General features: G+C 39.9%; 2 protein-coding genes across 2 annotated transcripts; both read right to left on the reverse strand.

The window, feature by feature from the left end:
• Positions 1–519: 519 nt before the first annotated feature.
• On the reverse strand, positions 520–1,404 carry LOC134078055 (uncharacterized). The gene is made up of 2 exons (XM_062533677.1): positions 1,126–1,404; positions 520–1,029 (listed from the first exon to the last, which is right to left on the reverse strand). Exons 1-2 carry the CDS (start codon positions 1,293–1,295, stop codon positions 591–593), a joined length of 609 nt encoding a protein of 202 aa, XP_062389661.1. The 5' UTR covers positions 1,296–1,404; the 3' UTR covers positions 520–590.
• Positions 1,405–6,331: 4,927 nt separating this feature from the next.
• On the reverse strand, positions 6,332–39,998 carry rfc2 (replication factor C (activator 1) 2). Its single transcript, XM_062533679.1, has 11 exons — positions 39,724–39,998; positions 26,692–26,761; positions 21,704–21,745; positions 21,494–21,600; positions 21,300–21,401; positions 16,591–16,691; positions 16,326–16,483; positions 7,161–7,226; positions 6,939–7,019; positions 6,713–6,826; positions 6,332–6,580 (listed from the first exon to the last, which is right to left on the reverse strand). Exons 1-11 carry the CDS (start codon positions 39,831–39,833, stop codon positions 6,479–6,481), a joined length of 1,053 nt encoding a protein of 350 aa, XP_062389663.1. The 5' UTR covers positions 39,834–39,998; the 3' UTR covers positions 6,332–6,478.
• Positions 39,999–72,089: the final 32,091 nt, after the last annotated feature.

The following is a 72,089-nucleotide window of genomic DNA, read 5'->3' on the forward strand; positions in this document are numbered from 1 at the left end:
AAGCCTTTTAATGACTTTCATTTTAAGTATGGATATCTCTTGAATGTTTCTCAAACATGTTTTTATTTCGATGCAGGGTATTAAACCTGGTCCGGTTAATAACATGGTAATCATATCAGCCAGACCAAGAGAGAGGAGGCTTGCAAAAGGAATCAGGTATGTGTTGTCTCTACCACACACACACACACACACACACACACACACACACACACACACTAGACCCCGAAGCCATTTGTTTTGAGAATAACGGCTGGCTGATGAAGTTATTGGCTGGCTAGCCGGCTCAGCCAAAACCTAAATGGCTGCTGCAGCCGCCAAAATGTTCATGGCTGCAAATGGCTTAAGCTGCCACTTCATGTCTACAGATCAGTCTATGTTATACTGATTTACTAGATCTCAATATTTCCAAGCAATGCATGACTTTCTCCATATTTCTACAAAATGCAATACAATGTAATAAAAAAACCTCACCAGATTGTACTTTCACAAATTATGTACATATTTATTTAGTTACATGTATGCTACTACATTTTCATTATTAACTTTCAAGTAGCCTACAATGTGTTGTGTTTGGGCTAAATGTAATTAAGCTAAGTTGTATACAATAACTTGGCATTATCATGGATGAAGCTTATCATATTACACCTTGAAGGAGCAAGTGATGATCGTTTACCATTGAGCAGAAGGCCAGTGGAACTAAACATGCATTCTACCGGCACACTCCCTGGTGAAATGGAGAGGTAGCACCTGGCCATAGCGGACAGTATGGGGAAAGTATTGCTATGGGTTCGCCAAAAGTCCAGTGCTCCTTGGTCTCTTGTTCTCATGGCCAGAAAAGCATCTATCTCTTGGTCAAGGATACAATTTGAAGAATGAGCTTCTGCATCTTCTTGCGCCTCTGCTAACAATTCTAGTCGCAGGCGTTTTGCTCTGCCTCCCACATCGTGGTCACCATCCCCGCCAGAAGGGCCACCAGAACCACCATCCGTAGTCGTCTCATCTCCAACCCCAAACACAGTTGAACTGAATCTGAAAAGTGAAATATATGCATAAGGCAAATGCAAAATCAAACACATAAGAAAAGAAAGTATGTGGTTAGCAAGTACACTGAAATGTCAATGTCACCTGGAGGAGTTCAGTTTCTCATGGAGATTCTGCAGCAGTTCCCTGCTTTCATCCTTCGTCATAGCGATATCTCTGACAGCTGGATCAAACACTGCAGCGGCTCTAACCAGATCTGACATGGGGATTCGTTTGTCCATATTCTTCATTATTCGTTCTTTGATTCTCTTCATTAGTGGTGGATCTCTGGGAGTCACTGTACAGATTTTCTTGATTCGAGCCCTGATTAGTGGTATGGCACTCAGGTTTGGACTGACTTCACTTAAAATCAGTGTGAATTTCTCAAAGTCTTCCAAAAAGCTAACTAAGTTACCAAGTAGCTCGATGTCATCAGGAAGGGGGCATAACAAGGGCTTTCCTATCCTCTTCAGGATTTCAGTGACTTCTGTCTCCAAGCTGACGAGGCTTCTGATCATGTTCAGGACACTGTTCCAACGTGTTGGCACTGTGGTCTTCAGTGTTTTGTGTGTCTGTGGGCCCTGTTTTGAATTCTTAGTTCCCAGCTGCCAATCATCTGCATCATCCATCTCATCAATTGGATCATTGGAATCTGCATCAATTTCATGCTGCAGGTCTTGAATCTTGGCAAATGTGTCTGCTTCTTTCTGCTCCAACCTAAATTCCTCTATTAGATGTGCCTTGAAGTGCAGTGCACTGACAATGTCTTTGCATTGAGAAATTAAGACTTGCGCTTCAGGGATTTTCGTAAGAGTGTCTGTTATGAGTAAGTTGTGTAAACAGTGTGCTACACATGTTACTCTCTCATGGCCCAGTAACCGAGACAATTTAATCATATTTGCTGCCCCATCTGTTGTGTCAAAGAGCAACACATTTCTGTCATTGGGGAGGAATTCATCAAGTAATTCCCTTACAAACACTGTAAGGTTTTCTGATGTGTGACTTTCTACAGGTTTAACACAAAGTGTAAACAGAGGGAAATTCCAGTTTGCATCTACAGTGCAGATTCTCACACCAACATATGGGTATCGATGGTGTGCATCAGTCCAGCCATCTAACATTATAGTACCACTGACCATGTCTGCCAGTTGTTCTTTGACTTTGGACTTCAAACCCATGTAGACATCAGGCAGGGCTGTTGTTGCAAGGGCTCTACTGGTTGGCAAATTCAGATGGACATTTTTCTTGTTGAAAGCTTGGAAACCTTCCTTTTCTAATAATTCAAAAGGAAGCAGGTCTTGGCACAGCCACAACACGATGTCACGATTAACATCAAACTGGGAAGTAGCTGGGCTTCCTTTAGGCACAGTTTGGATCCAGTTAGTCAGTTTGCTCGATTGGTCTTTGAGAAATATTGCACTCTCCTTGTGTGCAGCTTTTGCATGAGCAAGGAAGTTTCCACTTGATGTTTTTTCTCCCAAGCTGTACACTTTTGATAGCATTCCATGATCTTTTTTCATTTCAGCTTCAAAGCAGAGTTTGCAGTAGAGTTTCTCATCAATGCGATTGTTGTTCACATACAGATCGCCCATATAAGTCCAAAAATGTGAACGAAGGCTACGAGCAGAATCAACACTGTGAGGCCTCCATGTTACACCAGAATCCTTAAGAAGATGTGTTCGTGGTGTGCTGATATATTTGTTAAGTCCGCGTCCTAAAAGAGAACAAAAATATCCATAAAACACTAGTCCTGAAACAATGGCATTCTAGTCCTGACAAAAAAAGCCATTCATACTTCCAAGAATGGTTGCACGAAACACCTAAAGTGAAGATTTATAGCTAGAACTAATCTACTTGAGCTATTTGCCAATATTAGCTATAGTGCTAGGCGCATTCAATTGGCACCGTAGTAGCCTAACATAAATATCCCTGCTGCTGTGTAAGAAATATATGCACACGTCTTAAACTTCACGGAATAACGTTTTGCATTGCATCTATTTATGACATACAATTCGCTGCCCAACTTCATAGTTAATTGAAGCACACATTGTTATTATATTATTTTGCACAACGTTCGGCACATTTCATTTCAATGTACACTGAAGCATGCGTCGTGAACTAGCAACGCAGCAATCTGTAAACGGTGGAATAATATCGCAGTCAATATAAATCCCTCCGTTCCAAAATATTTGGTTCATATCATCAATCTTTAGTTCGGGAACTTCGGGTGTTTGTGCAACCAGGCCCTGAAGATTCAACAAAGGTTTGAGTATGCCTATGTAGGAATTAGCAAAGTGTGTGAATGTGAAACGTGAGATTACATTTACCTTGCTTGCTTCTTTCCGCCATTTTCATCTGAGTGAGCACGATAAATAATCCACTAGAATCTATCTACGTGAGGTCCATCCATGAGTCCATCGCGTGGAAGACGTGCAGTTTTAATTGGTCGTCAATTCACTTTGAGTCTCGGTATCGTAGCAACCAGCACAGGACTGTGGTGATGAATCCAATGGGGGAAATTAGTTCTAGTCTATATCTCGTGTAGCAATCGCTCGTTATTTTTAATTATTTCGTATGTGTGTGTCTATATGATATCATTATTATTTGATGCAAATTCTAACCGGCTCAGCCAAAGTTTATCAGATGGCGGCTCAATTTGGCTTACGAAATTATTGGCTGGCTGCGGCTGAAATTCTAAATGGCGCAAATGGCGGCGCCTGGCGGCGGCTTCGGGGTCTAACACACACACACACACACACACACACAACAAATCCATTTGTACACATACATTTATGCACACTGAGAAGTACTTACCTGCTTACTTGCATATGTACCCTCTCTCACACACTCTCATACTTACCGCACTTCCGTGGAAGTACACACACACACACACACACTCCCTCCTTCATACAAGCAAACCATGAGTGCACGCACAGTCACATGCACAAAACTCATTTAGTTACATTCAGTATGCACTATGCACATGCCTAACACGTTTGTCTTTTTTCCACAGAAGCAATTTGTATAACGGCGTGAGCTGCCCTCTGCCAGACATCTCCACTCTGAAGGTTAAGGAGGCGTACCACAGACTTGGTTCAGACGAAGCTCCCATGATCCCATGAACATCAGCTACCAGTAAGGACAGTCCCCAGTACCTGTCCACACACCGATGCCCCTTCTCCCCCACTGCTGCCACTATCATATTACAGACTGGGACTCTCTACCTGTGCATTCGTTTTTTCTCTACATCAGCGACATCATTTGGCATCCCTTGCGAAATCTTTGGAGACTGCACACAAAATTGAACAGAGCACACGCGAACAGAGTTCCTCTGTTGAGTGCCACCAGCTGAGGAGCTGACCAGCTGATGTACCAAATTCAGAGAAGTTTGCCACACCAGGGGGGAAAGCTCTGCTGAGAACCTTGCATAAAGACTTCTGGGATCGTGTCATCAGACTGCGGACAGGATCAATCTCCAAAAGATGATTTTCTTTTCTTTTTAGTCAACTTAAAAAGTTGGTCAAAAAAAGGGTGTAAAACCTCAACCTCAGCTGCCACATTTACAAACACATGTTCAGTCTTATGCTGTATCTGGAGTAACGTGAACTCACATGTGAGCCCAGTCATAAGAATTCCTGCACTTACATCTATGGTGGTTTCTACACTCTGATAAATGAGGGCCAGTGTCCGTAACTTGTTGAAACTTGAAATTGTTACATTATTGGGAGTTATTACATTATTGAGTTCTATAAGGCCTCCATGTTTCTCTGTCAAGTATATTTCAACACACACATTTCCATGCATATAATAGTCAACACAGATTTAGTATGCCCCATGGATACCTTAAATACAGTTCTCTAGGGCAGGCATCACCAAATGGCGGACCGTGGTCCGCGTCCGGACCCAGTGACGGTTCTGTCCGAACCCGTTAAAATTGTCGGCCTAATATTATGAAAGAGCATCATCTGTAGCCAAGCCAATCAACTCGATTATTTACGTTTCAGCAACAGAGAATAGGTCTAGCGGGAGGGAGGGAGAGAGGAGGAGAGAAAATGGCTTGCTCAAAAATAGATGGTGAAAACCGAACTTTTAAAGATGAATAGTCGAACCAATATGTTCGTTCTGTGGATATGTGCTGTGAAACTGATGTTGATTTTTAAAATGGTAACGTTAGCGTCACATGAGATCAAACACGGGTAATTTGAGGAAAGGTACGCGCAGAAGTCCGCAGTGAGGGCAAGTCAAACTTGAAAAGCACTCCGAGTCCTAGAGCGCAGACCCCCGCAAGCGCCCCCTGAATCCAGACGGTTATTCGGATCTCTCCCAAAATGTAATCGTTTCTTGTTTAGGTCACTACAGACCTTCCACCCATACGTTTTTGAGTTATCTTGCAGACAAACGAACGCAAACCCCGATTCATAACCTCATTGGCGAAGGTAGGCTATTATCAAGTTGTAAACACACTGACAGGTCTACTCGCGTGATCACGCATGCATTTACAGGCAAAGGAGTGTTCGTTAAAGATTGCGTGGATTTTGGTGCAAAACAAGAGAGCATTTAGTTCAGCTAGTTCAGTAATGCGGCTGCAGAAACTTTCCAGATAGTTCAGATTTTCTTGTTGTTGAAGCTATTAGCAAAGGATGTGCTGGCACATGCTTGATGCAGCTGTTCAGAAAGCAGTATTTGTTTTGTTTTATTTTATTTTATTCAAAAGATTCTTAATGTTTTACATTAGGCCTACTTGAAATATAGGCCCATAGTTCAGGCTGCTCAAAGCTGTGTTTGCACTTTATATGTATTTTATTCAGAATAAATTCAGTGTCTGTTGTCTGTTAACTTTATTGGTATGTAGACAACTACAGTAGGCCTATTGTTTTGCAGTCACGTAGGCTACCATTCGAGTTAAGACTTGTTGGTATGTTAAAAGCATATGACTTTGAAAACACTTGACATTTAGCAATAAATTCAATAGGCCTGAAATGTACATGCGTTATTGATTTTATTAACATCAGGGTAGTCTACACTATTTTGAGTGACAATAAGATTCGGACCTTTGCTGGGAGGAAATTTTAGTAACTGGACCTCTTTGAATTTTAATTGAATACCCCTGCTCTAGGGTTACTGTCTGTACACACCACACACACACACACACACACACACACACACACACACACACACACACACACACACACACACACACACACACACACACACACACACACACACACACACACACACACACACACACACACACACACACACACACACACACACACGGGATAGCTCATAAGAAAAGCCAACAAATGAAGCATTCATTTATTTATTTATTTAAGATTGAAGAGAGATAGATTTGAAGGAGAAGACAACGTATTTTCACATCTCTGTCTTAACTCTTCACCTGTGGATCTACGTACAGTGTGCAACAGTATGGGGAACAGTGAGATGCACTCAAGCCTAATTATGGCACAGTTGTCTTACAACAGAGTCTTCCCAATAGTCCAGCCATCTGCAGCAGTGAATTTACTCCCTCTGCCACCTTCATGTGAGTGTAACCAATCTCCTGCAATATTGAAACAAACAACAAAAAAAACAACAACATTATGTTGACGTCCTATCATTTTCATATACTGATAAGCTAAAGCATATTGCTTTTGGTATTGAAAGGCATTTTCATACAATCCTGGATGTGTACCTTTATGAATTCCAATTTCAGATACTCTGGCATCGGAAAGGTCTTACACACTCTGAAGATATTTCCGATAATGTCTTCTGGAGAGTAACCAAGAGACCAAAGCTGCTCTATGATCTACAGGGGCGGACAGGGCAAGTCATTATACATGGAACAGACTAAAGTAACTTATAATAAAATAGCATCTACTATCAGCATTAAACCTTTAATTAAACATTAAACAAAATACCTTATAAGCGTCATCAATATTTGCATTAACACAATGCTCCAGCATACTTTTAACAAGTAGAGGGTGGGGCTCATCACAGACCTGTACAAAGCAATCAATGTTTTTTTTTCTATTTGTATGTTTTATTATTAAATATTATTATTATTGCTATTAAAATTATTATTATTCACATTTTATGACAGGAAAAATAGTTTAACATATACAAAACAAATAAGAAAGTACCTTGAAAACATTTTCACTGTTGATAAAACCAAATCCTGAATTTGTTGACTGGAGATTGTTAAGTGCCTGGTTGAAAAAATTAGAGCAGAAATTTCAGTTTTATAGTTGTATTTAAATATGAAAACAACTATAATACGTGCAATCAGGCATGGACTGGCCATAGGGCATACCGGGCAATGCCCGGTGGGCCGACGCATATATTGGGCCGAGGCTGTCATAATTTCATAATTATAAAACCCAATATTAGCCTCATTTATATAGCGTACGGCCGCAACGGTGGCGAATCGCGGCCCATTGGTTGACTGCCTTAATTGACATTGAGCTAATCCAATGAAATCTCAGGCCCCTCCCTGTCTCCCTCCCGGCCTCATCTCCCTCTTGGCGTTCGACCGGAGTTTGAGACCGTCCGTATATGAAAATATACAAAGACAAACCACAAAAGCGCAAGGGGGGCGCAGAGAAGTTGCGAGATAAAAGGCAAAAGCCTACAAGTGGATGCAGCAAAAATGTGCTAAAATTACAGAAATGTTTGCCACCACAAGTTCAAACAGGGCCGTCAACATAGCAGCAGTGCAGAAGCAGCACCGAGTGCGCAACAGAGTTACACAGAAGAAGGAGTAGGCCTAGCTATTCAAATTGATTCGGAGGAGGAGGAAGAGGTGAGAGACGTGACCCAGCAGGGACAGATTGAGGATGAGGTCAGAATAGCTACTGTGAGCCAGGTAAGAAGTAGCCGAAATGTTGGCTGAACTTTTTGTGCGCACAACGAACAATTAAAAGTTTGAAATCTGCGACTGCTGCTTCCCCTTGCTTCTTATATGTATTAACCTGTCTACTTTGTAGGATTCAGCACCCAGTTAAGCAAAACAAAGTTTTATAGTGTGAGCGCGTCTTTTTGTGTGGTTTCTGAGTAGGCCTACCCCTCTCGCATGCATTTGAATTGCGATACCCATCAAATTAACGAGTTGTCGGCTCGCCATCAACCTTCTGAAATCTTAAGACAGTCACGATTGGTCGAAATTGTTGTCAATCTGGACGCAGTACAACAAGCAAACTATCAAATTTCTTTGCGCAGACAAGCAGACACCCATACACACAGACATGCAGTCAGACGCATGGAATGAAACAGGAATGGTGATAGAACATTGAAATGAAAATGTTTTGGGATGTGTAGCCTATACATCTTCACTAAATATCAAGGTGAATTGTTGGCTAAAACTGTGCAAATCCTCAACATAAATTATAGCAGGTTTTATTTAGTGAAGCATTTAATAGCATGAGTTTTGTGCACAACCTCATCCTTGCTGGTTTAAAGGTCACTCTAGTGTGTGTGTGTGTGTGTGTGTGTGTGTGTGAGTGTGAGTGTGAGTGTGAGTGAGTGAGTGAGTGAGTGAGTGAGTGAGTGAGAGAGTGAGAGAGAGAGTATAATAATTAATATTTTTTTAGCAAGGCTAGCCTACTCGCTTCCATGCAGGCTACTGCGGTTTACTTAAATATTTGTTACAAACAAAACAGTGTGCACATATGTTTTATCGTGTAGGTCTAAATTATCATGGTGGGCCACTATGGCCAAAAATGCCCGGGCCGTTTTTTGGTCCCAGTCCAGCCCTGCGTGCAATCATAAAATTGTCACGTGATCTGCATCAAATGTTGATGAATCCATACGTCCAAATATACATACAAGATATACAGTACCCTCCAGAATTATTGGCACCCTTGGTAAAGTTGACTAAAAACAGGTTAAACAAAAAGGGGACAAGGGGCACCCAGGAGCAACAGGGGTAAGGAAAAACTATGTAAAAATACGGCCGTTGCGGCACAGGATGAGCAGCTAGGACTCACTGAGGTGAAGTGATGATGGGGGGAAGACACAGCAAGCAAACGTGGATTTTGGTGGAGTGCAGATTTATTCACAGTGCAAAAATAGTGACCCGACAAATAGAAAACAAAAATAAATTTCTGACGAAAAGAGAAAAGAAATTAACTAACAGGTTACTTAACTCAATACCAGTCACATTCTCTGTACTCTCCAGCCTTCTCTCACAAGAATTCTCAAGCTTCCCTCAACATGAAATGAGCCAGCCTTAAATAGGCCAGCAAATTACCCAATCAGGACCGGGTTAAACCATTTTAGAGGGCTCATTCTGTTTGACTTATAGGCTGCCTTTGAAACGGTAAATCACAGCATCCTTCCCTCTATACTCTCAAACATGGGCATCTCTGGCTCAGCTCTTTCCTGGTTTGAATCCTACCTCACAGGACGCTCGTTTAAAGTATCGTGGCTTGGACAGCTGTCCGCACCTCACTTTCTCTCCACAGGGGTCCCCCAGGGCTCAGTGCTGGGCCCCCTTCTCTTTGCTATCTACACCACCTCCTTGGGACAGATCATCCACTCGCATGGCTTCTCATACCACTGCTATGCTGATGACACACAGCTTTATCGGTCCTTTCCACCTGATGACCCCTTGGTCTTGACACGAATCTCAGACTGCCTCTCAAACATATCAACATGGATGAAGGCACACCACCTCCAGCTAAACCTCTCAAAAACAGAATTGCTGATCCTCCCAGCCAAACCTACAATACATCATGACATCAACATCAAAATCGACTCCTTGTCTGTTGCACCTACCAGGACTGCAAGAAACGTAGGAATCCTTCTCAACAACCAACTACCCTTCTTCGATCATGTAGCCTTAGTAGCAAGGTCGTGCCGCTACACAATATATAACATAAGGAAAATCAGGACCTACTTGACTCCCCTTGCTACCCAACTCCTGGTACTAATTCATTGCCCATGCATAGGCTACCTTTAAGTGTGACCCTGACAGGGTATGGATATGTTGGACACATTCTTTTTAGATTATTTATCCAAAGACAAGTATTTTTTATCTGATCTGGATTTCCTGTGTATTGGCTTCTTTTCAAGAGATGTGAAAGGGAGCTGGCCTTTGTTTTGACAATTGTCCCATTGACAGTCACCACTGACAGTGGGGAGGGGACAGTTATAGGTGTGACCCACCCATCTAATCTGTATTCACCTGAAAGATCACTTGGCTGTGAAGAAATCAAACTTATTTGGAAGTTTTTTCAATTAGTAGTGAAACCACCAAATATTTCTGAATGTTATTTTTTTACTTTTATGTAACCAGTACTTATGTTTACAACATGCAGACTTCAAAAGTTTGACAGATATATTCATAGTGTGTTTTTATACAGTTTGAAGACCTTTGAAAATAGGATTTTGTAAGGTTGTATTTTCACTTTATTTAGATAAAAAATATTTTATTTACATTCACTTCACTCTGATTTTCTTATTGCTGAGGACTTCTACATTATAATCATATGTGTCACTTTGGCATGGCTGTTCAGTTAGACAAAAAACTTAATCTAAAGTTGTAGCAAACTGCCTCAGAGTGTCTGAAAGGCCTCAGACCTGGAAGTGCCTAAATGCAGCAAAACGCATGAAGATCGTAATTAATATATGACAAATGGTGGCTAGTATAGATATTCTTTAGATCCTATGAGGGAAATTTGGTCTCTGTATTTATCCCATCCGTGAATTTAAAAACTCAAAGCACACAGTGAAGTGAAGCACCCTAACCCGCATGCTACAGCGGCGCTAAATGGCTGGTTGGGCGTCATGGCTAAGCCTTTTTTTTTTTTTAAAGAGACCCTATGCAACTTTTTCATAGTCATAAAATCGCTTAGAAATGGTTGTTTTGCTTGAATGACCAGTTTTATCGAAAACAGTAGCCTAGGCTAATATTTCCTCCCACCTCCCACCCCCGCTATTGCAACCTTGCAGTTTGTTCAGGAGACTATCGTTCCCTGTTCACATCTGGAAGGCTGAGACGCATAAAGAACAAGAAGAACCACGCTTGCAATTTATATATTTATATATAGCCTATATATAAATATACACGCTAAAGCTGTCGGGGAAGCTCTGCAGAGAAATATGCAAGCATAAAACGAGCGAAAATGAAAAACGAAACCGAAACTTAAGATGAATACGCCAATCCTGCATAGTTTCTCTTTAAATTAAATTAAATTCGGATTGGCCCATGGATCTGCTCATTTCTTCCGAGCCCCGATCCAGCTATTTTGTCAATATCGGGGCCGATATCCGATCCAAATATCGGATCGGTGCATCCCTACTAGAATGACCAACATAAGATGGCATGGCCAGTCCAGCAATGTAGATCGGCAACACCGACTAAAATGACCAGCTTGAAGTGGTACGACGAAACCAGCTGAATTACCGTAGTAAGATGGGTAAACCAGCTGAATGTATGTTTTCGCAAGAGTTTTGCTTGTCTAGCTGGTCAACCATCATAGAGTGGACAAACTATCTGGTTAACAAGCTGGTCAACCAGCAAACCACCTTTGGCTGGTCAGGCTGTTCTTTTTCAGCAGGGTGTATTTAAGTTTATAAACAGACATACAGCGCCCTCCACAATTATTGGCACCCCTGGTTAAGATGTGTTCTTTAGCTTCTAATAAATTCATTTTTTTTCCAAATAATATAGGACCACAATGAAAAAAAGCGTAAAATCCAACCTTTAATACAAGTGCATTTATTTAGAAGGAAAAAAATCCCACATTAAGAAATAATTATTTTACATCAAATCATGTGTGCCACAATTATTGGCACCCCTGATGTGAATGCTTTGTACAACCCCCTTTTGCTAATAAAACAGCACCTAATCTTGTCTTATAATGTTTCACAAGATTAGAGAAAACAGAAAGAGGGATCTTCGACCATTCCTCTTTGCACAAAATCTCCAAATCATCCAATGACCTGAGTTCTCTCCTCTGCACTCTCCTCTTCAACTCACCCCACAAGTTTTCAATGGGGTTGAGGTCTGGGAACTGAGATGGCCATGGTAGGAGCTTGATACTGTGTCTGGTGAACCATTTCTGTGTAGACTTGGCCATATGTTTAGGGTCATTATCTTGCTGAAAGACCCAGTGACGATCCATCTTCAGCTTTCGGGCAGAGGCCACCAGATTTTGATTTAAAATGTCCTGGTATTTCAAAGCATTCATGATGCCATGCACCCTAACAAGGTTCCCAGGCCCTTTGGAAGAGAAACAGGCCCACAGCATCAACGATCCTTCCCCATACTTCACAGTGGGCATGAGGTGCTGTTCTGCATACTCATCTTTTTGTTACGCCAGACCCACTTAAGAGTGTTTGTTGCCAAAAAGCTCTAACTTTGTGTCATCTGACCAAAGCACACGGTCCCAGTTGAAGGCCCAGTACCGCTCCAGACGTTTGTACTTATGATTTTGAGTGAGAAAGGTTTTTTTCCCTGCATGCCTCCCAAACAACTTGTTGGCATGTAGATAGTGCCTGATGGTTGTTTTGGAGACTTTGTGACCCCAAGATGCAACCATTTGTTGCAATTCTGTAACAGTGAGTTTTGGAGATTTTTTTTGTGCGTGGTGGCAAAATAAACTTGCGTCCTCTTCCAGGTTTGTTTACCACTGTTCCAGTTGTTTTAAACTTCTTAACGATTCCTCTGACCATAGATATGGGCAGGTGTGCGAGTGGCTATTTTCTTATAGCCATTGCCTTACTTGTGAAGGTCGACACACATCTGCCTTACTTGAACAGTGTGTTCCTTTGTCTTTCCCATGTTGAAGAGAAATGGCCTCTGTGTCACGTCATATTGATAGCCCAGGGAAACAGGATGTTAAGAATTACTAATTAAATGTTCCTACATACTCTGATTGACTTTGTAAACTACTGTAGAAATTACAGAAATTACAGAAATACTTTAATTACATTTATTTCCTAGGAATTGTTAGGGGTGCCAATAATTGTGGAACAGGTGATTTTATGAGGAATAATTATTTCTTAATGTGGGATTTTTTTCCTTCTAAATAAATGCACTTGTATTAAAGGTTGGATTTTACGCTTTTTTTCATTGTGGTCCTATATTATTTGGAAAAAAAATGAATTTATTAGAAGCTAAAGAACATCTTAACCAGGGGTGCCAATAATTGTGGAGGGCGCTGTAAGTACTCTACCTGGCGGGAGCCATGATGACAATACTAGCATGGCTTAATTTTTTGGAGAAAATATTATGATTCGGTAAACTAAAAAGAAAAATCCTTAAGGCATTCTGTCGGATGACAAGGTTTTCGTTCTTGGCTATATATAGCACTGTGCAAAAGTCACAGGCACCTCCAATAACATGTTTTGATCAGCAATGCTATAAGGACCATATTGTTTCTTTCTCATTTTCTTAATTAGATATGACCAAAGAACGCAGGGAATATGTAGACAGTAGGCCATTTAAGTACACATACAATGTAGTTTTTGTTCTGATTCCAGACCAATTTCAGTCTGAAAAAAATCTGCAACTTTCCTTCCGCTTACTAATGGTCTCCCTTTCATTTCCCGTACCGGTAATGAGAATTACTCTGGATCATGCTACCATAACACAGAAATAAAGTAAACAAATAATTGTTTTACTATAATACTTTTATCAGAAAATAAATTGTCACATTCTATTTAGTCACAATCAAATGAGGCAGATAATATTTTATTCAATTTGATAGGCTTCATGAGATTCACCCAGCTACATCTAGTGTTAATTTTGTCACCTATTTTTAATTTAGTCATAGTCTTAGTCTTGTGACGAAATGTTCTTTTTAGTCTTAGTCATATTTAGTCTTTTAAATATCATTTTTGTCAGTCTAGTTTTAGTCGACTAAAAGTCTCATCATTTTAGTCTCGTTTTAGTCAAAAGAAAACTCAAGGTATCTTAGTCAAGTTTTAGTCAAAACATTTTAGACTTTTTTATATAACAAGACACTTTTGAATAGGGTACTATTTTTTTATTATTTTTTTTATTTGTTTATTTGTCAGGGACAATGCAGCGCACATTATTACATACATAGCTATCACAGTCAATGCCATAACAATGTCTGTAGACGTGTTACATAAAAGGTTTCTAGCCAGTTGGCTAATTTGCAACCCCAGTCCCTTTCAGTCAAATAGTGTTTCAGCTATGTGTTTCACACATCTCAATTTTCCCCCAATATCTTATGTCTACAGCAGTAGACCCAAAGTAGGCCTACGAATGTTTTACTCCGCTACACTAGATGGCAGTAGGCCTATGCGCCTAAACGCCATACAGCCCCAAACATTTCATATTAGCTTCCATTAGCTTGCTTGCGAACTTTGCATCATCAGTGTAACTAGTTAAATAGTTGACATTACTTGCTGAATATTTTCGTATGGATACTCTGAGGGATGTTGATTTGTATATGAACGAGAGAAGCTGCAACTTATGTGTTGTGGCACTGGTAGTTAGTCAGTTAGCTTGCTAACTCTAGCAGAAATCTCCGGTGTTCTTACATGTAGTTTGGTGTTGCAGCCACAGGATTGCAGCAACAGCGCATAGCTAGCCTACAGGAAAGCTGCTGCCCATGAATTCATTTGGACTATTTTGAATGCGTAACAGGTAGATATTCTGTCTTCTCATTTTGTAGATGAAGACGAATAGAGATTTTATCTTAGTTTTTAAATCATGCAAAACATTTTAGTCTCGTCTTTTTTTGTCAACAGTAATGCATTTTATTATAGTCTTAGCAGGGACGTGCACAGGGGGGTTGCTCAGGTTGCTCGGGCAACTGCCCATATGCCCTTCTCGACTCATGTTGCCCTTCCGAGGGTAAAAAATAATAATAAATCGTAGGCTACAATTTATTTCACGTGGGTCTAGATTTTTTTTTAAATCGCAAAGTAAAAGTAGCCTCATTCACTTCCATTGGGGCACCGAGAGCGAAAGTCAGAGGGAGGGCAAATTCTGTTTACATACTGTAGCTGCAGCGCTGCACGCGACCGGCACCTGAGTTGAGCCTGCATGACAATCTATCGCGGCCCTAGACGAAAGATATTGTCGCGGTTGTCTGGTGCCTCCTCAACGTTGTCGGAAAAGGTTAGTTTGTGATGTATAACAAACGAACAATCATCATGAAGTTTTACGATATTAATTACAATCTCCATAAATCCAGGCTGTTTGCTACGTTTAGCCTAAATAATCAGACAGAGCTTGCAAGCAGACAAGCAGCCCGTTGTCCCATAGCAGGCTACTATTTTTTTGGTAGGCATAATAGTTCGTTTCTCACATTTCGTTTTTGCAAGAAGAATAAATGATGGAAATAGCCTAATGCATCACATGCATTATTTCATTCAAAATGGTTAAATGCTTAAATCCTATCACTATTTAGGGTAGGCTATTGAAGTAAAAATGACCACTGAAAACATTCAGGAGAGGGAGAGACAACTCAAGTAGGCAAAAGGGCAGCACATCACTGTAGGGTTGGCTACGAAAAAGCCAACCAGCAGGTGAGACAGAGACTATGCACTGTGATGACATAAAGATGACACTGTGTTTGCGAATTGATTAATTAATCAGACTCATATTTTAGCCTTGTAATGACAATTTTTCTTAGGCTACGTTATAAGATGAGGAGCAGCCACAAGCCCCCTGACCCCGGAAAATGTGGACCAGGAGAAGGCACATAGGGCAGATAGGCCTAGAGATGAGTTGCGTTTTTTTTTTTTGGGGGGGGGGGGTGCCCTTTTTTCAGGTCCGAGCAACTGCCCCTCAAAATTCCTGTGCACGTCCCTGAGTCTTAGTCAGCGTTTCAGGACATTGGTTCAGTCTCGTCATCGTCTCGTCTTAGTCTCGAAAAAAAGGTCGTTGACGAACATATTTAGTCTCATCTCATCTGACGAAATTAACACTAGCTACATCTTTCACTAGAATTTCCATCTGTTACAGAAACATATTTCTGAGCCACATCTGTGATTGGTCTTTTTCTAAAAAATAAAACAATTGAATGAATATCCTTCAAGAGTGGTGATTTTTGCCAGGGGTTGTAGACCGTTGTTTGCATTAGCAACACAATATAGCCTGTAGCAGCGGTCATGGGGCTACTTCAAAATGGGCTATTTTCAAACCACTGACAAAGCTTAAATTTGCCTTACACAAAGAGATGGCAGTTACAGCAGTGAATGATGACTAGCCTATTTTTAGCAATTGAAGTTCACCTTGCATATGCCAAAAAAAAAGTAAGTAATAAATCAATCAATCAATCAATAGATAGTAAACAGCAGTAGCGCTAAATCCAAGCAATCCAAACCTGTCTCATATCTCCTTGTGCTGTGAAGATGATTGCCTCCAAACCATCATTGGTGACAGTAAGTCTTTCCTTCTCCACCACCTCCATCAAACGCATCATGATCTGGTCATCCCGTAGCTTTGTGTAGCGAAGCACTGCACAACGTGACTGAATTGGCTCTGGTGAAAGTAATATCAATCATTAGGTGAAACAAGATTAGGTAAAGCACGTATGGGAACAGTGAACAATACAATTCATCACTATAATAGCAAGACCAAAGGCTGACCTATAATCTTGTCTGATGCATTGCAGGCCAGAGCGAAGCGTGTCGTTTTGGAATAGATCTCCATGGTGCGCCTCAGTGCTTGCTGAGCTCCATCAGTCATGCTTTAGAAAAACAGGTGAAGAAAATTCCTCTAGATTACAACATGAACACACCGTCTGGGCTCAATTAAAGATATAACATTAAAGCATTACATCAATTACAAAAAAATATGTAGTACACATAAATTAGGGATAACTGTGGTGGTTCCTTGTAAATTCATCAAATAGTGTGCATCACATTCTCATAGGTGGTTGAAATAGAAAGTGTCAACAGAGGGCAATAAAATTCAACTGAACCACAAACTTCATGAGCAACTTGCAGGATAACTTTGTCACTATAATTACTCTTAATATTGTTCCGATATGAATGTAGAAAGGTGCTCTATGTGATTAATCAGACCTGTGTCAGAAATTCTGTTGAAAAAGGGAACATTTTAAGCAGTCCTACTCTGTAAATCCAAACAGTACAAGTTTGCTTTAAAAAAAGGGTTTGTATTAACGCCCATTATTAGCACTTTGTGTTATGTGTACAAATTAGTAGTTTTAAGTTTATAGTGCTCCACCAGTTTTTGTAATCCCATAATTTTTTGTAATCTCGGCACTTTCCCGCACCAATCTGTGGGTAGGCCTAAGTGAGCCATCTCTGGAGCTACCTCAAGACTTGAACAGTTTGGTTTTGGGTCTGCACTGGTGTGTTGCATTAGCTCTTATGCTAGCACTATACTTCATTGTTTATATATTGTCTGTACAAAATGTTGAAAAAAATATTTACATGTATTTGAAATGGCTAATGTCAGAAGATGGCTTTGAACTTTACAAGGCAACAACTGAGTAAACTAACAGCCGCATGGGCTATGCCATTTTTAATGTGCCTCAAAGATTAGATAATTACTCTAGTCTGCTGTAAATGCTCTCCCCACATCCAGTTAGTAAAGATGGTGTTATTCAGTTTAGACATTTCTGACCTTTTAACATTTCAAAAAGAAAACATTTCAGTATAAAGAAATTCAAATTTTAAGAATGTTAGTTTAAGTGGTGTGTTTGTGGAGTGAGAGAGAACAGTAGTAATCAAGGAACACCATGGGAGCAGCAGCACAATGATGGCATGCAGAACCTGAAAATAGTCCTTGTAGACTTCCAGCAACAAGGTTGAGCTGCACAGCACTGAAATTATTTTGGAAACATTAATTTAAGATACAAAAAACTCTTCAGTGTAGTGTTAATTTTGTCACCTATTTTTAATTTAGTCGTAGTCTTAGTCTTGTGACTAGATGTTCTTTTTAGTCTTAGTAATATTTAGTCGTTTAAATAACATTTTTGTCAGTCTAGTTTGGTCAACTTACTGTGTGTTCAGACCAAGACCGTCAAAAGCGTCAAAGTCGCTGGTGAAGCTCATAGCTCGACGCTCAACCCAGTTCGGCGCCGAAAGCGTCAAAGCCATGACGTGAAACATTCGGACAAACCACAAGCAGCAATCCTGCGAGTTTGACATTCTGATTAGTTGACGCCGAACCGTGTCATAGCTCATTACCATAAAGTTAACTAAGGCTCAACTTTTTTTTGACGCCCGGCTCATGAAGCCACACTCACGCCCAGAACGCTTTTGATGCCGGTAACGCCGACTCTCCATAGAAAATGAGTGATTTCCGGCGCTCTTGACGCTTTTGACGGTCTTGGTCTAAACGCACAGTAGAAGTCTCATCATTTGGTGGGCACGCTGGCGACTACGCCGCTCCGTCTAGCCTCTGTTGTCTAATATGTACCCTATGTTTCTTGTTTGTCTGACTGTTTGTTTTACAGCACTTTGGTCAACTGTGGTTGTTTTTTAAAGTGCTATATAAATAAATTGACATTGACATTTTAGTCTCGTTTTAGAAAACTCAAGGTATCTTAGTCAAGTTTTAGTCAAAACATTTTAGTCTTTTGTATATAACAAATAACTTCTGAATAGGCTACTATTTCAGTCAAATAGTGTTTCAGCTATGTGTTTCACACATCTCAATTTCCCCCCAATATCTTATGTCCACAGCAGTAGACCCAAAGTACTATACAGCCCCAAACATTCCATATTAGTTTCATTAGCTTGCTTGCTAGCCAACTTTGCATCATCAGTGTAACTACTTAAATAGTTGACATTACTTGCTGAATATTGTCGTATGGATATTCTGTGGGATGTTGATTTGTATATGAATGAGAGAAGCTGCAACTTAGGAGTATGTTGTGTTGTGGCATGTGTAGTTAGCTTGCTAACTCTGGCAGAAATCTCTGGTGTGCTTGCATGTAGTTTGGTGTTGCAGCCACAGTGTGGCAGCAACAGCGCGTAGCCTATCCTCCTATGCAGGGCTGTACACTGCAGGCAGCTCGTCGCAAATGCGAGTAAATATATATTAGTGCGAATTGAAAAAAATATATTGTCGCACACGTGCGAATACTGATTTCAACCCTTTCATTCGCATTTTGCTCTTAAAATGAATCAACAGCAAGTGGATCAAAGTATAGTATAGTTAAATTTTCGCGCATCTGTATACACATTTCAGAGTTGACAGCTCTGGAGTTGACAACTCTTGCACCTGGCTGGACACTCAGGCTTTCAGCATCAACCTCGCGCTCTCACACACACGCAAGAAATGTCACTCCAAATCCATTCTTCTTTTTCTTCAATCTGTTCGTTATCAGTTGGTGACTATATGTAGCGATTACCGGTGAAACGGTGAACTATGATACAAATGTTGACTATATTACCGTGTACCGGTTGATAAACACGGTGTGGAAACTGCAGGCTATGTTAAATTCCTCCCAACTTAACCCGAGCCTGCATTTGACATAGGCCTGGTAGACTTGAAACAAAAATGGTATCCTACTGATTCTGTCGTCTAAATGATGGATTTAACCACGATTCGGTGCTACTCCTGCTTCAAAAAGGTGGAACATTTTCATTGCAAATGTGCGCTGTATCATATAGCCACTCTGCGTCTTTGTAGGCTACGCTCACATTAAATCCATTCCACTAACGTTATCAGGAGAATACCGTAACGTTTTTTTTAGCACTGGTTGTCACTCATTGTATATAACAGATAGCCTATACCAAACTCCAAGACAAGTCACGGTAAGTTAAGTAAGAGTAGGTTAAGCACCCAGCCAACATGACCAAGGAAAAAGAACGGGACAACTCACAATGCCATGCCACGGTAGGCTACCTAAATCATAGACGTTAACATTGCTAGACACTCATCTTTTCTATTACACCAGAAATATTTGTCTTTACCTTTATTATTTTTTTTTTAACATTCATGTTATTTAATGAAAACATGTATCCTTGAACTATGCGTGACTAGTATTTTCCTAAAACCAAATGAAACCTAATTATGTTCAGTACGGTACTTAAAGTGACAGACATTCAATTAGACCTACACACCACCACTGTAATATCATTAAAGACAAGTGTAATCAATATGAAGTATTCAAGATATTGCAAATGCTAGAAATTGTTAACAAAATGTATACAAACTCTGAATTCAAAATATGAAATAGAAACAAGACAAGCCATTTTCTGTGTGTGTGGAGGGTTTGAGCAGAGACTAGGATTGCCACTGCTGTGAATGATCTGTATCCTGCTTAAGGCATGAGGTTTTCAAGGAAATTTCTTAGTGCTCCTAAATTTTTCTCTGTGCTCCTAAATTTTTTCATTTAGGAGCACCTGTGCTCCTAATGAAAAAGCTAAGCGTACAGCCCTGCTCCTATGCCTAGCCTACAGGAAAGCTACTGTGCATGTACTGTGCAACTCATTTGGACTATTTTGAACACTTAACAGGTAGAAATGCATTGCATTTGCACAAATGTCTTCTCATTTGTAGACGAAAACGAAGAGAGATTTTAATCTTAGTTTTGATATCATGCAAAACATTTTAGTCTCGTCTTTTTTCGTCAACAGTAATGCATTTTAATATAGTCTTAGTCAGTGTTTCAGGACATTGGTTCAGTCTCGTCATCGTCTCGTCTTAGTCTTGAAAACAAAGGTTGTTGACGAACATATTAAGTCTCGTCTCGTCTGACGAAATTAACACTACTTCAGTATTGCTTTGATATAGCCTGACGAGCCAGACACCCACATCAGTCATCATCAATCAGAGGGATGGGATAAACAGTTGTCTTTCAAATTCCCTCTCCACACAATAGGATAGCCCTAAATGAATCATCTTGTTTTCAAGAAGCAGGATGCTTAATGGTAGCAACTTCTGGTCACAGGTCAGTCAACAGTATGTTAAGCCTGCCTACCGACTCCATACATGATGTGATTGGCCCGGACCTCGTTGAAACTGGCCAGATCTCAAGTCAACGGAGAGTTGCTAGACCCGGCAGCAAATTAGATTTGCAAATTATCTGCATTGATCTGCATTTGCACAAATGTGCAAATTTAGCTTTACTGCTGCTAGGGGTGTCTAGATTTCTAGGATAGCTTTGATATGGACACTAGCTCACTTTTGGGACCAGACCAGGCCTTAGTGGATGTTTGAGTTATTGCTTCATTGTTCAGATTAGAATGTTGCCGCTTAGTTTAAATTGATATAAAATGAGCCATAAACATAAATAAAAACTTGCAGACATAATCAAACAAACCGAAGTCATTACATGCACAAAACTCCTACTTCTATACTCATTTCCAAGCCTTACCTGTCTGCTTCATCCAGGATGATAATTTTGTGACGTCCTTTGGGTAGAGTTACCTTCTGTTGAGCAAACATCTTGATCTTGTTTCTCACCACATCAATACCTCTATATAGATAAAAGCAATTACACATGACATGTGATACAAGGTTTTCCTCCAACAGTAAATTAACATCTTGAGGCAGAGATCCATTAGCTACCGATCATTTGATGCATTCAGCTCAAGCACGGCATCCTTCATAGCAGAGCCCAACAGAGATCTGGCCAAGCACAAAATGCTGGTTGTTTTTCCAGTACCAGGAGGCCCCTGTTACAATAACATGTCCTGCAGATGTTGAGACTTTCACCACAAATACATCAACATTACTCATATCATGATGAGAAAAATCACAAAAACCAACAGAACTCACGGCAATAATAATGTTTGGAACATTGCCTTGTCTGGCAAAAACCTGAAAAAAAAATTAAAGCAACAGTCAGGTTAATACTTAGCTTAAGGACCAGAGCCAATAATGTGAGTCATTCTTTATGTGTAGTTAAATTTGCTTTCAGTGCCATCAGTAGGCTTGGTATGGCTAATATCTAGGTAAGTTACAGCTGGCAATAATCATTTTGGGTCTATGAGGTGTGGGTCTGCAACAGTAAGCGCATCACCACCGTCATGTGACTCCTACTGGGTCTGAGCCCATCACAGTAACCACGGCAAACAAACAAACAAAATCTGTGAAACATTGGCCTGCACATGGGTGCACATTAGGGTGTGAATCTCTCCCTTTTAAGACGATTCGATTCGTATTGATTCATAAAGCTACGATACGATTCACAGACGATGCGGTTTAATACAGAACGAATCAGTGCAATTCGATACGATGCGATGCAATGCAGTAATAGGCCCCAAAATGCAATATAGTTCTTCATCTCGTTTTATTTTCCATACTGCAGATTCTTTTTTTGCTACTTTAAATGGCATGAGAAAAGTTACAATCGACCCTTCCAGAGCCACGCCCTAAAACCGCCACAGGCCAATCGTGGCTTAGCAACCCGTAACTAGGCAAGCAAGGCCTGGCAAGCTCTCGAGTTTTTGCCATGTTAACCTATGGAGACTGCATAGCCTGTGGGCCATTAAGGGCATTTATTTGGATGTGTGGTGCCCCCAAACACGTGAAATCACGGTGAAATAACATGTTGAACTATATTGATATGATATAGTTTGGAACAAGTGTTTTTCTAACTTGAAAAATTAGCCTTTTGCGTGATATTTCCATAACCACGAGATACGTTTCATGATGGCAGCAAACAGTTCTTAACCCCTTTGTGCAGAAGCGCCCCCTAGTGGGCCCGCCGGAAGGCCCATTGTGACTAACGAAGTTAAATTTATGTAAATAGTGAGAATTATTAAAATGTTAGTCAAACGTCTAGCTCATATTGCTAAGTACTAATATAGTATTGTGCATACCGATTTTCAGCCGTTTACACACAGTAGTTGGATATTGGATGTGAGAAGAAAAAAAAATAGTGTTCCTATACAGTGCATTTCTATTAGTATGTGTGAAATGAATGTCCCACACTGAGAATACTGTAGCTGAAGAAGACTTGAAGAAGAATCAGTCTATTCACATTTTTCTACCAGCCATTGATAAGTTGATTAAATTTCCATATTAACATGTTGTATTAAAGAAAATATAGGCTAGAAAATAACTCTTTGTTTGTGCCGTAAAGTGGTTAGAAGAAATTTAATCGGAATCGGCTAAAATCGGTATCGGCAGGTCAAATTCTATGAAAAATCGGAAATCGGAATAGGCCAAAAAATTGCAATCGGTGCATCTTTAATTGTAAATATAATGAATCCCTATTCATCCAGGTGACACTTCTTCTAGTGTTTCATGGTACTTCTCATTGCCAGGCATAACAGAAAAACCCAACCCACACTGCCTACACCTGTTGCCTATTTTGTCTGACGACAGCCTGTAGGTCTGCCATGCGCGCCTCCCGAGTGGAGTGAATCAGCATGGCTCTGTTTTTTCTCATTGTCCTTGCGACTCCCTACACTGCTGCTACGTTTCCCCAAGCTCTCCTATGGACACTTCGACCTCGTCTAAAACATCTATTGATATTAGACAAAGGCTCCACTACATTACCGTCCTCCTCCGATTATGGAGAGGCACACGGTCACTATCGAGGGAGAATATGGCTAGCACGATAAAAAAAAACACATTGCCCCGACCATAAGCTTTCGTTCTCCACACTACTAATACGTTTGATGAGGGTCTGCTAACTGTTTCACAATATGCCTACTTCTCATTGCAAGGCATTACATAAAAACCCACCCCTCACTGCCTACACCTGTTGCCTATTTTGTCTGACGGCACCATGGATCTGCCACGCGCGCCTCCCGAGTGGACTGAAGCAGCATGGCTTTCGTTCTCATTCTCATTGCGACTACCCACACTGCTGCTACGTTGCCCCACAGTTCTCCTATGGACACTTCGACCTCCATACCGACATACCCAATAGTATTAGACAAATTCTCCATCACGTTACCTGTCCTCGCAATTATGGAGAGGCACAAGGAAAACGAAAGGGCAAACTGGCTAGCGCGATAAAAAATGGCGGTGCCCTGACCAATACTGTCGTTCTCTACACAAATAACACGTCTGATGAGGGTCTTCTAACTTCCCTATGAACACCTAGACCCGTGAAATACTGTTCATAACACTGACATTGGGCAAAAGATCCACATTTGTGCTTGGAGTAGGACTTTTCTCTACGTTGTCCAGCAGCAGCATTGCTCAGGCATGAAAATGGGTCAGGGGTGAAAAAGGTGAGAAGAGTGCGCAAATCCCCCCCCCGAAAAAAAACAACAAAAAAAAAACATGTGAAAAAAAAATGAAAAAAATCTTCCAAAGCGTGAGGGACCCGCTTTCTTTCTTTCTCTCTCTCTCTTTCTCTGTGAATGAAGTTATTACACATTTCTGAAGATTTCATAGGCTTAATGGACACTTAGACTGAGAATAAGGTTAAGTCTGAATATTTGTTGGACCAAACCAGGTAATCAATATACTTGCTTGAGACACACACTATTTCAAACTAATATTATATAAAATAGGGTAGATAGGCTTTAATTTGCAAAATTGTGTTTAAACGTTTTAACATGCAATTGTTGTGCTAGTGTGTTTAACCAACCAATAAAGTTATGTGAACTGTCTTCATATTACATGTTAAACTGTAGGCTACCTGTAGGTACAGACTAGGCTACTGATCAGGGTCCTGTAACTCGACAATGAAATGTAAATTTACATTACGCCTGGCTTACGAACTCGTAAATCATAATGATCTGACTTGTCACCAGTCACACACATAACTCAAACGGTTACGTGCGTTACTTGTGGTCTGAAGCAGTTGCAACTTTTTTTGGCTACGTTACTAGCGAATCATTTGAGTTACATAGGCAAAAGACAGCATTATCATGTCAATCAACTGTGTCTCTGGACAAAACGAACCTTAGAAGAAAACAACCTATGCTACGTTGCTACACTAATCTCAGCGTCTTTTTCTAATAGAAGTTGAAAGTTTCAACTAGCCCACCTGTGAAATCCCTCGGCATCTCTCCTAGGATCACTATTTCATTTGACATCTCAGACGCATCTGCGCTCACAACAGGGAGGCTATAACCTACAGTACTTGGCGTAATTCTGAGTCAGGGACGTAGTTTGACATGTCTGCCAACTAGTGGCAGGGAGTTTGAACGAAATTTCACACCCTATTTGACCAATTCGGTCGTTTTATCCAGTACCGCATCTTGTCGACTTAAGTCGACGGTGGCGCTTAGAGGGTTAACAACTATATGTTTATATAGTCTAAGTACAGTAGTATATGGGCCCGGCGTGTATGCCAATGGGCCTACACTTAAAGATTGTGCTGATACTTTTGGTACCCGCCTGATAGCTGCCCCAAATAAGCAAAATGCCCCCTAAAAGATGACATCCTTCTACCCACTCCCCCCACTCCCATCCCCCGACTTCACACAATTTCACTCCAAATACCCGAAGTTGGCAACTCTGACTCTGTGCACCTCAAAACCAGAATTTATGCCCTTACGGCTCAAAGTAACGCTATAGGGCCTCCATCTGCCTTCGGGATGCTGCTTCATGCTCAGCAACTCACTCATTTGCCCTAAAGAAAGTTATACACATTATAAATATGTTGGTCCGTCGTGCAGCTAGCTACCCGGATTAATCAAACACTCTCTCCTCCACGTAGTCCTCTTCGACAAAGTGATCGCTACAGACCCTGGCATTATGGCTAACTGGTGGGTTTTTCCTTTTTAACGCGGCTAGCCAATGGTGGAGGACAGTTTTGCGTTGAAGGGGTAAATGATGAAAGTGAACAGTCTGATTCAAAACCTTCAGCCGGAAAAACTCATTGCTACATCTAGGGGCAATACAAAAGTGCCCCCCCCCCCTTAATCCGTGGTTTACAAGTTAGCATTTTGCTGCTCATTTTCAGTATTTCGTTACTAGTTTCGTAGTGTTTACTATTGTAGAATTTCCAAGCCAACCAACCAAGTGATGTCACGTTCTATTTAGGGGTGGGAATTGGCAAAAGAATGACAATTCGATACTATTGCGATATTTGGGCCACAATCCGATATTATTGCGATTCTAAACATATTGCGTTACAACAAGTATTGCGATTCGATTCTGCGATATATTGCTATTCATGTCTCTCATATTGTTCGAAGGCATTACAAAAAATAAGGAAAACAACACTGTTCAACTCACTTTGTCATGGCACGGTGCATATCAAGGTCCTTACTATTTGCTTTTTGTTGAAAACCGAAACACACCCACACTTTCAATTTGAAATTGCCGTTGAATGCACAGTAAAACGCCACAACAAGCGCCACCTTGTGAGCGTAATATCTTGAATTTCCCCCTTGGGGATCTATAAAGTATCTATCTATCTATATATCTAGCTATCTAGCATATTTAATGTGATCAGAGTAAACCCTGAGTAAACTCGCCTCAAATGAAAGTAAAATAGATAATTAAATTATATAATTAAGTATTGCGATACTTTGAGCTACTTGTATCGATATAATTGCATGCACAAAATATCACGATACTGAACAGAATAGATTTTTTCCCCCACCACTAGTTCTATTGTAGCCCAAGATGGCGCTACATTGCTGCAGAAATGTTACTTTCTAGGACTTGTGTCCCTGACATTATTCAACCCATTCGGATTGATGGAGTGAGAATCAATATTTCAAACAAAGACAACTTCATCTAGTGTTTCATGTCCACTTTAATAGTTTGTTCAATCCCTATAATTGCCTCCAATGGTTACATTAGGGACTTTATGAAGAGAGGAATAAATAAGATACAAATAGACTTACCTCTAGTCTGTTAATAGTTTCTTCATTCCCCACAATCTCTTCCAATTTTAGGGGTCGGTATTTCTCTACCCTGCAACACAGCACGCACATTAACCAAGTCAGACAAATTTGTTAAAACAACATTATGTAATATATTGTTGCATATTATGATTTCAAAGGCAATGATTACAATCGATATCAAACTCATTTTGACTATGTATGGTCATGTGAAGGCTAAACACACACTGCAAAAAGTATTTACCTAACCAAGTGTTATTAAATGAAATTATGAGGAAATATTCAACCTTTAACTCATTGGCTGCCAGCCATTTTCAGTGCAGAGCGCTCCATACTGCCAAACGTTTTACAGCATTTTGACTGTTTTTCTAAGATCAGGCATGCAAACTGGTCAGGGGTGAAAAAGGTGAGACTCTTTTCCGACCCCCCCCCCATCCCGGAAAAAAAAAAACATGGAAACAAAGTGTGTCTTTCTTTCTATCTCTCTCTTTCTCTGTGCTTATTACACATTTCTGATGATTTCATAGGCCTAAAGGACACTTAAACTATCAGAATAAGGATAAGTCTGAATATCTGTTGGACCAAACCAGGTAATCAATAAACTTGCTTGAGACACACACTATTTCAAACATTCAAATATTATTATATAAAATAGGGTAGATAGGCTTTTAACTTTTCAAATTGTTTTTAAACGTTTTAATATGCAGCCTAGGCTACTACAGATTGTGGTTTAGGCTATATTGTGCTAGTGTGTTTAACCAACCAATAAAGTTATGTGAACTGTCTTCATATTACATGTTAAACTGTAGGCTACGTGTACCTGTAGGCACAGACTAGGCTACTGATCAGGGTCCTCCTGTAACTCGACAATAACATGTAAATTTAATTTACGCATGGCTTACGAACTCGTAATGATCCGGGTGTAACTGAAACTTGTTGAAAGTCACACACATAACTCAAACGGTTACGTGCGTTACGTGTGGTCTGGGTCTGAAGCAGTCGTAACTTTTTTTGGCTACGTTACTATAGCGAATCATTTGAGTTGCATATCTTTTGCGTAGGCTTTGCACGTATTCTTCATCAAAAGAACTCGTTATGTCTACAAGAAAACAACCTATGCTACGTTGCTACACTAATCTCAGCGTCTTTTTCTAATAGAATTTGAAAGTTTCCACTAGCCCACCTGTTAAATCCCTCGGCATCTCTTCTCGCCAGAATCACTATTCCACCTGACATCTCGTTGTCAACAATTAGCTTCCACTAATGTTTATTAAACGCATAGGGGCTACATTCACGCTTCCCTTGCTGATCAGACACGCTTTAAATGCGGCTCTGGAAACACCTCAAGAGGTGTTAACGTCTGCGCCTGATTTGTAAACTCAGTTGTAAATTCAATTCACCTTGACACCCCCCCCCCCCCCCCTAAATATTCTCTCATCGGATCTGCACGAATCATGTAAGTCACCTATTTTTGATTCAAAACGGCGAATTTCGCCGAAAGGTGAGGAGTTTGCATGCCTGTAAGATCCACCGAACAATGAGTTTTATGACTATGTAAACACACAAGCTACCAAATGAAAGAGTAGATTTCACCAGGAAAAAAACGGTTTGTTTCTATCGTTTACCGTTCTTTAGTAATCGTCAGTAGAACATGAGTTAGTTTTGCTAAAAACACTGATTTTGACCAAAAAATGGAGAAAACTTTTTGAAAAAAATCTTTTTGTGAAAATCAACTTTTTAACATAAGCGTTTCAGCAGTATGTCAACCACGATTGCACTGTTATCTCGTCAGTCTCGTCAAGGTTGCTAGGGACTCTGATGGTCGCTATAGACTCTGAACAGGACGGTAGACTTAGCAAGCTAACACTAGCAAAGTTGTTGTTAGTCTATATTAGGGGTGTAAATATTAATCGATTTGCATCGATGCATCGATTCTACAGCCGACGATTCAATGCATCGATACGTCCGCAAGATAATCGATTTATGTATTTATTTTAGTATTTTCAGCATATGCTCCTATGCGTAGCCTACTACCTGCTCCTAATCTGCGGGTAGCGCTATCCTCATTATTGTCTTCTACTTTATAGCCTAGTAGGGGTTTAAAATTGGCACCCTCTGCCACTTGCCAAATGTGAGTGAAAATCTGCATTGGCGAGTAGAATTAAAAGGTCATTCGCAATTGGCGGGTTGTTGACATACATGCTTCACTGTAAACGTTCAGCACCGCAACAAAGCGTTTATAGGCTGCGAATTTTGTCATCATCGCATAAATTGGTGGACTACGTTTGGCATTTAATGACCCTCACTGTTAGGCCTACCATAGCTTCACTGATGCACACGTTTTTTCCCATGTGGAAAACAGCTGATGAATTTGTCAGATCAAGTCATAGATATATATCTATGAGATCAAGTGAGCACGCTAACAGTGACGTTAGTCATTCATTATTATACGCAATGACATTTGGCCAATGTATTCTAGAGACCTTTTAGTTACTGTGTCGTTTTACAAGTTAGGCTACGTGTTCTGAACATTTCTGTGTTCTGAGTAGCAGGTGTTATTTAATAACAGTAGGACGAAGTGGAATTGGAGAAACAAGTGTCCAAACGAATCAATTTAAAGTTTTGGGGAAACGTTTATCCCGTTAGTTGAACATGCTTCAGATTATGATTTGTGTTCGTTTCCCATACTGTCTTTGCTGAGCATGTACCTCAGATTCAAAAAGTCCTCCAGTTGTGGACTGATTTATTTTGAACAGTGACAACTATCATAGCCTGTACCGCTACGACACGGCCAGGGAATCTTTCCAACTTCAGAACGTTTTCGCAAGTTCACGTCCTTAAAGTGACAGACACCTATTTAATCTCACATCGCCAATACAGTGAAGGCTGCCTATGACTTAAATTACCTAAAGTTAAACGTTTAGCTAATTAATCTTCTAATATTGATTATACACAAAATGCATATGCAATAGCAGATATATTGGGCCTACAATTTGTATTAGGTTATCTCACAGTCAGCAGGTAGCCTACTGTAGGCTATGTCACAGCGTGTGGAGGAAGAAACTGCACTAAAAGGCTGGTAGAAAGATCATTTGGCCCTGTTTATACTGTAACATACACATCATGTGAATAGAATAGGCTACTGTTTCTGTATTCTCAATAAAAGGCAAATTATTTCTATTTTTCTAGATTTTTTAAACTTAATAGATATCATGTAAAAATCGAATCGAATCGAATCGAATCGTATCGGTGGGAATTCTAAATAATCGAAAAGAATCGAATCGCTGACCTAGGAAATCGATATCGAATCGAATCGGCATGAAGGCTCCGATTTACACCCCTAGTCTATATAGCAATATCCAATGTAAATGGATCATACCGTTCACGTGTTTTCCATCCTTGATGTAAGAAGTAAGCATATTATTTGCTGGACCACGTGCAAACTAGATCTACTGTGGTCAATCTTGATTGTGTTTTCTTGCTGTTTGTCTCTGCATGTGCACTCTGGAGGCAGATACTAATGATCCAAATGGCACTGCTGCCATCTAGCAGTTCGGATCACTAGTACAGTCTGTTTAAAAGCCTGAAACTCTGCCAGATCGTTCCCAAGCCCACCCATGAGCTAGGGATGCACCGATCCGATATTTGGATCGGATATCGGCCCCGATATGAACTACATAGCTGGATCGGGGATCGGAAAAATTAGCCGATCCATGGGCCGAATTTAATTTAGTTTAAAAAAAAGGCTGAGCCATGACGCTCAACCATGCCATTGAGCGCCGCTGTAGCAGACAGCTCACTGCTGCGGGTTAGAGTGTGTCTGTCATCACCTCACTGTGTGCTCTGAGTGTTTAAATTCACGGATGAGATAAATACAGATACCAAATGTATGTCATAGGATCAAAAGAATGTCTATACTAACCTCCATTTGTCATAGATTAATTACGATCTTCATGCGTTTTGTTGCATTTAGGCAACACAAAATAGGCTACTCAAACTAAACACATTGTCATTTTCATCTCATATCTGTATAAACTGTTCTTGGTATCAAGACATGCAAATGTTCAAATTAGCTGTTAGAAACTTCTCATTTATTAGATAAAACGTACAACAAGTGCCGTTTACCACCATTCAAACTCCGTGTGAACTAATTAGTTTATCGTGGGGAAACTGCGGGACTATACCACTATGAGTAAATAGAGGGGTTTCGCGGGTGACACCATTTTGGCAGGGGTGTTTCAATGTATGTCACTAATATGGGATTTTTATCTGCAAAATGTTTTTGATGGGAGACAATTATGCATTTTTTGAGTTTCATGTCAGCTAGTTAGATTTATTATTTAGTAATAACTGTAAACTTGAATTTGAATGCTGTTCCAAGTTTCTGCTGGTGCACAACTGTTTATTTGTAATACTAGTAATGCAATCAATAATGATGATAATAATAATAATAATAATAATAATAATAATAATAATAATACATTACCTTTATATCTAAGTGTTATTTTGTTAGATTTTTTCTTAGGAAAGTAATGTTTAGTTAGGGAAAGAATGTTTAAGTCAAGCCTGATGCTTTTAGTCTTTTCCACATGGTGAGGTATACAGTTTATTAATTAACAATGGTATCGGATCGGTATCGGATATCGACCGATATGCAGAGCCCAGGCATCGGTATCGGTATCGAGACTGAAAAAGTCGGATCGGCGCATCCCTACCATGAGCCCTCTCCATTGAAAAATGCAATTGACGTCTATAGACATCAATACAATGTATGGGTCTAAATTGACGTTTAAAGACATCAATGGCAGTTAGGACATCAATTTTCTTTGTGAATGAATAATGTATTGTAAGTAAATTATAGGGGGTCATAAGTATTGGAACGCCCATGTTAAATTTCCATAGAGGATTTAAATTTTTATTTTTCAAGGCCAGTTATTTCATGGATCCAGGACACTATGCACCCTCACCCCCTTGGCCTTTGGAATTAAAATAACCCCACTATACCCTTCACCATACTAGGAGTTTGGCATGCTTTATGTCAGTTATTAGCTGTTAGCTAATTAGCTGTTTGAATTGCATTGAGCTCAATGAGAATGAAACCAGCTAATTAGCTAACAGCTAATAACTGACATAAAGCATAAAGCCAAACTCCTAGTATGGTGAAGGGTATAGTGTTGATGCGAGATTACTTTAATTCCAAAGGCCAAGGGGACATTATCAGGGTGCATAGTGTCCTGGATCCATAAAATAACTGGCCTTTAAAAATAAAAATAATAATCCTCTATGGGAATTTAACATGGCCATTCCAATACTTAAAGGGATATTCCGCCATTTTTGGAAATACGCTCATTTTCCACCTCCCCTTGAGCAAAACAATCGATATTTACCTTGTTCCCGTTCATCCAGCCATTCTCTGAGTCTGGCGATACAACTTTTAGCTTCAGCCTAGCATAGATCATTGAATCGGATTAGACCATTAGCTTCTCGCCTGCTAGCTTCATGTTTAAAAGTGACTAAGATTTCTGGTAATTTTCCCATTTAAAACGTGTCTCCTCTCAAGTTAGAAAGTGCAATAAGACCAACTGAAAATGAAACCTGGCGTTTTTCTAGGCTGATTTGACATGGAACTACACTCTCATCTGGCGTAATAATCCAGGCAACTTGCAAACGTACCATAGGCGCAGTGATATCGTACGCAGCATCTGAAAATAGTCCCCATAGACAACAAGCAGTAGTAGTGCCAGTAGTTTTCAAGTTGCCTTGATTATTACGTATCACAATGAATATGAAGATCATGCTAAATGTTAGCTTGCAAAACCATAAATATGCAGGTTACAAACATACCTCTGCGTTGATATCCCTGAGCTGTCAAACAGGCTAACCATCTCCGGCGTAGGTATCGCTAATTAAGCTGCTCATACAGGGGTAGCCAATGTTAGCGCATTGGCTACTATAGTTGCTCTTTTTTTTAAAATCCCTGTGCTGGGTATCAAAACACTTCAACATCAGCACATGTAACATGTTTAAAACTATTCCGTGTTATGAGGGAAGACATATTTCTTGAAGCATTTGGGAACACACTGAACGAACTTGAAAGTCCCTCAACGTTACTTAGAAATGCGTTTGACCTGGCAGTTCTATGGCAAGCCATTTTAACTTAGCCTACCTTATAGCAAGCCACCTAGGCCTATATTGGATGAACATGAAAGCAGAGCTTACCATTGTGTGTGCACCCATGGCAAGCTGTTTTAACATTTAGATATATTATGCATAGAAGCAATGAGATATTGATAGTAAATTGAGTATAACAATTTATTAATTATATAATATAATTAATTTATAATTAATTATAACAACATTTTTATAATGGGGTTACGGGGTAACCATATCTTGTTGGAGTGAACATATAAGGAGCTAAATATAAGATAAGATGCAGATACAACACAGCTAATGCTTGAAACAAATGATGTACAGCCGTGCATATAGCCTATTCATGCTAGACCATTTCATTGTAAAAAAAAAGAAAAAAACTACCGGTTCAGGCACCGGCACCGTTTTAAAAGTATCGATTTGGCACCGGTATCGGATAAAACCCAAACGATACCCAACCCTATGTGTTAGACGAGGTCGACATGTCCATAGGAGAGCTTGGGGAAACGTAGAGACAGTGTGGGGAGTCGTAACGAGAATTAGAATAGACGGAGCCATGCGAGTTCTCTCCACTCGGCCGGCGCGCGTGGCAGATCTAATTGCTGCCGTCAGACAAAATAGGCTACAGGTGTAGGCAGTGTGGAGTGGGATTTTATGTTGTGGGTCATTCCGTGTCAAATCAGACAAAATCCAGGAAAATGGTTGCAGCACCGACTCGGATTTTCTTCAAAGTTTGTCTACACAATGTTTAGGTTCCATAACTAAAATCTGTAAAATATTTTTGTTCAATTCTATTGTTTTCATTGTCTTTTTGCCCTTGCTTTTTTTGCCAAAATTTTTAAGAGTGCGACTGAAAAAAATTCTATATTTTCAAGGTAGGCTAATACTTTTCCTCCCTGGGACAGGCCCTTTTGAGTCTTGGAGTTGGAAAACATGAGATCATCAGTCAACTTGAATGCAAGAGTTTTGATACATTTTGTGCAGTATGCTATGATGCTAACCGGATTTTAGTATAATTTAGCTAACGTAGTCGTCTTCTATGCGTCATTGCTTTCACGATTGTGGATGTGCATGTCGAGGGGGGGTGCGCACGAGAGGGAGAGGGAGAGCGAGAGAGGGGGTTTATTTCTAAAACGTTTGGTAAAGCTGCATTAATAGTCTACAATGAAAACTTCTGACAGAAATAATATGCTTTCACCCGAGCAGCATCAGGTGCACCAGTGCGACCTAGAATTTTTTTCAGTCGCACTCTTAAAAATTTTGGGCGCATATGCGACCAAATTGGTCGCACTCTGGAGCCCTGAAAAAGAAGCAGAAATTCCTAATACCTTGAAATTGAAAAGGATACCAAATACACCGAATTATGTACTTGAAATTATGTTTTAACCATTAATCTAAAATAGGCCTTAACTGGGGATACCCTTTCATGTTCCAGTATTCATTCATCAGTTCTCAAAGGCCATTTGAATACCAGTGTTCTGATCAACCACTCCTGTGCTGCATCATAGAAGTGCTAACATCTGCAAACAGTTTATTAATTAGGTTTTGAAAGTGCCTGATAGTGCACTCATTGTGCTACTGTTTTCGCCAGAGGGGGGTGCCAAACTTCATTTTTTTTATTGTAAATGTTTATTCTGGTGTTACCAAAACACCTGTAACTACATGCATTTATTCTGTGAACGGGGCTTGGATGCAATATTAGAACTTTACACACTAGCTGCTACATGTCCATATACTTTTCACTTCACATTTTGGGGCAACATTAACAAAGTATTATATTTCTATAGAAAAGACTCATTGATGGCAGGTGTGTCCCAATAAAAAAGTTTTGAGACCCTCAATATCACTTTTTTTGCATGTTTTTTCAGAAACTAGGGACTTCTGTACAACCAATGAGACTGTGGTACAAACATTTAATCATTGAATCTTACTGAGAACATGCTTGTCTTCCATTCTATAAAGTTTAGTCAGGCTAAGAATGATACTTTTTAAGATATGAGTACCTTAACATGGCCTCCAAGATAAGGTCATTTAAAGAGTGTAAAAAGGCAAGGGCAAAAAGACAATGAAAACAATAGAATTTAACAAAACTTAAACAAATTAGACAAACTTTGAAGAAAATCCGAGTCGGTGCTGCAACCATTTTCCTGGATTTTGTCTGATTTGACACGGAATGACCCAGGTACCACACCATGAAACACTACAAGTAGTGTCACCTGGATGAACAGGGATTCATTATCTCTATGGCAAAAGGCCTGCTACATAAATTTGCAGCATCATCATCATTTCCATCATCTTGATATTTATTAGTAGCCTATGATGATTTGCCATTTCCCTGACCATTCAGTATGGTACAATGTTTGTTCTTTTTGTGTTTTCATGTCCTGGTGATGTGTATGTCTGTCAGGAAAAATATTAATAATAATAATATTAATATTTTTATAATAATATAAAAAAAAATCATGAAAACAAAAAATCCAGATGGTCGCCACCATATGACGTCATTAAGATGTCATAATATGCAAATTAGTTGGATACATTTAATCCCTACATAAACTTGGGTCATCCTTAATATTTCTCTAATTTACAGAAAGTCTCTATCTCTTATCCCTTTTAAGTTAAAGCCTTTTGAAATTAATTATGTCAAAATTGAACGTTTTAGGAAAAAACCTCTGGCGCCTACTACCACATGTTTATATACTGTATAGTCTAGGGCCTAGGATATGGGTCCTGTGTGTCTGTCAAGTGGCCATGCGCTAAAAGATTTTGCTGATACCTTTGCACCCATTTTTTGTTGCCACCCTAAATAGGCCAAATGCAAAGATTACATCCTGGTAACCCCTCTGCTACTTCTACATCTACTTGTCTGCATGCTACCAAGTGTCTCTGGTGCTACCCCCTCTCAGTGCAGGTGAGGAAAGACGCTAGTTTACCGGTGTAATTTATCAGTCTGACGAAATTGACAACGTGTTGGAATGGACGACACAGTGGCTATGTCCAGAAGTCAAGCGTGGACGCTGGATAGTACCCTCTTCCCAGTAGCGTCTTATTTAGCTCGCTCCTCAGTATGCGTCCCTACCTACATAGAGAGCCGAAGTCACGCCCTTCTACTTCCGGTCTATGGGACCTATTTCACGATTTTTTATGCACGGGAGTCAATGGAGAGATAACAATTATTTTTTGGTCCCATTCGAGTTGGACCGTGCATTTCACATATGATGTGTGGGAATTTAAAAGATAATTTTTCACATTAATAAAGTTCTGTTTTTCGTTAGACTTTATAAGTTATGTAAGTTTTGTGCGAATCCGTGCAGTGGACTACATCTCTCGTCTCAAACGATGCACGTCACCAACTAGCAAACGAGAGCCTGGCTAGTTAGCTAGCTATTATGCTAGTTAACGGTTACATCTTGCTGCCAGCTAAGTCACTTAACAGTAGTGTTTGTACAGTCTATGAATGAAATACAAATTATCTGATGTGTTTAATCCTCTGACTCATGATATTTTCATCGGCAAGGGGGAAGCTCAAATAAGACCTGTTGCTGGCGCCCGTGGCTGTGAATTGGTCTAACGTCACTAACGCGACTGATGTGTTTGTAGTCGTTGGAAACACAATCTTTCACAATGTTGTAATTCACTAGTTACGACATACTTTTCAAATGTCTTTACATGAAAAATTGTCATTAAAATTGACAAACAGCATATGGGTCATTCAAGGCACAAGACAATCGGGACCAGAAAATAATTTATATTTCTTCATTGACTGCCATAAAAAAATTTCCAAAGATGGGTCCCATGGAGGCAAACGGAAGGGGCGGGACTTCGGCTCTCTATTTGGACAGCACTAACTAGTTGGCGTCACCTGACTCGGGGAGAGGGGTGTGTTGACGATTTGCATGACGTGTGGAGCTTGACCTGCGCTGCACAATGGATTATGGGATATCTGAGGCCAAAAAAGATGCATCAATGCACGCTTGGAAATCACGCCAAACGAAGTACCCAACTAGTGAGAGCGCTTGACTTTCGGACAGTCTATTCTGACGTAACTTCCGGAAAATGCACACTGCCCAGCGTGCACGCTTGACTTCTGGACACAGCCAGTATGATAGAACTACAATATGAGATGGAGATGAATTGTCAGTTATGTTATATCCTGTTATGGCAAACATCTATTGAAATGTGCAAAAGTCTGCCACTTACACTTCACACTTACACTTACACTTACACTTAAGGCTACTACACAAATCGGCGTAGGTAGCATGCCAGGCCAACAGCATCCCAGTCAAAATTCAATCGCATATCCGAGACACTGGGGTAGCGTAAAGTGTCGAATATAAATGTAGTAGTCTATGGGCTAGTAGGGGTCCACATGCACCCCCCCCCAAGATTAGACTTCATGGGTATTTTCTTGTAGCCCTGGTCCTAAAGTTAAAAAAAATCATGTTAACAGGAAATTAACTCATTCCCACTATGCATGGCAGACCACTTTTTAACGTGTGCCGCGCGGTAAAAAATACCGATTTTAAGAAATAGGGAAACTTATATTGCCCATAGCATCTGCATAGAGTTGTCAATATGAACATATTATATATTGTTATGAAGCTTTTGAATAATTCTATAATGATAAAAGGGTTAAATATGCATTTAGTGAGAAATAATCCATATAATGACCTTGTAATTGCAGCCAAATAGACATTCCGCCGAATGAGTGCCATTTGCTAGTTGAAAACCTCCAAAAATAAACTTATTTTTTTAGACTTTTTTTCACAGAATCTATCAACACACAAATGAAAGTATTCAAAAAATGTTTTGGTCAAACTCAAGGGACTATTTCAACTTTTTGTATGGCTTTCAGTGCTATTATTCTTGGTAAAAGTAACAGCAATGAGAGTAACAGCAATGAGTTTTTTGCATAAAATATGCAAATAAATTAAGTATGGCCACCTGATGTCTATTCTAACTTCATGAGGACATTGAACACATACTAATGCTTTAATATCACTCAATATTTTTTGATATTATTGGTTTCTTTAAAAAATAATTTCGGTAACAGGAATGAGATTTTAGATTGACCCGAGTCTCTCAGAGGTACAATTTCATAAGATATTCAAGAAATAAAAATGAAAGAACTTACTTTTGGCCTTCCTTTGGCCTTTAGAAGGCTTAATGGTCTAATTTTCAATTAAATATGTGATTTGTCAAATACTCCAATGTTTTTAGGAGGGAAAATATGTTGGGGTAACAGGAATGAGTCAAAACCTGGGGACGCACCTATAATTAGTATTTTAAGTAAGAACATATAAATTTGTTATGAAAATTACATGTTAGACACATAGTTGGGACATAGATGTAAATAAGAATAAAAAGAAAATAAGATTTCAGAATGATTTTAGGAATAATATTTCATGGTGAAATGTAGATTTTAGCATTGGGGACAGCACAAAAAGGCTGATTTTCAGTGTTTTAGGGTGTTTTTGTCCTATGTTCTGAACATTGTACCTGGAATTTGCACCTAGTTAGTATGCAGTGATCATTAGTTAACAATAAAAAGTGGCTTTGGGGTAAAAATTGTGTGTTAAAATGTACATAATCCCCTGGGGACAGAAATGGCATTCATTCGGCGGAATGACCCATCTGTGATAACATTAACAGCAATGGAATCTGAGCTTTGCGCAGTAACTGCTAGGTCCATACAATTTCCAATGGGTACAGTTTTCAAAACAGTGTTCAAATTAATTAAATGTGCGTAATCGGTCGCATATGTGACTCTTCTCAACATACTTGTACATAACGTTCCCACCATTTTGGATGAACGTGTTCACAAAGCAATGTTACTTACAGTGGACATCAATGCGATGGATGCGTGTTAGAATTTGAATTTGTTAGTGTTTGAATTCACACTGAAAATATTTGCGTGGTGCAACCCGTTAAAATGTTAGTAGCTTATATACTCCAACGTAGTGGCAATTTACGTTGAAACTAAGCTAAGATGGAACTTATGTTCCACTCGTTCTAAACGTTACGTGCAATTGGCTGAGGTGCAGTGGCTGCAGGATTTCAGAGCGAGTGAGAGCATGCAACAGAACTGATGCCACCAAAGTTAAACTTTTAAACCGACTCCTATTTGTTCCAATAGCTACATTACGAGTGGCGAATGTTTTCGCAAGGATCTGCTTGGACTGGAGAGGCACACTACCGGTGAGATTTCATGCACCTGAAGTGCTTCATGCTTTGGGGGAAACAATTTGGATTTGGCGCACGTCAACATGTTGGTGACGCTGCGCAAAAACGAAGCAAGGCACAGTAACGTCTTTGCATAATACACAGTAGCCTACAAAGGCAAGTTATTATTATATAGGCCTACTAGTTATAAATATATACTATTATTTATGGGCGCTACTCGCAGTGTAGCCTATCGCTGTACCTCCATTATCGTGTTTTCCACCAGCTATTTACGTCTCTACCGAATATAAGGATTTGCTCATATAACAACATCAGCCAACACGTCAAGGGCCACTACAAAGTATTTTGGGGGCCGGATCCGGCCCGCGGGCCGCTAATTGAAGAGCCCTGCCATAGACTATAGTGCATGCCTTGCAAAATGGTTAGGGTAGCAGACTCATCCTTAAGTTATTATGCCTTTGGACACCAACTTAAAACACTTTCCATTTCCATTCCCCAAATCACATTTAAACTGTAGGCTTTCTATTTCAGGACCTTTTGAGTCTGAGGTATAAATTGGATGATTACAATATAGCAGACCAAACCCTGAAGGTAGAAAAACAACCACTTCCACCAGAGAACTAAGATGGTGAAAATGAACATTAACGTTGGCGTTAGTGAAACATCGGAAAGACTAACGCGTTGTTGTTGGTTGTAACTTACCATGGCAATTCATATGCATCTGCCGTTCCTTTGGACACGACTTCGCGCTTGTTTGTTGTTATGTCCACGTCCATTTCTGTTCTAACATGGTCATTTCTTTCGACATCCATCTGGCTGATGTTTCTCTCTCATGAGCGACAGAAACTCCCGCCGTTTCAGACAGTCTGTGCAAACTAAAACTAGCAGCGTGAAACCTATGCGTGAAACTAGCGACACTGCCGACAATTCCAATATGGCCGCCATTCGCTAATCCTTCAAAATAAAAGCCAGAGGCCCCAGCCGTAGCGCGACTGGCTGGGGCACCTGCACCACACGCCGGCGACCCGGGTTCGATTCCCGCCCCGTAGTCCTTTCTGGATCCCACCCCTACTCTCTCTCCTGCTCGTTTCCTGTCATACTCTCTACTGTCCTGTCCGATTAAAAAGCCCAAAATATATCTTTAAAAAAATAAAAATAAATAAAAGCCAGAAATAATTCATTCTTTTTTCAATTCATAAAGAGGTAAATTGTTTATTTAAAACGTCGTTGTGCTACCAAAGATAAAGTAACGTTTGCAAATAATTAAATAAGTCATATAAATCGAAATATTTTTTCTGCGTCTAAGATATGATATTACAATGGCAGCAGTTAGGCCTACTGTGCGTGACTTCAGACCTGTGTATGTGGCTGTAGCCTCCCCAGCAACTCTTTTTACACCAGGTTTGATAAAGATCACCAGTCTCAGTTGGTGGATATCATCACTATTTTGACCCCGAGTGACCCTATCATTGTCACAGTTGAGTCTATGGTGAAATGTTTGAGAAGGACACAGATCAAGAAAGGGCAGGGCTGGTCCAGATCACATCTGTGGTTACACACTGAAATACTGTGCTGAGCAGCTTGGAGGTGTTTTCCAGCAGATATTCCAGAGGTCTCTTTCTACTGCCGTCCCACAGTCATGAAAACACTCCACAATTATGCCCATCCCCAAGAAGACCAGCCTTAAAAGCAACACTTCACCGTTTTTATATGTTATTCCCTTAAAGGAATAGTTCGGAATTTTGGACATAGGACCTCATTTTCAACTTTACCAAGGTGATATAGGTCGGTGGAGACCGTTTTTATCACGTTTAACCCCTTCCTTCAGTTGCAGCGTTCCCCTTTGCTAACGCTGGTTGTGAGCTAACGCATTTCAACGGTAACATCCAAAACAGTCTTACTCACTCCACAGCACACCTGAGACAAGTCAATTAAAACGTCAGACTATCGATATGTCCGTCTTGATAGAATAATTTTAGAAATAAAACTAACCTTGCAACTCAATGATTTATTACATTTTGAGGGACTAGTTTCTCAATATCAATCCGCCACTGCCATACATGGAATAAAGTAGGCTATTGCAATGCAATGCAAGGTTAGTTTTATTTCTAACATTGTTCTATCAACACAGGCATGTGCATCAATAGTCTGACGTTATAATTTATTTATTCGGGTGTACTGTGGAGTGTTTTCAGTGGCAGGCTGGATGTTACCGTTGACTTGCGTTATCTCGGCGAAGGTTGGCACGAGATGAACGCTGCAACTCAAGGAAGGGCAGAAATTCACTAAAAATTGTCTTCACCCCTTCACTAAGCAGGTAAGAGGGATAACTACATTGTGTGGCGGAATAACATTGGGTGCAAGAGTGAGGATATTACTGCGCCACACAATATAGTTATCCCTCTTACCTGCTTAGAAATGCACCACGTTTTATTTTGTCTCACCATACATGGTCGTGTGACTACTCGTGTAACTGTGTTTTAATACAGGAAAACATGGAAGTGTTTGGTTGCTTCTAACTTCATCTCTGTTTGGATCCTAATGAATGTATTGGGCTAGCTAAGTGCTATCACCGTAGCGCCGCGCGCCAGAGCCAGTGAGAGGTATGTAACGTGAGAGGTATGTATCAACTCGTCTTAGTTAAGGGAATAACATAGTTTAATATGAAAAAACGGTTTCAAGTGTTCCTTTAAAGTCCTGAATGACCTAAGACCCATTGCCCTCACCTCCTGTCATGAAGGCCTTTGAGAGGATTGTGAAAGCTCACATCATCAACGCCACAGCTTCAAAGATGGATCCTCTTCAGTTTGCATATCGTGCGATAAGAGGGATGGATGATGCCAAATCTAGGCTACATATTGAAAGGCATCCATAAACATATAACGGCCAATCATCAGCTAATTCTGTGGCTCACAGACTTGCACCCAAAGAACACAGAAGGTGCTGGTCAACAAGAGGTTCTCTGACATCAGATACTCATCCATTGGCTCACCCCAGGGTTGTGTCCTCTCCAGTGTTGGGCAAGTTACTTCAAAATCATAATACATTATGTATTACTTGTTACTTTCAAGTAATGTGTTACACTACAATATTACTGTCTCTGAATTGTATTACACTACTACTGCATTAAGTTTGAGTTACTTTCATATAAACTTTAATATATATATATATATATATATATATATATATAAAAAATTATGTAGCTTATTATGCTTGATCCAGCTCAATCATAGGCAGCATTTTTTTAAACCGACAAAGGGTTACTAGTTAGACCTAGCCTTCATTAAAATCAGTGCACACTATATTATAACCTAAAGCCAAAGACCTACCAAGATACACTTTTTTTTTGCATTTCTATTCCACTTGAACCTCAGGAAGTAAGGAGACTTGTGGCAGCTACTATTTATTGCTAATGTTTATTGTGTTTAACAGACGTTTTTGTCTGGATCACAGATTGACATGATGTTGTTATTTACAGCAGTGACAACCTGTTGAGGCAACAACACCTTACCTTGTCATTGCTAGTCTAGACGGGGGTCTTGCTAAAAGCTGGAGACTCCACTGCTGACAGCGGATGCATATCTTCAACCATAGGCTACTCTTCCACAAGTCTCCTTACTTGAGGTTCAAGTGGCATCGCGGAACGGGATAATTTAGCTGCTTTGTATAGTCTCCTCTTGTCCTCAGTTTGCTTTCTTTTTACTCACGTAATGTTAGCCTGGTATCGCTCTAAACGTTTTGTGAAATTACTTGGCTATTGCGGTATAGTGCGGTGCACTATGTCCCATCGCATCTTTGTCTCTAACAAACTGAAAGTAATGAAAGTATGTCCATCTTGAACATGTCCTGGCCGACGTCGAGCCTGCTTCAGCTTCAGCCATCTTTTACAAGTAGCCTACCTAAGAAAAAAACGTTCTAGGCCTTTATTTGCGCGGATTGTTTCTCCTCTACTGATCTCGCGTGGCGATTGTATAAAAACAAAACACCACTTAATTGCGATGTAACTTGCGTTACTGACCTTTGTACCGAGTTACATATTACCCATTTCGATTTTGGAATGCCTTACATTACCGCGTTACAGCAAAAAGCAATACATTACAGTAATTACATTACTTTTGTAACTCGTTACTCCCAACACTGGTCCTCTCACCACTTCTTTTCATCTTGTACACAGATGACTGTAGAGGCCGCCATCCTGATCGACGATCGTCATCTAGTGAAGTTTGCTGATGACACTGTTCTCCTGTCTTTCTTATCTGGTTCTGTCCAAGATCACGGGCCTGTTCTCAGTGAGTTTGTGGAATGGTGTGATAGCTCCATTAAATTTGATAAAAACCAAGGAGATGTACATAGACTTCAACAAGCATGGAGGATGCAGGACATTTGTTAGGCCTACACCTACTTTATTGAAAGTATAAGGACTTTTTCATCAATATGCTGGTTTCACTCTCTATCCAAAAACAGGAAACACCTCAAGAGCATTGTGCACACATGCTCTAAAATCATTGGCCACCCTCTTCAGTATCAGACATCACTGCATGATAAGGCAACACTAAGAAAAGCCAACTCCATCTCAGAAGACTCCATGTCTTACACAGAGTTTTTGAATGGCAGGCGTCTGCGCTGTCCTCTTGCTATCAGGAGGAAGGCTACTTTTACTTTTGAGGCTATTTGCCTCCCCACACACACACATGCTCACCCCTGTCTGTCCTGTTCTTCCTTTTGTCTTGTCTTCTATGTCTTCTGTCTCTTTTTGTATGTTGTGCATCTTGTCACTAGGCCTGCATGGAGAAATTGCCCCTCAGGGCTATAAGAAAGTAAGTGCGCGATATCTATGACATCAGAAATATGTGCCCTACTGCCCTTATAACATAATGATAATAATAATAGTAACACTTTATATTAAGACACACATATTCACCATTAATTAGCTGCTTACTAACATTTAGTAACATACTAGCCATTTGTTAGTCACATAATACCTTATTCTGCAAGACCTTATTCTACCCTTACTAGACCCTTAATTAAGAATTTCCTGTAAGCTCCTAATTATGAAGGGTCAAAGTAACAATAATTAAATATAAAGTAAATTACAAAGTAAAATGTCATGTAAGTCATATCACCAAGTATCAAATTAAAATCTATCAACGATTATTAAATGTAATCTAATTTAAAGTTTAAATCAATGTCATTTGAATTTTGAATTACATTTAACTTTAAATCAATTGAATAAGAAGTTGAATTAATTTGAAGTCATACATCACATTTACATTTCCCTGTTGTTGTCATTTTGAATGAGACTTAAAATTTCAGCCTCATGCAATTCCGTGCGCCACCATTTAATTCGAACGCCTTTACTTCAGACTTTGGACTTTGGTACTTCGGTTGTACTGTCACCTGTCAATCATGCTATGTCCCCCGCCCCCCGCCCATCCACTGAATCTGAGTCGATTTATCAGTTCTTTAGTAATAGCAGAGAATGTCTAATAAGGGGAGAACTGCCACTGTCGTTATACTTCCGGTTTTGAAATGGTTGCAGTTCCACGCTGGTTCCATTAGAGGCGCTACATTTGGAGTGCAGAATGCATGGCGGTCTATGGAGCAATACCCCTCAAAATCCGCTTTTCTCAAAATATAATTTTTTGTCAATGAATTTGAATGTTGTTTTCGAAAGGGGATGCAAAGAAATTACGTATTGCGTGGTGTTTGATTTTTTAGAGTCACTTGTTTGCTTTAAAACGTCTTTTAAAATGTAAATGACGTCATACACTCAAGCTTCATTAGCAGAATGCTAGCGTGGTATGGGCAACAACAACTCAACCTGTAAGAAATCGGAAGGACATAAGTACTCGTTCATTCAACTTTTGACCTATAACCTATGTTGAACTTGCAAAAACTACAATCAAATCTGAGATCTCTCAACGAGGTGAAAGAGCCAACTTTAGCCGTCTAGCTCCATAGGCTCCCATTCATTCTGCACTCAGGCGACCGCCCCCAGTGGAATTTTGGTGGAACTGCAACCAAAAGTCGTTACAATGGGACTTAATAGCGAGTGGCAAGGCTCTCCGTAGACGGGCTCTGGTAATAGTTTCCCCCACTTCATCACCATCACCAGAGCCTTCGTCCTTCGTCTGACGCTGGGTTTCCACAGAGCATGTCACCATGCGAGATCTTCTACTGTCTTTGCGCGAAATACGCCTGCTAAAATTTCACCCAGGGGGTGTTGTCCAGTTGTCACACACCTAGCGTTTCGGCTCAGTGGTCAACAGGTTAGCTTAGTGGTTAGTGGTTAGCTTAGTGTTTAGTTAGCTAGACAGTCCAGTGCTTCAGATTACATTCAGGGGTTTATTTAGCCCAAGTATGTTCAAGTGGCATACACACAAAAATCCGTTTGAATGTTTTCATGTTGACAACAATTCATAATCTACAGAAACACCACAGTTCATATCAGCGTGCTATAACTATCTATAACTATCTTGAAAACACATAGCTAGCTTGCTATGTGTTTTCAATTGGTTATAATGGGTCAACAAGCTAACAAGCTAACCTTCAATGATAGTGTGTCCTGAACACATTTGTTTAGCATATAAACAATAAACCGTATCAAAATAAGCCATTAAAAGTGGTCAAGAAACCTTTATTCACATTTAATATTTCCAGTTACGACCCCCGGAGCCACCGCCATTGACTTTTTTTTTTTGTTACTCCCACCTCTGTGTACAGTGTACAACGTGGTGATAATTTCGCCCGGAGTGAGTGTGAGTCTTACAAAAGACCTGATAAATCAACTCAGATTCAGTGGATGGGCGGGGGACGGGGGACATAGCATGATTGACAGGTGACAGTACAACCGAAGTACCAAAGTCCAAAGTCTGAAGTAAAGGCGTTCGAATTAAATGGTGGCGCACGGAATTGCATGAGGCTGAAATTTTAAGTCTCATTCAAAATGAGAACAACAGGGAAATGTAAATGTGATGTATGACTTCAAATTAATTCAACTTCTTATTCAATTGATTTAAAGTTTAATGTAATTCAAAATTCAAATGACATTGATTTAAACTTTAAGTTAGATTACATTTAATAATCGTTGATAGATTTAAATTTGATACTTGGTGATATGACTTACATGACATTTTACTTTGTAATTTACTTTATATTTAATTATTGTTACTTTGACCCTTCATACCTAATTACCCCTTATTCATAGTTATTAAGTACGTTGTTGCATATGAATTATGACCTACATATGCATGGCTCATGATGCTAAGGTGGTAGTACCACAAGAACAGTTTTCAATAATCAAAGATGGCCTATTCAAATGGAAGTAAACACTAAACCACAAGTGCTAATAGTGTACAAACTCATAAGAAAGCTTTGTAATGCCGAATATGTTCCCTATTCTAAAGTTGGGTCTTTGTTCACATAATTCACAATTAATTTGCCACTTCTTAACCTCCATGTGTTCCGTAAACTAAAGTTTCAAATTTGGAATTACACCAGATGTATCCTTTAACATGACACAGTAGTATTTACATGTGGATTAATAAGTGCCAAATTAATTGTGAATTAAATGTGAGCAAAGACCCAACTTTAGAATAGGGAACATAAAGGGTAAGATAAGGTCTTGCAGAATAAGGTAATAATTGGTGACTTACTATGACTTACAAATGTAATGTCTAGTAAGGCAAGGCAAGGCAAGGCAATTTTATTTATATAGCGCATTTCTTACCAAGGCAGTTCAATGTGCTTCACATCATCAGTTACAACAAAAAAACTAATTATATATGTCACAGGCTGTAGTAGGACATTGATGATATGATCTCACGTGTGCAATGTTGTTGTGTAATCAATGTGCTCTTGGGTGGATTTGGTTGCTGTGTATATGAAGTGTGTAAACAATGTATATCCGTTTATTTTGGTGTTCTCACGATTGTGTGCTGTGGTTACCTGGTCACGGACGTATCATCTAAGGCACCTGCTGCTAACCCCGCATTCACACTGTCTCCGTCCGTCAACGGATCATGGAGGTTGGATCTGCCGTATGTGTATTTGCATACACGTGATCTGATTGGCTGACGGATCCGTCGCTGCCTGAAAAGTTGAACATTTCTCAACTTTCTTGACGGAGGCAACGGAGCTGAAGCGACGGACGGACCCACAATGCATTTCGAGTCCGCCCCATGCAAAGTGAATGAGATCCGTTGACGGACGGAGACAGTGTGAATGCGGGGTAACCCCGCATTCACACTGTCTCCGTCCGTGAGGGACGTGTGAATGCGGGGGTAACCGTGCAGTCAGACGCTTGCGTCCGCCAACGTATGCCTCATTTTGTCACATTTCCATAAACGCGAACTGATTGGTTTGTCAGTGTAAGAAAATTTGCATACACGGAATTTCATTGGCTGGCGCTTGCGCGATCCGTCAAAAGTTGAACATTTCTCAACTTTTTAGCGGAGGCAACGTATCTCAGGCAACGCATCGGACCCACAATTCAGTGCGGCATGAAATGAAGTCCAGCCAATGTAAAGTGAATGGGAAAACAACGGACGAACGTTGGCGGACGCAAGCGTGTGACTGCGCCGTAACCCCGCATTCACACTGTCTCCGTCCGTCAACGGATCTCATTCACTTTGCATGGGGCGGACTCAAAATGCATTGTGGGTCCGTCCGTCGCTTCAGCTCCGTTGCCTCCGTCAAGAAAGTTGAGAAATGTTCAACTTTTCAGGCAGCGACGGATCCGTCAGCCAATCAGATCACGTGTATGCAAATACACGGGCAGATCCAACCTCCGTGATCCGTTGACGGACGGAGACAGTGGGTATTTCTCAAAGTCAAGAGCTCGTCCTTGATAGAATGCTTTCTTTCAAGTCGAGTGCTAGAGAGACAAGGCTACACACCTTCCCAGTACCCCCTCCAGCCGTCAAGATCACATGCAATGGAACAGCCTAGCGAGTGTGGAAGTGCACGTCAATTGTGCACGGTTCCGGCTGCGCGCTTAATTAGAACCGTGGAAATTGTGCTGCTTTTACAGGAGTTCCGACAACTGCAGCTGCACTTTTCTCTAAATAAACTTTTTGGTGTAGCCTACAGTATTTCCACTTTCGACTTGGTCTTCACATAATCACAATCCGTAGTTCATAATTATGTTAGTGTCAATGGAAAGTTATACCGGTAATTGGCAACAGCAACGGTAATGTTAAACTTCTACAAAGTTCGTATTGGGCAAAATTCTGAGATAAATTAATAACAAGTCTATCACAACTTGTTCATGCACATTGACATATGCATTTATGATGAATATGCACAATAACTTGATAAATGCCTGAGCAAATATACAATGGCATTAACAAAACACTTGATAAATCATATTTAGCCTACATTAACACGCACTGCTTCTTTGCATCTACTTTCCATCTCCCTCTCTCTCTTTTTTTTTAAACCGCACCGTCAGAAAATTTCTAATTGTTCATACGCAAAGGATTGTGGGTTATTTCTTCACTCCGAGGATCCATCGATGCATCCTCCAAAATTCTCCGAAATTCTCAGAACGAAGGACTCAGTAGCCTACTCGCTAGAATTTGAAAGCATCCTTGACTTTGGAACAGTGCTTGACGAGATTTGATGACGTAACGTCCTTGAAAAAGTGGCTTGGAAGGAGCAATCCTTGACTTTGAGAAGCACCCAGTGTGAATGCGGGGTAATTGTCTCATTTCCGAACCCAATGACATTTGCGATCCTATTCGTCCATCAAGGATCAGTCTCCCAATAAATAGGACTCTCATATGCTTGTCGGGGTGGACCATGGCATAACTGAAGGCTACAGCGGCGCAGATCTCCCGACGACAGCTGTCCCCGTCCCCGGCTCGGACTAAAAGAATCGCCGTCGGCACTGGATGTTACAACGCTCGCCATTCATCTTAACGAAGGAAAGTGCTTTTGCTTGCTTTGCCTAGCTTGCTGTGTTTATAGCCTCGCCGTTATCTTAGTGTGTGATCGGCTGGCCTGAGGTCGTGCTTGTGTATTATTCCCAGATCATCCCCTTCCGAGAAGAGCGACCCAACATCGATGACCGGATGCATTGTTTGTGAGCTGCGCCTAGACCTCCACGTAAAGGAAAGTAACTTAGCTTATCCATACTGTTGCTGTTTGAAATTAGCCGGCACTGGGCAGGCTGCGTTCTGAATGTGTGTTTACCCTATCAGCTGTTCGACTGGGCTTCTTCGACCGCGGAGCTCCCGGAAGCGACCGGTGTTTGACGAACTGTCTCCCCCTGCTGGCGTGGGGGTGAATCGCTCACATTGACTGAATTGGATTATAGAAGTGAACTTTCTCTCTCTGCCTTTGGGACTCGGACGTGACGTGAACTCTTTATTGGACTTTGATGTATGGCTTGAATTGGTGCTGGACTGTGAAAATATTGTCAGGCAATTTCTCTAGTTTTTATACATATTTATTGAACTGCATCTTTTATTGGAAATATTTAGTAATAAAGACTATTATAAATATTTCTGACTCCGGAGTTCTCATTGTGATGGTGTAAAGGGGAAATACAATCAAATTGTCAACAGACGGCTGTTTTCAGTCGGGTTACATATATTTCAATGAATAAAATAAATAAAGGAAGTATCAAAATGAGTAAAATAAAAGCAGAATAAAATATAAAAAATAAGTAGAAGCAATAAGAATAATAATAATAGGAATAAAAACAAATTTAAAAAGTGAAATGAAATAACAAAGAAATTGAAACAAAGTGGAACATTAAAAGTAATAATAATAATGGTAATAATAATAAAAGAAGAATAAAAACAAACAAAGGAATAAAAATGCAGGAATAAAATACAAACCAAAACATTAAAACATTAGATCAGCTAAAAAATGCAATGGAAAATAGACTTGTCTTTAATCTGGTCTTGAAGCTGTCAGTTGTCGGGGCACTTTTGATCTTGTTAGGCAACTGATTCCACAATTTGACGGCATAGTGGCTAAAAGCAGCTTCACCACTCCTTGTCTTTATGGAGGGTTCAACCAGTAAAAGTCTATCTTGTGATCGCAGGGGTCTTGTAGGTATATAAGGGTGGAGCATGTCAGCAAGATAGGCAGGCCCAGTTCCATGCAGAGATTTAAAAACTAGCAGCAATACTTTAAAATCAATTCTAAAAGTTACAGGAAGCCAGTGAAGAGACTTAAGGACTGGGGTGATGTGGTCAGTTCTCTTGGTCTTGGTGAGAACTCTTGCTGCTGCATTTTGTGTCAGTTGTAACTGTTTAATTGTCTTGGCCTGTAAGGAGACTGTTACAATAGTCAACCCTACTAGAAATAAAAGCATGGATGAGTTTTTCAAGATCAGGTTGAGACATGAGACCCCTTAGTTTAGAAATGTTTTTCAAATGATAAAAAGCGGATCTCGATGTTGCTTTAACATGACAGGTAAAAGAAAGGTCACTATCAATCAGGACACCAAGGTTCTTAACAGTATTCTTAGCTGTGAGGCCCTTCTTGTTGAGAAGTGATGTAATCTTTATTCTATCCTCTTTTTTGCCAAAAACAATCACTTCAGTTTTTTCTTTGTTTAGCTGGAGGAAGTTCTGGGCCATCCAGTTGTTGACCTGGTCAATGCATTGGCAAAGAGACTCCAGAGGATCATGGTTGCTAGGTGACAGAGCTAAATAGATCTGAGTGTCATCGGCATAACTGTGATAGGACAACTGATTTTTTTGTATAATATGCCCAAGTGGGAGCATGTAGAGGTTAAATAACAGGGGGCCCAGAATTGATCCTTGGGGGACACCACAGGTTAGTGGGGTTGGTGCAGAAGTGTGGTTACCAATGGTGACCAGAAAGTTCCTATCTGCCAGGTATGAAGTTAGCCATTTTATAGTCATGCCTGAGAGCCCAACCCAGTGCTCAAGCCTGTGGAGCAATATAGCATGATCAACAGTGTCGAAAGCTGCACTGAGGTCCAAAAGTACTAACACTGAAGTTTCCCTGAGTCAGTATTGATATCATTAGAGACTTTGATGAGGGCTGTCTCAGTACTGTGATAGGTCCTAAAACCAGACTGAAAACGGTCAAGGCAACAGTTTGCCGTTAAAAATTCTGTTAGTTGATTAAAAAACGTTTTCTCAATTATTTTGCTGATAAAAGATAAATTAGAGATAGGTCTAAAATTGTTAAGAACAGAGGTGTCGAGATTTTTCTTCTGGAGAAGTGGCCTGACAAGTGCTGTTTTCAGGGAGTTGGGGAAGATGCCAGACTGTAAAGATGCGTTGACAATCTGAAGCACATCATTTGACAAAAGATAAAAGACAGATTTTAAAAAGTGGGTGGGCAGAGTATCTAAAAAGCATGTGGAGGAATTCATATTTAAAACAGTCTTCTGAAGAGTTTCATTATCTATCGGATTGAACTCTGACAATATTGGGTTGGTTCCCCTTACTCCAACAGGTAGTTCCAGACTGTGGTTTATTTGATATGCATTGGTTATGTTTGATCTGATTTTGTCCATTTTTCCCTTAAAAAATATAGTATGCTACTATACATGTCAGTAAGCAGCTAATTAATGGTGAATATGTGTGTGTCTTAAAATAAAGTGTTACCCTGCAGGCATTAGGCACAATGAACCAAACAGAGTGCATTATTAAGAGTGTTCAAGTTGGTCGCAGTGTTATTTTGTCAGTCTGGGAAATGGGTGTCTTTTGTTACATTAACATGGCTACTTGTCTGCCTGTACATTGATTATCCATGTCAATCATGTCATCATTTGCCAACTCTGATAACGGTAACACTTTATTACATTGCATGTCAATGCAATGTACCGTTGTTTAGCCATTCTTCTAAGTTGATAACTTACTTTATATTTGTTGGGGAATTGGTTTGGTCTATTTCGATTAGTTATGAATGTTTGCCATTACATAATTTGAATTGTGATTTTGTTTTTTGTCTTTTATTTTTGTGCACTTTTGGGCGTAACATGGGAGGTGACGTAGGTAGGCATCACAGCATATGGTGCCGGCATTCCATGGAATAAAAAAAATTGACACAACAGTCAAAATATCATTCAAGTACTGTATTCAGTATTTCTACATTAATTTGACATTTAATTAATATATATATTAATTGCTTTAGCATATCTTTTATATTGTTTGCAAAAAATGTGTGTATAACAAACATATTTACATTCATTTATATATTCATTGCAACATTTTCTCCACACGCAACACTGGAGTGGAGGGCTTAGACATAGTCTTAGACAGGTTAAAGCGTCTCTCAAAGAACAGCAATGTGTGGTGGGCCTCTTTAGAGTACTGAACATCAAAAAGAAAATACAAACAAAAAATACAGGCAAGGCCTAAGAAGGCATCAATGTCAGGGGAGGGGCCAATGACAAATTCCCCATCAATCTTTATGGAAACCATTACTTCCGCCAAAGGAGAAGTTTCACATCAGATCATCATGGTTGGCGTCGGTGCTGGTGGTTCCTGAAGAGGATACATTATACTGTAACTTCCTTTTTTACTGCACTTTAAGTTTAATAACTCCAACATTTCATAAGAGGCAGTTAGAGCAAAAACTCTACTGTATTGTTGCTGGTGGCTCATGCCACTAGTTTAATGTCCTTGTGAGGGACCGAGCATCACCCCAAGTATTGGGATGTGTAGGCTCACTGGCTTGGAGATGGTGGAGGTGGAAAACACGGCAACCAGAGCGTAATGTTGTATCAAAAATATAACAATATTTATTTATCTTTAACTCAGAATTCAAAGAAAACAAAATAATCAGCAATAAATCAAAATAGCACAATGCTTCAATCTCAAAGCAACAGTACCGTACCTTGGCTTGTACATAGCCTCACAGCAAGCTAGTACTCACTCTCTCTCAATGCAGAATGAGGCCTTAAATAGGGCAAGGCATCTTAAATAGGGCAAGGCATGAACTAAATTGGCCCTTGCAGGGCTAATTGGAGCATACCAATCATCAGGGCTTTCCTATATTCTGTGGTAGTGCTGTGCGATACTACGGTATACAGTGCCTATAGAAAGTTATCATACCCTTTTGAAATAGTTCCTTTTTTTGTCTTACAGCCTGAAATCAAAACCCATTTTAAAAAAAATCTTTTCCAGTTTTATTTACAAATGTAGCTGTACAACATCAAAACAATGAAACAAAAGTCAACAGTTCTGAAAATTAATAAAAAATTAAAAACTAGAATAACAGGGTTGGAAAAGTCATCATACCCCTGACTTAATACTTTGTCAAGCTTCCTTTTGCTTTCATTACAGCCATCAATCTGTTTGGATATGTCTCTATTATAGCTTTGCACACCTAGACAGGGGAATATTTGCCCAATTTTCCGTGCAGAATTGTTCAAATTTAGTCAAATTCTGTAGGGAATGGCGATGGACTGCTCTCTTCAAGTCAATCCACATATTTTCTATAGGATTTAAGTCAGGGCTCTGACTTTGCCACTCAAGGATATTCACCATCCTATCCTTAAGCCACTGCTTTGTTCTTTTGGCAGTATGTTTAGGATTTTTGTCGTGTTGGAAGGCGAATGACCTCCCCATCCTCAGCTGTTTAGGAGAGGGACGCAGGTTTTCCTCAAGAATTTTGGTGTACTTGGCAGCATCCGTTTTCCCTTCTATCCTGACCAATTGCCCAGTCCCCGCTGAAGAGAAACATCCCCAAAACATAATGTTGCCCCCACCATGCTTCAAAGTAGGTATGGTGTGTTTTGGGTGTGTTTGGGTGTGTATACTGTGTTTGGTTAGCGCCTGGAGCTCAGTCCAAAAACTTCAATCTTAGTCTCCAAAAAGTTCGATCTTGGTCTCATCTGACCATATAAGCTTTTTCCACATGGTAGCAGAATATTCCAGATGTGTTTTTGCACTGAACTCCAAGCGCAATGTTTGGCGAAAACCAACACAGTACACCACCCAAAACACACCATACCTAGTGTGAAGCATGGTGGGGGCAACATTATGTTGTGGGGATGTTTCTTTTCAGCGGGAACTGGGCAATTGGTCAGGATAGAAGGGAAAATGGATGCTGCCAAGTACACCCACATTCTTAAGGAAAACCTGCGTCCCTCTCCTAGACAGCTGAGGATGGGGAGGTCATTCGCCTTCCAACACGACAATAATCCTAAACATACTGCCAAAAGAACAAAGCAGTGGCTTAAGGATAGGATGGTGAATATCCTTGAGTGGCAAAGTCAGAGCCCTGACTTAAATCCTATAGAAAATATGTGGATTGACTTGAAGAGAGCAGTCCATCGCCATTCCCTATAGAATTTGAGTAAATTTTAACATTTTACGGAAAATTGGGCAAATATTCCCCTATCTAGGTGTGCAAAGCTATAATAGAGACATATCCAAACAGATTGATGGCTGTAATGAAAGCAAAAGGAAGCTTTACAAAGTATTAAGTCAGGGGTATGATGACTTTTCCAACCCTGTTATTCTAGTTTTTCATTTTTTATTAATTTTCAGAACTGTTTACTTTTTTTTCATTATTTTGATGTTGTACAGCTAAATTTGTTAATAAAACTGGAAAAGATTTTTTTTAAAATGGGTTTTGATTTCAGGCTGTAAGACAAAAAAAGTAACTATTTCAAAAGGGTATGATGACTTTCTATAGGCACTGTATCGTTGTACGACAGAAAAATGTCTATCATACGATACAGTCCTCTACCGTTTATATCGTAATTTTAACGTGTGTGGCTGTGACTGCTCAGACAATTCAACTGCAGGTGCGTTGCCGCTTCTCGCAGCGGGCAACGAAAACTTAATTTACTGACTCGGGATGGGTGGCCAGGCAAATGAACGCAGGCAGCTAATAGTAAACAAATTAAACTTTTTTGACGTTGGCATAAAGACTAGTGTTGCACGGTGCACCGATACAACAAAAGTATTGCAATACCCTGAAATTAAAAATGTCACAACACCTAATGTTAGCCTACTTTACAATACGTTTAAGAATGACTGTGTTCTTCTGAAGAAGCGGAGCGCGCAAGGCAGGTCTCCCCTAAAAGCTAGCCTGTGGCTGTGCGTCTTTCCCCCCCTCACACACACTGGTATGCGCAGCAGTGCTATTAACAGCGAGACATTGCTGCTAGTTTAAGTGATGCTATTGTAACACACAAGTATAGGCTAATATCAAGTTGATTTGCTCACTTGCATCTCTCAAATGTGTGTTGCTAACCAATCTAGGATATGGCATTTAGATCATTTAGGCTTACTACTGGGTTTAACGTCATTATTTTCTCTCACGTATTTCTTAAAGCAACAGGCACTTAATTACACCTACTGTACACAACCACAACTGTTAAAAAAAAAGAATGTCTAGATATTATAAGAAAAATTTGCATTCATGTGTGGATGTAAATATATAATTTTAAGTAGAAATTCTATATCGGGATATATATCGTTATCGTGGTATAAAATTGCCTATATCGGGATATAACTTTTTGTCCATATCGCACAGCACTATTCTGTGGTCATGAAAATAATAACAAAAATAGAAAATAAACATTGCATGACAAAGTAAATATTAGTATTAAACTATCATAACCATATTATACCATTGCTCCGTCCCAATACTACCACTTCACCCTCGCACTTCACCCTAACACTTAATTTGCGCGTTCCTGTGAAGCGGTAGGGTGTCCCAATAGTTTTAGAACGAAGTTGAAGTGTTGTTCGACCCTTCAAACAATCCCTTCACATGGAGTGCGGTCAGAAGCAGACTACGGTTGAAGGGAAAGATTACATTTCCCAGGATGCCTTGCGAACACCTTGGTAACTATATTCTCTAGTTATAAAAATAATAACAAAAATAGAAAATAAACATTACATGACAAACTAAATATTATTATTAAGCTATCATAACCATATTATACCATATGTACACATTCTATTGTCACCACACATATAAATACAAACATTATAACAAACAGACACACCTGTGCACAATCACCTACACCCTCTGCCCCGGGACAGGGAGAAATACTGCCCCTACAGCGCCGCGCACAGCCGCGCAGACACAGTCAAACCAGACCGGGAAGCAGGAAGTGTGTGAGTAGGAACATGTATGAGTTAAACGGGATTTTAGACAGAAACAGTGAGTAAATGGGACATGAAATAGTGGGTACCGCACTACATGTCAAGGAGGTGGTAAAGTATGAAGTTATGGGAAGTGACAAATGAGTTTTGAGTGTTATGAATGAAATCACGGACTGACCGCGCTACAAACAAATTAACGTGAATGCGTTAATGGCGCATAGCTCTGTGCTACTCTTCCCCGTAAGCACAATCCCCCGTGTTCACATACAGTACATACATTATTATATCATGCATATATAACAAGTCCTTTTATATAGCAGCGTGTGGATGTATGTGTGTGTGTAAATGTCTAAAGTCTCTCTCCCGCTCTCGCGGGTAACGCAATGCAAAGTCAATGCGGCGGTAACGTCATTCAAAGTCTATGCGGGTGTGCGGAACAGTGAGAAGTGTAGTTCACTTTCTCACATTTCCCTCCCCCTCTGGAGTCTCGCCAACTGGGTGGCGAGACAGAAAGTCTGCAACCGTGTTCAGCTTTCCCGCTCTGTACTGCACCGTGAACCTGTACGGCTGCAGCGCTAGAAACCAGCGGGTGACTCTAGCATTAGAGTCCTTCATGCGCCCTAACCACTGCAAGGCGCGGTGGTCAGTCTCTAGTGTGAAGTCTCTACCCAGCAGGTAGTATTTCAAAGTGTCAAGCGCCCACTTGACAGCCAGGCACTCGCAAGTTCGATGGCCGCATACCGAGTCTCCCTCGGGAACAGTTTCCGGCTAATATAAGCCACAGGTTTCTTGTCGTCCCCCTCTCCTTGGAGCAGCACCGCCCCAAGACCAACACCTGATGCGTCAGTCTGGACGGTGAAGTGCTCTCCAAAGTCAGGGCTCTGGAGAACCGGATCTTGGCAAAGGGTCTCTTTTAAATCCAAAAAGGCTTTGTCTTGCTCCTCCCCCCATTGAAGCTGGGTGGAGCCTGACTTCCGAGTCAAGTCAGACAAGGGAGCTGCTCGTCGGGCAAAGTCCGGCACAAACCGGCGATACCAGCCCACCAGACCCAGAAACGACCTGACGTCCTTCTTTGTCTGGGGCCTTGGGCAGTCTCACACCGCCTCAACTTTGTCCTTTTGGGGCCGAATCACCCCACGACCCAGAACATGGCCCAGGTATTTTACCTCCTCCTGTGCTAGAGCACATTTTCTTGGGTGGATGGTCGCTGTATGCGCTGCAATACCTCACCCAGATGACGTTGGTGTTCCGCCCAGGTGGCGCTGTAAACCACTATATCATCAAGGTATGCAGCAGCCAATGAGTCTGTACCTGCGAACACAATATCCATCAGTCTTTGAAAAGTGGCTGGCGCCCCCTGCAGGCCAAAAGGCATTACTACGAACTGGAACAGACCCTGTGGGGTCCGGAAGGCAGTATATGGCCGATCTGACCTGGCCAAAGGCACCTGCCAGTATCCTTTGCATAAATCCAAGGTGGTGATGAAGGACGCTTTGCCGAGGCGCTCGATAGTGCCATCCTTTTTGGGCACTAGCACGACCGGATTACTCCACTCGCTGGAAGAGCGCTCAATCACTCCTAAGTCCAGCATCTCCTCCACCTCAGCCTTGAGAGACGGCAGAAGACGTTCAGGAACCCGGTACATCCTCTGGCAAATCGGTGTAGTGTCTTTTGAGTGGAATGGAATGTTCCACCACGGATGTGTAACCTGGCCTTTCCCGAAACAGGTCAGGAGGGATGATCCCCTCTAACTCCCTCTGCTGGCGGGAGGTCAGGTGGGCTAAATCCAGGGTAGATGCTGGCTGACCGGTGGGGAAGAACTGCTCTGGACTCTCCTCCTCCTCCGCCACAGCCTGCACCTGGAGCTGTAGTCCTGGCTGTACAGCCCTCTCATGCCATTCTTTCAAGAGATTGACATGAAAGGTTTGCCTGGGTTTCCTTCTCCCAGGAAGGTCAATCTCGTAGGTGGCCGGACCCATTTTCCGCACCACGTCGTACGGTCCTTGCCACCGGGCAAGCAGTTTGTGTAGTGGGGCGCAAAAGCCAAAACATTGAATGACGTACCAAGGGGCGGGTTTAGTGCGTGTGTGTGTGTGTGCATGTTTGTGAGACGTTCCTCCACAGGTGCTGCTGATAATGGAGACCATTAGCAGGACCCGTGATTGGTGGCTGAAGGGGGATAAAAGCCGACCGGGCCCTCTCATCGGCCCGTTCCCTTTGTCTGCAACAGGCGCCCGGATACACTCCACGCACCGCAGCCCACGAGAGCCGAGACGTCGGGACTACTGCCTCTGATTTCCTATCTACAACAGCGAGCTGGCCAAACATCTGTGCGGACGCAGTGAGGACAGCGAAGGGATTATACAACGCACTCAACCTTTCACGTTGAAGGAAAGTAGTTGTGCCATTGTCTTGTGAGTGGGCTGTACCCCGCAATTTATTGTGGATATTCAGCTGATTCATTACCTCCTCCTCGCAGTTCCGGGTGGAGTGCCGACTGTTGTCATACAAGAAGGAACACTGGCGACGAGAGGTGCGAGCTACCTTGCTTCGGTTCGAGGAGCAATGAGGCCGAGACGGCTGCGACTTCCTGGTTCCGTGTTGTGGATTACGAACTGTGGGCTGGGTTGTGAGTGGTTGCTGGACTGTTTATCATTCATTCATTCATCCTCTGTACAAATGATTGTGTGTTATTGGACAGGCTACAGTTAGTTTAGAGTGTTGGGCTGCTCGCTACTGTTTCTTTAGAAGTGTGTGCGGGGTGGGAGAATTCATTGTGTAAACATAACTCTTAGGGATCGACCGATATGTTTTTTTCAGGGCCGATACCGATAACAATTATTACCAAAAAATTAGGCCGATAACCGATATGTAAAACCGATATTTCAGTTGTCAAAAAAGGGGGTAGATAAAATGTAAATAATAATAATAATAATAATAATAATTCAAAAGCATTTCATTATGCAAATGTATCTTTCTTCTTTTGTTACTCTATATCAACTTGCAGTGTAGATCATGTGTAGGCTATCATATTAATCCAAGAGGGCAGTGTGCTGTTAAGGGATCTGTCAATGATGCTTTGCCATAGTGTGTGTCTGAGTGCACGAGAGAGGGAGAGAGGTGCACCGTGCACGTTTGATTATCCAAGTGTTGTACTTTAACGAAGCAGTTTTAAAATTAATAGGCTAAGGTTACAATCTGTGTCCACAGTAATAATAATATAAGATACACGTTTGTGGGCCTAAAAGGCGCGGTAGTCAGCTTGGAACGAGATTTAGTCAGGTCAAATTTACTACGGCTGGCCCTGGGTGCCTGACTGCCTGTAGTCTTTTCTGCCCGTCCTTGACGTTCGCTATCGCACTGGGACTCGTCTGTTATCGAACGTCTGTTCGGCTATCCTGCCGTTACTCCCAAACATCACTCCCAAATTGTTAGACTTCTTAACTTGACGTAACGTTTTCCAAATGGCGAGAGTTTGGATTATGTTTCAGTAGTTAGCCTACAGCTAGAGCCTTGATAGCCTAGGTGTCAGTCTAAGATAGGTTAACTAGTAAACACCACTAACGTAGGCCTAGCCTATCACTAGCTAAATGGAGGAAGTGAGCGCTTTACTTATGGAATCGGATCAAAGTGTTTTTGCAACTACAGTGTAGAGATGTGATTCATTGCAACTTGAGCAATGTTACCTTACTTTCGAAAGTAATGTAGGCTACCGTTGAAAACCTCCATGCGCAGTCAAAGCAAGTATCTATCTATCTATCTATCTAGCCTGCCGAGAAGTCAAAACTCACATTCAGTCTTCATCCTGATTGGCTGGATTCGTCCTGACTAACAAATCAGATGGTGTAGGGGGCGGGACAGTGATCTCGACCACAGAATGTCAAATTCAGGGAGTGAGAGGCGCTTTACAGACAAAGTAGCGCGTCTCATTGTTTATTCATTTCAATATCGGCTTATCGGTGGAAAATATGACCGATACCGATTATTATAAAAATGCTAAATATCGGCCATAATAATCGGCCCGGCCGATAATTGGTCGACCCCTAATAACTCTAACGTAGTAGCAATTACGTGTGTGCGTGTCACCTTGGGAATTATTACAGTGCATGCAAATGCACTGTTCTGTTCTTCCTGGGCATCTTCTTCTTCTTATTATAGTGCATGAAAATGCACTATATTGTTCTTCCTAGGTTTCTTATTACAGTGCATGAAAATGCACTGTACTGTTATTCCAAGTCTTCTTATTATTACAGTGCATGAAAATGCACTGTACTGTTATTCCAAGTCTTCTTATTACAGTGCATGAAAATGCACTGTACTGTTCTTCCTATTCTTCTTATTACAGTGCATGAAAATGCACTGTACTGTTCTTCCTAGGCTTCTTATTACAGTGCATGAAAATGCACTGTACTGTTCTTCCTAGGCTTTTTCTTATTACAGTGCATGAAAATGCACTGTACTGTTCTTCCTCGGTCTTCTTCTTCTTCTTATTATTACAGTGCATGAAAATGCACTGTACTGTTCTTCCTCGGTCTTCTTCTTCTTCTTCTTCTTCTTATTATTATAGTGCATGAAAATGCACTATACTGTTCTTCCTAGGCTTCTTCTTATTACAGTGCATGAAAATGCACTGTACTGTTCTTCCTATTCTTCTTATTATTATTACAGTGCATGAAAATGCACTGTACTGTTCTTCCTAGGCTTCTTATTATTAAACTTCTTCTTCTAACGCTCGCAATTCAGCTTCAACCGTTTAACGTAGAAACTTCATTCAAACTTTGTTGCGTAGGTCTTGCTTATGCCATATGTGCTTTGTATTTTTCAACTTTGTAACTTTTATACTTTTTAAACTATTAGTTAAAAACTATCACCATTTCCCCCATAGACTTAACATTGCTCATTATGACATCACGGCAGCAATTAGAATGTTACCCCAGCTGGTCAGCCACCTGGGCACCAACTGTCAGTTTCTCTCAGGCTCCTCTCTGAAGACTACATATTCTGTTCCCCTGTATCCTCTGCGCACAACAGTATCAAAATAAGTCCTCCTAATTCCATCCAACTTTATATCCATTCATCTTCTTCAAACCATTCACTCATCCACCCATTCTAAACAGTCTGCCTATCAACAACATCAATTAGACGCTCTACATTGAACTTTTAAACAATCTACTCTGTCTCAGGCTGGCTCTCTTAAGACTAGCCAGTTAAATTGATTACACCTGTATCTGTATCCACTACTCTCAGTAGAGAGCTGTGTCTCTCCATTCTACAAGAATATAAGGCACATTCCATCCAACATTCTATCCATTCATCTTCTTCAGACCATTCACTCATCCACCCATTAAACTGTCTATCAACATCTATTAAACAATCTGTCTATCAACATCCATTAAACTCTCTGTCTATCAACATTAATTAGACTATCTACATTCAACTTTTAAATTATTTACTGTCTCAGGCTTTAAGAGTACACGCTGGCTCTCTTAAGACTAGCCAGTTAAATTGATTACACCTGTGTCAACTACTCTCAGAGAGCTGTATCAGTGTCTCTCTTAACAAGAATATAAGGCACATTCCATCCAACCTTCTATCCACTCATCTTCTTCAGACCATTCACTCATCCACCCATTAAACTGTCAATCAATATCTATTAAACAATCTGCCTATCAACATCCATTAAACATTCTGTCTATCAACATTAATTAGACTATATACAACTTTTAAAGTATTTACTGTGGGTCCCTCTCAAGCAGTGTTTATATGTCCTCCCTCGCTCCTCGATCCTCAATGATCTACATAAAGAAAGATAGAAGAAGGGCTAGACTATCCCATTGTTGCCGCTCCATCATTCTTTATGTAGATCAGTGAGGAGCGAGAGAGGACGCGTAAACGCTATATATGAGAGGCACCTTCTGTCTCAGGCTTTAAGCATACAATCTCATTAAGACTACAGATCCTGTTTCACTACTTCCTCTGTCCACAACTGTTTCAAAATAAAGGTCCTCACTGCAATAATACACTATTAAATCATTTAACCACTGAAACTACTCAACTATTGAACTGTTCAACCATTCCAACTGTCAGTTATCATCCACTATGCCTCCAGTCAACTACATGAAACCTCCATGTACCTAGCAACCAACATAGCAACCATTAAAATTAAGTGTTTATGACCGTTTCCATAGCAACCAACATGATTATACTGCAGTAACTTCTTGTTTCCTGATAGTGGCCACCATGGATACCCTAGCAACAAATGTTTCAAAATAAAAGTCCTCACTAGCAAGTTAGCTAGTTAGCATGGTTAGCATTGTTAGCATTTTTAACATAACTGCAAAAAATCATAAACTAAGTAAGCTAATCAACCTGGTTAGCATTGTTAGCAAATTTAGCATTGTTAGCATAGTTAGCATTTTTAGCATTACTGCTAGGAATCATCGGTTAAGTTAGCTAATCAACCTGGTTAGCATTTTTAGTAAAGTTAGCATTGCTAGCATAATAAGCATTTTTAGCGTAACTGCTAGAAATCATTAGCTAAGTTAGCTAATCAACATTTTAACATGAATAGAAATCATTAGTTAAGTTAGAACTGGAACGTTTCATCTTTAAACTGTCTACCTTCACACTATCAACTCTCTGTAAACTATGCAACCACCATGTCTACCCTAGCTACACCTTAGTAACCATATCTACATTATCTATCTATTTTTGCATTTTCATGCACTGGTAATTCCTTGGAATTGCATTTCTAGTTATTAAACTTCTTCTTCTAACGCTCGCAATTCAGCTTCAACCGTTTAACGTAGAAACTTCATTCAAACTTTGTTGCGTAGGTCTTGCTTATGCCATATGTGCTTTATATTTTTCAACTTTGTAACTTTTATACTTTTTAAACTATTAGTTAAAAACTATCACCATTTCCCCCATAGACTTAACATTGCTCATTATGACATCACGGCAGCAATTAGAATGTTACCCCAGCTGGTCAGCCACCTGGGCACCAACTGTCAGTTTCTCTCAGGCTCCTCTCTGAAGACTACATATTCTGTTCCCCTGTATCCTCTGCGCACAACAGTATCAAAATAAGTCCTCCTAATTCCATCCAACTTTATATCCATTCATCTTCTTCAAACCATTCACTCATCCACCCATTCTAAACAGTCTGCCTATCAACAACATCAATTAGACGCTCTACATTGAACTTTTAAACAATCTACTCTGTCTCAGGCTGGCTCTCTTAAGACTAGCCAGTTAAATTGATTACACCTGTATCTGTATCCACTACTCTCAGTAGAGAGCTGTGTCTCTCCATTCTACAAGAATATAAGGCACATTCCATCCAACATTCTATCCATTCATCTTCTTCAGACCATTCACTCATCCACCCATTAAACTGTCTATCAACATCTATTAAACAATCTGTCTAACATCCATTAAACTCTCTGTCTATCAACATTAATTAGACTATCTACATTCAACTTTTAAATTATTTACTCTGTCTCAGGCTTTAAGATATTCTGGCTCTCTTAAGACTAGCCAGTTAAATTGATTACACCTGTGTCAACTACTCTCAGAGAGCTGTATCAGTGTCTCTCTTAACAAGAATATAAGGCACATTCCATCCAACCTTCTATCCATTCATCTTCTTCAGACCATTCACTCATCCACCCATTAAACTGTCAATCAATATCTATTAAACAATCTGCCTATCAACATCCATTAAACATTCTATCTATCAACATTAATTAGACTATCTACATACAACTTTTAAAGTATTTACTGTGGGTCCCTCTCAAGCAGCGTTTATATGTCCTCCCTCGATCCTCGATCCTCAATGATCTACATAAAGAAAGATAGAAGAAGGGCTAGACTATCCCATTGTTGCCGCTCCATCATTCTTTATGTAGATCAGTGAGGAGCGAGAGAGGACGCGTAAACGCTATGAGAAGCACCTTCTGTCTCAGGCTTTAAGCATACAATCTCATTAAGACTACAGATCCTGTTTCACTACTTCCTCTGTCCACAACTGTTTCAAAATAAAGGTCCTCACTGCAATAATACACTATTAAATCATTTAACCATTGAAACTACTCAACTATTGAACTGTTCAACCATTCCAACTGTCAGTTATCATCCACTATGCCTCCAGTCAACTACATGAAACCTCCATGTACCTAGCAACCAACATAGCAACCATTAAAAAGTGTTTATGACCGTTTCCATAGCAACCAACATGATTATACTGCAGTAACTTCTTGTTTCCTGATAGTGGTCACCATGGATACCCTAGCAACAAATGTTTCAAAATAAAAGTCCTCACTAGCAAGTTAGCTAGTTACCATGGTTAGCATAGTTAGCATTGTTAGCATAGTTAGCATTTTTAGCATAACTGCAAAAAATCATCAACTAAGTTAGCTAATTAACCTGGTTAGCATTGTTAGCAAATTTAGCATTGTTAGCATAGTTAGCATTTTTAGCATTACTGCTAGAAATCATCGGTTAAGTTAGCTAATCAACCTGGTTAGCATTGTTAGCATTGCTAGCATAGTAAGCATTTTTAGCGTAACTGCTAGAAATCATTAGCTAAGTTAGCTAATCAACATTTTAACATGAATAGAAATCATTAGTTAAGTTAGAACTGGAACGTTTCATCTTTAAACTGTCTACCTTCACACTATCAACTCTCTGTAAACTATGCAACCACCATGTTTACCCTAGCTACACCTTAGTAACCATATCTACATTATCTATCTATTTTTGCATTTTCATGCACTGGTAATTCCTTGGAATTGCATTTCTAGTTATTCTTCTAACGCACGCAATTTAACATAGAAAAGTTTAACATAGAAACTTCATTCAAACTGTGTTACGTAGGTCTTACTTAGCACATGTGTGCTATGACTTTTCAACTTTGTAACTTTTATACTTTTTAAACTATTAGTTAAAAACTATTACAATTCCCCCCATAGACTTAACATTGCTCATTATGACATCACGGCAGCAATTAGAATCTTACGCCAGGTGGCCGGCCACCTGGGCACCAACTGTCAGTTTCTCTGGCTTTAAGCATACAGTCTTTCAGAAGACTACATATCCTGTTAACTGTTTCCTCTGTCCACAACTGTTTCAAAATAAAAGTCCTCACTGCAATAATACACTTTTAAATAATTTAACCATTGAAACTACTCAACTATTGAACTGTTCAACCGTTCCAACTGTCAGTTATCATCCACTATGCCTCCAGTCAACATAGCAACCATTAAAATTAAGCTTTTATGACAGTTTCCATAGCAACCAACATGATTATACTACAGTAACTTCTTTATTTCTGATAGTGGCCATCATGGATACCCCAGCAACAAATGTTTCAAAATAAAAGTCCTCACTAGCAAGTTAGCTAGTTAGCATGGTTAGCATAGTTAGCATTTTTAACATAACTGCAAAAAATCATCAACTAAGTTAGCTAATCAACCTGGTTAGCATTGTTAGCAAATTTAGCATTGTTAACATAGTTAGCATTTTTAGCATTACTGCTAGAAGTCATCGGTTAAGTTAGCTAATCAACCTGGTTAGCATTGTTAGTAAAGTTAGCATTGCTAGCATAATTAGCATTTTTAGCGTAACTGTTAGAAATCATTAGCTAAGTTAGCTAATCAACATTTTAACATGAATAGAAATCATTAAGTTAGAACTGGAATGTTTCATCTTTAAACTGTCTACCTTCACACTATCAACTCTCTGTAAACTATGCAACCACCATGTTTACCCTAGCTACACCTTAGTAACCATATCTACATTATCTATCTATTTTTGCATTTTCATGCACTGGTAATTCCTTGGAATTGCATTTCTAGTTCTTCTTCTAACGCACGCAATTCAGCTTCAACCGCTTAACGTAGAAACTCCATTCAAATTTTGACGCGTAGGTCTTACTTACGCGATGTGGGCTTTGTATTTTTCAACTTTGTAACTTTTATACTTTTTAAACTATTAGTTAAAAACTATTACAATTTCCCCCATAGATTTAACATGGCTCATTATGACATCACGGCAGCAATTAGAATGTTACCCCAGCTGGTCAGCCACCTGGGCACCAACTGTCAGTTTCTCTCAGGCTTTACAATCTCTCTGAAGACTTCTGTTCTGTTCCCCTGTATCCTCTGCGCACAACAGTATCAAAATAAGTCCTCCTAATTCCATTCAACTTTATATCCATTCATCTTCTTCAAACCATTCACTCATCCACCCATTCTAAACAGTCTGCCTATCAACATCAATTAGACGCTCTACATTCAACTTTTAAACAATCTACTCTGTCTCAGGCTGACTAGCCAGTTAAATTGATTACACCTGTATCTGTATCCACTACTCTCAGTAGAGAGCTGTGTCTCTCCATTCTACAAGAATATAAGGCACATTCCATCCAACATTCTATCCATTCATCTTCTTCAGACCATTCACTCATCCACCCATTAAACTGTCTATCAACATCTATTAAACAATCTGTCTATCAACATCCATTAAACTCTCTGTCTATCAACATTAATTAGACTATCTACATTCAACTTTTAAATTATTTACTCTGTCTCAGGCTTTAAGAGTAGGCTACTCTGGCTCTCTTAAGACTAGCCAGTTAAATTGATTACACCTGTGTCAACTACTCTCAGAGAGCTGTATCAGTGTCTCTCTTAACAAGAATATAAGGCACATTCCATCCAACCTTCTATCCATTCATCTTCTTCAGACCATTCACTCATCCACCCATTAAACTGTCAATCAATATCTATTAAACAATCTGCCTATCAACATCCATTAAACATTCTGTCTATCAACATTAATTAGACTATCTACATACAACTTTTAAAGTATTTACTGTGGGTCCCTCTCAAGCAGCGTTTATATGTCCTCCCTCGCTCCTCGATCCTCAATGATCTACATAAAGAAAGATAGAAGAAGGGCTAGACTATCCCATTGTTGCCGCTCCATCATTCTTTATGTAGATCAGTGAGGAGCGAGAGAGGACGCGTAAACGCTATATGAGAGGCACCTTCTGTCTTAGGCTTTAAGCATACAATCTCATTAAGACTGCAGATCCTGTTTCACTACGTCCTCTGTCCACAACTGTTTCAAAATAAAGGTCCTCACTGCAATAATACACTATTAAATCATTTAACCATTGAAACTACTCAACTATTGAACTGTTCAACCATTCCAACTGTCAGTTATCATCCACTATGCCTCCAGTCAACTACATGAAACCTCCATGTACCTAGCAACCAACATAGCAACCATTAAAATTAAGTGTTTATGACTGTTTCCATAGCAACCAACATGATTATACTGCAGTAACTTCTTGTTTCCTGATAGTGGCCACCATGGATACCCTAGCAACAAATGTTTCAAAATAAAAGTCCTCACTAGCAAGTTAGCTAGTTAGCATGGTTAGCATTGTTAGCATAGTTAACATTTTTAGTATAACTGCAAAAAATCATCAACTAAGTTAGCTAATCAACCTGGTTAGCATTGTTAGCAAATTTAGCATTGTTAGCATAGTTAGCATTTTTAGCATTACTGCTAGAAATCATCGGTTAAGTTAGCTAATCAACCTGGTTAGCATTGTTAGTAAAGTTAGCATTGCTAGCATAATAAGCATTTTTAGCGTAACTGCTAGAAATCATTAGCTAAGTTAGCTAATCAACATTTTAACATGAATAGAAATCATTACTTAAGTTAGAACTGGAACGTTTCATCTTTAAAACGTCTACCTTCACACTATCAACTCTCTGTAAACTATGCAACCACCATGTTTACCCTAGCTACACCTTAGTAACCATATCTACATTATCTATCTATTTTTGCATTTTCATGCACTGGTAATTCCTTGGAATTGCATTTCTAGTTATTATTCTTCTTCTAACGCACGCAAATCAGCTTCAACCGCTTAACGTAGAAACTCCATTCAAATATTGTCGCGTAGGTCTTACTTACGCGATGTGGGCTTTGTATTTTTCAACTTTGTAACTTTTATACTTTTTAAACTATTAGTTAAAAACTATTACAATTTCCCCCATAGACTTAACATTGCTCATTATGACATCACGGCAGCAATTAGAATCTTACGCCAGGTGGCCGGCCACCTGGGCACCAACTGTCAGTTTCTCTGGCTTTAAGCATACAGTCTCTCAGAAGACTACACATATCCTGTTAAACTGTTTCCTCTGTCCACAACTGTTTCAAAATAAAAGTCCTCAATGCAATAATACACTATTAAATCAGTTAACCATTGAAACTACTCAACTATTGAACTGTTCAACCATTCCAACTGTCAGTTATCATCCACTATGCCTCCAGTCAACTACATGAAACCTCCATGTACCTAGCAACCAACATAGCAACCATTAAAATTAAGTGTTTATGACCGTTTCCATAGCAACCAACATGATTATACTGCAGTAACTTCTTGTTTCTTGATAGTGGCCACCATGGATACCCTAGCAACAAATGTTTCAAAATAAAAGTCCTCACTAGCAAGTTAGCTAGTTAGCATGGTTAGCATGGTTAGCATAGTTAGCATTTTTAGCATAACTGCAAAAAATCATCAACTAAGTTAGCTAATCAACCTGGTTAGCATTGTTAGCAAATTTAGCATTGTTAGCATAGTTAGCATTTTTAGCATTACTGCTGGAAATCATTGGTTAAGTTAGCGAATCAACCTGGTTAGCATTGTTAGTAAAGTTAGCATTGCTAGCATAATTAGCATTTTTAACGTAACTGCTAGAAATCATTAGCTAAGTTAGCTAATCAACATTTTAACATGAATAGAAATCATTAGTTAAGTTAGAGCTGGAATGTTTCATCTTTAAACTGTCTACCTTCACACTATCAACTCTCTGTAAACTATGCAACCACCATGTTTACCCTACCTACACTTTAGCAACCATATCTACATTATCTATCTATTTTTGCATTTTCATGCACTGGTAATTCCTTGGAATTGCATTTCTAGTTATTATTACAGTGCATGAAAATGCACTGTACTGTTCTTCCTATTCTTCTTATTATTATTATTAAACTTCTTCTTCTAACGCTCGCAATTCAGCTTCAACCGTTTAACGTAGAAACTTCATTCAAACTTTGTTGCGTAGGTCTTGCTTATGCCATATGTGCTTTATATTTTTCAACTTTGTAACTTTTATACTTTTTAAACTATTAGTTAAAAACTATCACCATTTCCCCCATAGACTTAACATTGCTCATTATGACATCACGGCAGCAATTAGAATGTTACCCCAGCTGGTCAGCCACCTGGGCACCAACTGTCAGTTTCTCTCAGGCTCCTCTCTGAAGACTACATATTCTGTTCCCCTGTATCCTCTGCGCACAACAGTATCAAAATAAGTCCTCCTAATTCCATCCAACTTTATATCCATTCATCTTCTTCAAACCATTCACTCATCCACCCATTCTAAACAGTCTGCCTATCAACAACATCAATTAGACGCTCTACATTGAACTTTTAAACAATCTACTCTGTCTCAGGCTGGCTCTCTTAAGACTAGCCAGTTAAATTGATTACACCTGTATCTGTATCCACTACTCTCAGTAGAGAGCTGTGTCTCTCCATTCTACAAGAATATAAGGCACATTCCATCCAACATTCTATCCATTCATCTTCTTCAGACCATTCACTCATCCACCCATTAAACTGTCTATCAACATCTATTAAACAATCTGTCTATCAACATCCATTAAACTTTAAATTAAACATTAATTAGACTATCTACATTCAACTTTTAAATTATTTACTCTGTCTCAGGCTTTAAGAGTACTCTGGCACTCTTAAGACTAGCCAGTTAAATTGATTACACCTGTGTCAACTACTCTCAGAAAGCTGTATCAGTGTCTCTCTTAACAAGAATATAAGGCACATTCCATCCAACCTTCTATCCACTCATCTTCTTCAGACCATTCACTCATCCACCCATTAAACTGTCAATCAATATCTATTAAACAATCTGCCTATCAACATTCATTAAACATTCTGTCTATCAACATTAATTAGACTATCTACATACAACTTTTAAAGTATTTACTGTGGGTCCCTCTCAAGCAGCGTTTATATGTCCTCCCTCGCTCCTCGATCCTCAATGATCTACATAAAGAAAGATAGAAGAAGGGCTAGACTATCCCATTGTTGCCGCTCCATCATTCTTTATGTAGATCAGTGAGGAGCGAGAGAGGACGCGTAAACGCTATGAGAGGCACCTTCTGTCTCAGGCTTTAAGCATACAATCTCATTAAGACTACAGATCCTGTTTCACTACTTCCTCTGTCTACAACTGTTTCAAAATAAAGGTCCTCACTGCAATTATACACTATTAAATCATTTAACCATTGAAACTACTCAACTATTGAAATGTTCAACCATTCCAACTGTCAGTTATCATCAACTATGCCTCCAGTCAACTACATGAAACCTCCATGTACCTAGCAACCAACATAGCAACCATTAAAATTAAGTGTTTATAACCGTTTCCATAGCAACCAACATGATTATACTGCAGTAACTTCTTGTTTCCTGATAGTGGCCACCATGGATACCCTAGCAACAAATGTTTCAAAATAAAAGTCCTCACTAGCAAGTTAGCTAGTTAGCATAGTTAACATTGTTAACATAGTTAGCATTTTTAGCATAACTGCAAAAAATCATCAACTAAGTTAGCTAATCAACCTGGTTAGCATTGTCAGCAAATTTAGCATTGTTAGCATAGTTAGCATTTTTAACATTACTGCTAGAAATCATCGATAAGTTAGCTAATCAACCTGGTTAGCATTGTTAGTAAAGTTAGCATTGCTAGCATAATTAGCATTTTTAGCTTAACTGCTAGAAATCATTAGCTAAGTTAGCTAATCAACATTTTAACATGAATAGAAATCATTAGTTAAGTTAGAACTGGAATGTTTCATCTTTAAACTGTCTACCTTCACACTATCAACTCTCTGTAAACTATGCAACCACCATGTTTACCCTAGCTACACCTTAGTAACCATATCTACATTATCTATCTTTTTTAGCATTTTCATGCACTGGTAATTCCTTGGAATTGCATTTCTAGTTCTTCTTCTAACGCAGCCAATTCAGCTTCAACCTCTTAACGTAGAAACACCATTCAAATTTTGTCGCGTAGGTCTTACTTACGCGATGTGGGCTTTGTATTTTTCAACTTTGTAACTTTTATACTTTTTAAACTATTAGTTAAAAACTATTACAATTTCCCCCATAGACTTAACATTGCTCATTATGACATCACGGCAGCAATTAGAATCTTACTCCAGCTGGTCAGCCACCTGGGCACCAACTGTCAGTTTCTCTCAGGCTAGAGCATACAATCTCATACAAGTGCATACAATCTCTCTGAAGACTACATATTCTGTTCCCCTGTATCCTCTGCGCACAACAGTATCAAAATAAGTCCTCCTAATTCCATCCAACTTTATATCCATTCATCTTCTTCAAACCATTCACTCATCCACCCATTCTAAACAGTCTGCCTATCAACATCAATTAGATGCTCTACATTCAACTTTTAAACAATCTACTCTGTCTCAGGCTGGCTCTCTTAAGACTAGCCAGTTAAATTGATTACACCTGTATCTGTATCCACTACTCTCAGTAGAGAGCTGTGTCTCTCCATTCTACAAGAATATAAGGCACATTCCATCCAACTTTCTATCCATTCATCTTCTTCAGACCATTCACTCATCCACCCATTAAACTGTCTATCAACATCTATTAAACAATCTGTCTATCAACATCCATTAAACTCTCTGTCTATCAACATTAATTAGACTATCTACATTCAACTTTTAAACAATCTACTCTGTCTCAGGCTGGCTCTCTTAAGACTAGACAGTTAAATTGATTACACCTGTGTCAACTACTCTCAGAGAGCTGTATCAGAACAAGAATATAAGGCACATTCCATCCAACCTTCTATCCATTCA

The sequence above is a fragment of the Sardina pilchardus genome, chromosome 4 (genome assembly GCF_963854185.1).
Source record: "Sardina pilchardus chromosome 4, fSarPil1.1, whole genome shotgun sequence".
Taxonomy (NCBI): Eukaryota; Metazoa; Chordata; class Actinopteri; order Clupeiformes; family Clupeidae; genus Sardina; species Sardina pilchardus.

What these genes read in the sequence shown, in the direction of transcription:
- LOC134078055 (XM_062533677.1), bottom strand. Translation starts at nt 1,295, where the DNA reads ATGAAGAGAATCAAAGAACGAATAATGAAGAATATGGACAAACGAATC. An exon ending in GAGAAACTGAACTCCTCCAG is followed by an intron (nt 1,030 to 1,125) that starts GTGACATTGACA and finishes TTCACTTTTCAG; the next exon opens with ATTCAGTTCAACTGTGTTTG.
- rfc2 (XM_062533679.1), bottom strand. Translation starts at nt 39,833, where the DNA reads ATGGATGTCGAAAGAAATGACCATGTTAGAACAGAAATGGACGTGGAC. An exon ending in AAACTATTAACAGACTAGAG is followed by an intron (nt 21,746 to 26,691) that starts GTAAGTCTATTT and finishes TTTTTTTTTCAG; the next exon opens with GTTTTTGCCAGACAAGGCAA. An exon ending in CTGAATGCATCAAATGATCG is followed by an intron (nt 21,402 to 21,493) that starts GTAGCTAATGGA and finishes TTATCTATATAG; the next exon opens with AGGTATTGATGTGGTGAGAA.